Genomic DNA, 72,089 nt, shown 5'->3' on the forward strand with positions numbered 1-72,089 from the left:
GTGACATGTGAAGTTATATGGCTTCCAAAGTTCTTGTAGCCTTATGTGGATAGAAGATTGAGACTAGTGTGATACACTGTGACAATCAGAGTTGCATCAAGTTTTCTAAGAATTTAGTGTTTCATGATAGGTCTAAACATATGGACATCAAATATTACTTCATCAGAGATTGTGTACAATGTGGGGTTGTTCATCTACAATACATACCTATAGAGGAATAGGTAGCAAGCATTCTAAAAAGGGAATTGGGGAAGGCAAAATTCATCTTCTTCAGAGATAAGTTGGGTGTCATGCATAACAACTTCCTTGCTAAGAGGGATTGTTAGTTTTAAGTAGCTTGGATAGTTGTTCATCCTCATGTAATTAATTGGAAAATATTTTTTAATTAATTGACTCCTTCTAGAAGCCACTAGTAACCTATTGGTTAGGTTGGTTTAATCAAGAAGCCACTAGAAACTTCTTGGTTAGGAAGAAACTAGAAACTTCTTGGTTGAGTTGTCTTGATCAAGAAGCCACTAGAAACCTCTTGGTTAAGTAGTATAAAAAGGGCCCAAGGGAGGCATTTGGAGAATAAAATAGAATAGAGAACAACAAGAAGTTGTAGAAGCATTTGCAGTGTTAGTAAATGAGTTTTAAGTGATAGCAAATAGTCTTACAATTTTAGCAAGGGTGCAATGATAGCATTGGGGATAGTAGTGGAGAATATCAACAAGAGAAATTAGGAGGTTGTCTAAATTCTGTCAGTGAGGGGCAAGAAATTTTGTATCTATCAGTTTACTGAAGTTAATATATTTTCCATCTGCGGAACTGATTTTCCCTTAGGGGTTTTTCCAGGGATGATTTGTCCGAAAGTATTGTGTTCTTTGTGTTTTGAATTTATTTTCATATTTTATTAGTGAAGTTGTAGTTGTGTTATTTTTCAATATTAGCTGTGAATTTTTTTTCAAAAGTTTAATAATTGTTTACGATAGGAGATTAATAATCACTGACTACAATAGTGTTAATTTTCACATATTCATCTATTTTTTATTGAAAAAAAAGTCATTCAAGTCCTAAATTGTAAGCATTTGACACATGCTATATTTATAAGTCAAACTTTCTTTCTTCTCAATTGTTCTTCTTAATTGTAGAAGATATAGGCTTTCCTCAAATGAATTATGTTTGGGGACATCATGAATTGTGTATATTTTTGAAATTGAAAGATAAAGACATAGTCTTGAATTGTGATTATTTGCCACATGAAATATTTATAGTTCAAACATTCATTCTTCTCACCACTTTTGTAAATCATCTATCCCTTCTTTGTATATTAATTTCATTTTTGAAGATTCAATCTAGTCTAGTTAGTCATTCTCATTTGAATGCCACTCTTAAATATTGATAACTATTGGATTCAATCTAGAATAATAAGGCTTTCTAGGGTTGATTTGCATTACACTATTAATCTTTCCAAAATCTTGGATCCAATCTACATTAGTGAGTCATTCACATACTAATATTTGATGCTACTTTTAAGTATTAGTGACAAATGATATGATAAATCAACTTAATAATGTCATTTTGAAGGTTGTTGAATATAATGCTCATAAATAACCCAAGGTTAAAATTAAAAATTGAGTTTCACAACACAAATCTAATCTACCAATGTTTAATCAAATATTAAATATTTTAATTTTAATTTTTTTATATTTTATTAAACTATTTTTTCTTTCTTATTTTAGAATTCAAAAATTGAATGAAATAAAAATATATGAGAGGAAAAAGTAGTTACATTTGCATTCTTTTTGAAATTCAATGTATTTTAACAAATGTTCATTTTTTAAAATTTAAAATATTAATATTATTTTTTAATTTTAATTTGTTATGTGATTTAAATATTTTTAAATAGAATGAATAATCCATATGAAGAGCTTTTCAAACTAACCATTTAAAATGGAATCTAACAAACTAATATGTTTATATGTGCTTTCATTAGGACATTCTAGTTCAATTATGATAGACTTTTCTATAATTTTGTCTTGTGTTAATTTTATAATTTCTAAAGAGTTTCAACTAATCAAAATATAAATTGAGAACATACGAGAGTAGATATAGATATTCATAGGTGTAATTAAAGTTAAATAAGTATTGTATAGTTTAATTTTAATTAAGTGTTCTACTTTTTGAAACTATTTTTAGTTTTTTCATTAGAGTTCAAAAATTGAATAAGATGAAAATATACAACCAAATAAGTGGTTGCATTTGCATTGGAATATAATTTTTTTCTAATAATTTTTTCTATTTGAAATTGTTATTATTTTGTTGATAGGTATATCACTTATTATCGTGTAGTGTAGTCTAAAGACTAAAATGATTAATGCAAATAAAGAGTCTTTGAAGTTGAGAAATTGAAATAGAATTTAAAGAAATAATATGTTATGTGTGCTTTCCTTAGAACACTTAAGTTCAATTCTTCTAAAGTAACAAGTATTTTTTAATAATTATTAAAAATAACTATTATCTATATTTTTTCATGTGTTAATTTTCTATTTTCTAAAGAATTTTAACTCAACAAAACATACAAAGATTGTATTATGGAGCATTTGAGAGTAGAAATAATCATGCCTATGCAATACCTAAATTGACTCATTTATTGTAATTAATAATTAATGAACTCAAATTCTATTCTATTCAGCCAATCGTGATGAATGTTTAATACATAATATTCAATGTTGAGTAGTTGCATTTAAAAGAACATGAAATAAAATTGTTTAAAGTACAAATAATTTATTATTTTCAAAAAAAAAAGTTTGTATTTATAATGTTATATTTTAATGAAATATTATAATCAAATTAAGTACTTAGACTTGTATACTATTAAATCTCTATAACATCATATTTTTCAAATAAATTTTGTCTAGGTTAAATATTTGTCACTAGTGACAATTAATGTTATAAAAATAGTGGTGATTAATTAAGGTCATTGAATCTATTTAAACAACCCTCTTTCCTCACAATTTCATGACTTATTCTTCCATTGAACCTCTATCAGTTTCCTATTATCTCTCATAATTAAGAATCATATTATTTTATCATTTCTTAGAGCTTTCAAGTTTTGCCAAAATCATAGTTGAGTGCTACATCTCAACAAAACAAAGATAAGGAACAAAAGCTTAGAGAATTAATCTATTTGCATGCATGCATTCATATGCGTGTTTTATTTCTAACAATATGCTTCTTATTTTGTTGTTTCTAGGATACAATGGATTTGTTAATTTAACATTTTGATAAGTCAATACTACAAAAAATTTGTTTGAGTCTTTCAAATTTTCCCTAGTATGGTCACAAATTGAGACATCAACTTTTAAAAGTCATAACTTTTGAGTTAGACTTGGGTTTTCTCAAAACCTTTTATAGTGCCCTCATTAAGAGGAGTTTGGTGTTCTAACAATTCATCTTTAATTGATCATGTCCAGGAAAAAATATTTTTTTAGATTCCAAAAAATCCATTTAGACCCCTAAAACTATCTTTTCATAATATTTATGTTTTAAGTTTGTTTTTTGTAATAACTTTAAATGAGTGTTTCTGAATTCAAAGATTAGTTGGAAGCACTAGTTTTCATAGTTTAAGGAAATTTGAGTTTTATTTTTAGCTTTTTACTTGATTTAATTTTCAAGGTTACCTAAAATTACAAATTCCAAGTATTGTAAAAATATGCCTAAATAGGTAATTTTCTATTTTTTCAGCTTTAGAGAGTTTGTAGTTATTTAAGTAGCTACAAAATGATGTAGAATAATGGTTGGCAAATGGAAAATATGTGAGTTTTGAAACATGTGTATCACATATTTATTTTATTATCTATTTTCCTCCTCCATAAATCATTATTGTGTATAGATATTTGAGTACTACATCACAAATATAGTTGATGCAATTAGAAATGATGGTAGAGTTATTGAAGATATGTTGTGGTAGATTTTTTTTATAACCTTGTTTGCTAAATATAGAATAAGAGTTTATATAATTCATGAGTTGATACCTATAGAGAAAGACATAAGTTTTTAAATTTAAAATAAAATAAAAAATATTATATAAAGTACAAAATATTTAAGCCAATAGGCTTTTTTATTGTGGCATACAATGACCTAAAAATTGTCTAACATCTAAAAAATGTGAAAAATATATTACCAACCCTAAAATTCAATTTCAAAAACTTTAAAATTTTTTCTTAGCACTCACTATTGTTGAGTGCTAGTTTTTCTCAACACCTTAAGGAACCGAATGGCAAGAGAGTGCCGAGTGAGCTCGAAAAATGAAGAACAACTCGACACCAATGGATGTCGAGTGAGCTCGGTAGTGTGGATGTTGAGTGAACTCAGTAGCCATAGAAGGTTGGAGCTCGATAGAAGAAGGCACAAAGTGAACTCGATAGTTGGTAGAAGAAGTTACCAAGTGAACTCAGCTTGAACTACAGAAAAATGATTTCTACCAAAGACAATACTGAGTGATAGAACTATTACGTGAACATTTCCACCATTAAAACCAGAGAACCAAAAACTTGAAACTTCCAAACAAACTTCTCAAATGCAATGAATAGAAGATCTTGAACAATGTATTCTAGTATGCCTCCTTGTTTTCTATTCAACTTTGATTAAACCATTAAAAAATCTAGGAGCATTCGGCTACAACCAAAAAACCCTAAAACTTCAAACAACTTCAAAACTTAAGAAACTTTAAACTTGCAATTCTAATGGATACATACAATAATTCTTAGAGCAATCACTGCTTCAACAAGATGAACTCAACAAACAATAAACTTACAAAATGACTAGAGAAGAAACATGTGCATCTGTAGGCATGAAATGAACTTCCTTTTGTCTATACACTCTAATGACTAGATTTGTTGATCATTTCTCTTCTCTCTGCAACTTCTAATCTCTTCAACTTTAGCTACTTCTACTAGTTGAATGGAACAGAACATTCCTTTTTGTCTTTGCCAAAAATAATTCCCCCTCTTTTCAGAATTTCAAAAACTCACCTACCACATTCATGTTTTCTGTTTGTTGTGTAGATCGTTAGGGATGGTAGGTAGGCATTTGACTCTAGGGAAAAATGTCAACTGCAATTAATATTCCAACACTCCGCCTTTGTCCCAAGACAAACAAACAAGGATCACTACTGATCCACATCAACAACACCAAGACACTCTCTTAGGTGTACAAAAGTTCCTATGCCTCATGGCTTTGTGAAAATGTCTGCTAGCTGCTACTCAGACTTACAAATTTCTATTTTGATATCTCCATTTTCCACCAACTCTCTAATGAAATGATATTTGATCTCTATATGTTTGCTTCTCCCATGGAAGACTAGATTCTTGGACAATGCAATTGATGAGATGTTGTCACAATAAATTTTGGTTCCATCCTCTTGCCTTTCATTCAAATCTGTCAAGGTCCTTCTTAGCCAAATAGCTTGACATGCTGCCACATTTTCTACTATGTATTTAGCCTCTGCTGTAGATTGAGCAACAATAGGTTGCTTCTTGGATGCCCATGAAATTGCACCAGATCCCATATGAAACATGTATCCGAAAGTGCTCTTCCTATCATCTATACTTCCAACCCAAAAACTATTTGTATAACCTACCAACTTGAATTCATTTTCTATAGTATACAAAATTCCAAATCCCTTGGTACCATTCACGTACCTTAGGATCCTCTTTCCCACTTGCCAATGGGAATCTTTTGGTGTTTCCATAAATCTAGAAATCAAACTTACTGCATGCATCAAGTCTGGTCAAGTTGTAGTCAAATACATTAAACTTCCAACCATACTTTTGTATAGTGTTGGATCCACTCTCTTGCTAGAGTCTTTCTTGCTCAACTTAAGACCTATTACTATTGGTTTTGGGGCTGCCTTATTGTTCTACATTTTAAATCTCTCCAAGATCTGCTTTGCATATTTTTCTTGAGAGATGAAAATGCCATCATTCATCTGTTTTACTTCTATGCCTAGAAAGTATTTCAAGAGACCTAGGTATGTTATTTAAAATTCATTTTTCATGGCCTCTTTGAACTCACCAATTAGAGCCTTGTCATTACCAGTAAAAATCAAATCATCTACATACAAGAAAATAATAAACACATTTCTATTGATGCCTTGATGTAGAGAGTATGCTCACCATTGCTTTTGCTAAAGCCATTGCTCATCAAATATGAGTCAATCCTACTATACCATGCCCTTGTAGCTTGCTTGAGTCCATAAAGGGCTCTCTTCAATCTATATACTTTTTTCTCTTCACCTACTACTTCATAACCAACTGGCTGCTCCACATATACTTCTTCCTTCAATACACCATTCAAGAAAGTGGCACTAGTGCATTTTACCCTAAATCGTGACCAAAAATTGTGACCAAGTTTTTAAAATGGGTTGGTTGGTCACGTTATAAAGAAATTTTTTGTTTTTTTTAATAACATGCTCGTGTTGGTCACAATTGTGAAAAATTATTTTGTCGAAATTGCAACACACACTGTAGCATAAAACAAAAAAAAGGGCAAAAATGTAACATTTCATTTGGCGCGAGGGAAGCTGCGAATCCGATCTCCATCGAAACATTGCAACATTAGCACGAGGGGCTGCGAGTCCGCTCTCCATCCCACCACTTCCTTCACTTCCAGCAACATTGGCGCGAGGGGCTGCGAGTTCGGTCTCCATCAAATTTTCAAGGGTTAACCACTTGCCAAGGTAAAATCGTTATAGTTAACAATCTAAATTGGAGAAGATTTTCTCTTGATAACATGTGCATTTAATGTGAAAAGCCTGCAGAATCCATTAATCATGTATTCGTTTAATCCCCATTTGCTTGAAACCTCAAACAAGATTTACTCAAAAACTTTGAAACATATTGGGCTTGGCTCCAAAATGAATTTTCTTTGGCCAAGACATCTTACTATTAAAGATATTGGAAGCAACCTTTTTTCTATGATCCAGAAGAGCATCTCCCTTTTGACCCCATGTTTCAGCAGACCGACCATAAGCTGTGACCAGTTCAAATGCTTCTGGTGGTGCCTTTACCTCTGCTGGTTCCAGGTCGACCATTGCGGGTGAAACAGTAGACCCCTATTATTCTAAGGGGTTTCACAACCCTTGGTACTAAATTAGGATGGTGTTATTGGGTACCTATCCATCAATTGTGTTAGCAATTTTTTTTAAAATTGGAACCATAAAATCAGAATGCAACAAATGGAATTCAAAAACACAAAATCATGATAAACGCTCAAGACTTAATACAAGGGCACGTCTGCTATAGATTGACGGGTGCATTTGATTCACCAATTTACTAAAACCCTCATTTTCAACAAGCAACAATCACATTCCACGCTACCACATCTCTTTGAGGCATTTCTTCAAACACTTCGCGCGCATTGTGCATGCTTCCACATTTCACATACATGTCCATTAGGGTAATCATCGCAACAACATTAGATTGAAATCCACATCTAAGTAATCTATTGTGGATCTGCAAACCATGTTTTAGAGAACCCATACAGGAACGTACAGGGAGAGTTGTGAGAAGGTGAAGTGATAATGCTGGGCAATTGTTCTCTTCATTTGGTAAAACAAGGTGAATGCCTCTTTAGGAAACCCATGTTTTCTATAAGTTGAAATTATAACATTCTAAGAGAAGACGTTAGGTTCACTCATGAATTCAAAAATTTTTCAAGCATTCACTAAACTTCCACACTTTTCATACATGTTGATAATCACATTTTGTAAAAATGTGTTTTTGGAAAATAAAGGTCCCTTGTCATTGATATGAGAATGGATTTTCTTACCCTCTACAAGGGCTTTCCTGCCAATGCAAGCCTATAATAGATGAATATATGTAGAAGAGTCTACACAAGTGTTATTTAGAGTAAAAAAAATGTGTAATGCATCTTTCAAGTGACCCTCTTTGCACAGTCTTCTGAGATGGGATGTAGATGACATTGTGAGTTAATCAAAATCATGTGGCCAAAGCAACACTCACGGATTGTGATTTTTGTGGTTTCACTCAAGATGCTAAGAAAGTACTTTTTTTTAACCCCTATTATGGAATTGATGGGGTCTAGTTCATTCCTCGACATAGAGGATGTGATTTCTCTCTTCTACTTCAGAGATATTTGCACTTAGCTTTAAAATGCTTGATTATTGTACGAGTCTCTACAAAACCTTTAATTATCCATCTATTTTTTTAGATGGGTCCTAATTTTGTAGCACCAAATGGGGATTATGGAATCTTCAATAACTTTGAACTCATCTTTATGCTTGCCTCTTACTGGTCAATTTATCTATTTCATCTAAGGGGAAAGACCCTTATAATATTTGGTTCATCAAAGCTAATTCAAGGATTTTGCAGTCTTTCCATGTAGTAAACATCCTACTATTTTTTCTAGAAATTTCTCCAACAATGGGAATATTATATACCTTGCTGACATAGATTATATTTCTATCATCAAAGTCTTATATAGATTTGACAAAGATAAAATTATTGTCACTTAAGATTGATTTAGGTTTAACAGGAATATTCAAGTGTCAATATAATGGCATTTAAAATATCCCTATCATTATTCATAGATAGAACTATTTGATGTAATAATCGTGCATAATCATGCATGTTCTTTAGTATTGGATATAATAACCATCAGTTCAAAGTTTACCTTGCACAAATATTATGTTTCTAAGATTTTTATTAAGGTGACCATATTAGATCTGATGATTTACCATATTGCAGCATAACTAATATTTGACCATGATAGTGAGTACATTACCCCATATATATATACCCCATTTTCCCTATTCGTCTTTTGTCTTATTCATACTACCAAATGCTGACTCTTTAATAAGATAAAATTGCAGATGTTTGTTAATTAATTCAGTGCCTTTGTAATATTAATTGCTCTTCCCTTATAATCAAATGATTCACTATCATTTTAACTCAAATGATATAATCTCGAGTTATCTTCGAACATTATGTTCCTTTCTTGTTTTCTATGACATCCTTGAGTAATTGCACGCAATGCATCCCATATGGAGCCACATAAAGTATACTTTCCAAAACTGGATTTCTTTCATATGTCATGGACATTCTTGTTCCACTATGAATATGACTTAGTGCAGACCAAACCGTCCAAAGTTCTCAGTTGCTGTAGAGACTATACATTCCACCCTCATAGAGTTCTCATATAATTTGAAGTAATTTTTTATTACTGCTCAAGGATAATGGGAAAAATAATAGTTATTATTTGTAGCTATTTGTATGTCATTTTGATTTAATAGTGGAATTATTATGTCATTTTTATTTAATATTGGAAATATGATTTCCTAATAAGGATATTTATATATTTTATAAAGAAGAAATTGGTACAGTCAACTACCCAATAGATCACATGCAAAATATGAAATTCTAGGAGAGCCACCCACATCATTTTACATAATAGGATGAGGTGCATTTTGATATTGATGATTTTATTGTTATTGAAATTTATAATATTAATGATTTTATTCTTTTACAATCTTGCCATTGTTCTGCTTCATAATGTGATCGAGCTAAATATAATAAAATTTGGGTGTCAGTGCCAAAATAGAATTTCCTCAAACAATTTTGATACATTTTCACTACAAGCCGAAATTGTCCTTGTACAAAGTAAACATGTGCTAGATTTACCCACACATCAGGCATCTGAACAAAGATGTTTCCTATTGCAGCTTCTTAAACTTGTGTGAAAATTTCCTTTGCAATATCAAAATGACCCCTTTCCGCTAGCACAATGCCTGCCCCATTTGCAACATAGACATTTCCAGGTCTCTAAGCCAACACTTTACAATACAGTTCCCTACCCTTATCAAGATGTATTCCCTCCGCATCTAGATCCTTCTTCTCATTGCGTGAAGCTACAAAATAATTCCAATTTCCAAGAGAAATGTCAGCATAAGCATCCTTACCATCTGATACATTTTGTGCAGTTTTAATTGTTTCTTTTTCTTTAAGCCAGTCATCTGTTTTCAGTTCCAGGTTGCCAAGCATGGTAATCGCATTTACTAAGGTTTTATCCACCTTAAGTGCCTCCCCAATAAATTCTAGGCTTAGTTGGATCTCATTTCGAGCTTGGGCCATGGCTGCAAGTTGTAGATATGCATCCACATAATCAAGAAACTTGAACAATATTAGCCTGTACAAAAGATTTGCTTTTTCAGTGTCATGTAGCTGTTCAAATAGCCTGGCAAGATTAAATAGTATGGTATATGAAATATTTTACATATTCAACAATGGATGATCTATATTCCAAGAGATCTTTTGTAGTCAAAATAGAAGTTTGAAAATTGTTGAAAATCTAGTATAAGTTTGTGTTGAAAATGGTTCTAATCTTTTAAATTGAATTCACCAAATAAAGTTATTTGAGAAGATGTATTGTAGTCAATATAAAAGTTTGAAACATAGAAAATTTTATTTGTTTTTTATTTGTTTCACAGAAAGATTTTGAAGTCAAAAAAAGCAAAATCAAGTGATGAAATTTTGTTCCTCTTATGTTCAATGATATAGTTCTATTATCTTTTATTTTTTTATTGAATATATATCTTAAAATTATTTTAAATAAATCTTAGGTTCAAATTTATTCAATATTTGATTTATTTTCCAAAAATAAGAAATTGTAACCCAATTGAAGATTTTTGTGACATATGACTTCTAAATGATCCATGAGAATTTAACTTATATCTTGAAAATATTCTAGATTGATTTGATTTACATTATTACACACACACACACACACACACACACACACACACACACACACATGTTTCTAGAGATATTTAGTTTATTTAAATATGTTGTTACTTCTGATCTATCTACTATATAGGTAAAATACTAAAGGTTCACCACAGAAAGAGTCTTTTTGATGAAATGATTTATTCACCAAATAAGAAGTATTACCAATGTAGGATGGAATGAATTATTTTTTATATCATCCCCAAAATACCTCAATAGGAGACAAGAGGTAGTTGAATCATGAACTTTCCATTGAGTTCAAAGATATTTTTAGAAAAAAAATATGTAATTTTGGAGAATGGTTAACACTATAAAAGACAAGTTATCTAAATAGATTATTGAATTTTTTGTTACAAAATATCAACTAGGATAAGATTATAAATCAAGGATAACAACATGATTTGCTATCCTATTTCCAAGCTAAAATAGGCTACAAAGAAAGAAAAGTGGTTCACTCATAATATTCTAAAATGCTAATTTGCGTATAAATTGTGTCTTGTTGTCTTTATGGGCTTCATTTGGTTGGTCATTAGCTGAAAAAATAGGAATATATAAAGATCAATTAAATAGGGATAATCATTTATAGTTTTTGTGTGAACACATTTAGACTATTTTAAATTAAATATATTGATTTTCCTTTGCATTGAGTTGCTATAATAATTTTGTTTGCTTCAAATCCATATAGTAGATTAAATAAAATGTCTCATTATTTCTATATTCACGACTACTTATAGCTGAAAAAAGAACATTCAAGCATTCAAGGACTATTGTGATATTTTTTTATGCAAGCTCACAATGTCCAATAGACTTTCAAACAACCAGAATGCTTCATCCCATGTATGAAAGTTTTCATTTATAAAATAGTTATTCTGTGGTATATGAAATATTTTATATATTCAACAATGAACGATCTATCGTTCTCTTGTAACATTTAGCAAATAGTTTGAATACTTGACTTTCTATAATATTTTGTTACTTGTATGCACATTTTTGGGGAGCCAAATGACAAATATGAGATTGAAATATTTGAATACATTCCTTTTCATATGAGTGATTATGAACATATGTCAAGATAGATTGAAATATACATATATATTTTTATTGCACACTTATGTAGTGCACACATTTAGATATGTGTAGTTACTTTTAAACATGTTAATCTAGTGTAACTTATAAAATGTCTAATATAAGTCTAGGTTGAAAAAGGTTATAATTTTTTAATGGAATTTGTCAAATAAAGTTATTTCAGCAGATGTTTTTTAGTCAACATAGACGTTTGAAACATAGAAAATGTTAGTTATTATTTTATTTGCTTCATAGAAAGATCATGAAGTCAACAAAAGGAAAATTAGGTGATAAAATTTTATTCCTGGGTAGGGCCACAATAATGGTTCCCACTTTCCATAATGAAGAAATCAGATGGAAAGTGGGGAAGCTAAATTTTAGGGGCTTCAAATGAAGCCAAATCTTTGAATGAAGGTCCCAAGGGGCTTCACTTGAAGCCTCCATGCCAATATTGGTGTGGGGGCTTTGAATGAATCTTAGGGCTTCATTCAAATCTGACATGCAGACCTCATTCATACTGCTAATAACTAATCGAAAAAGCTTTTAAATCCAACATTTTTTCTTTTTTGTCCCATTGTTTCATGTATGAGTTGGTGGACTAGGGCACTAAGAGGGAAGTCAGTAACATCATACCTTGCATCAACATCTATGTCTATGATGCAGGAGCACCTATTCATTGAATTTCTCATGGATAAATTCATATTTTAAATTATATTTAAATAGTATTTAAAAAGCAACTCAATTTAAATAGTGTTTTCACTTTATCCCATGGCAACTCAAGTGAAACACCTTCTTCTTCTAGTCAATGGAAGAATTCCATATCCTTTAAACACACAGGAAAAATTTTAGAATTGATACTGGGGCTTTTATTGATGAATTTCACCCAAACGCCATTTCCTAATGCCTCCATGAAAGTTTTCTTAGCCAACTCTAGTTCATCACACTCAAAATGAAGAACCCCAATGTTGTTTAACAATTCAATGGGTGCATCTTCTCTGCTCTTCTACAGAAGAGACTTTGCTATGTTAAGAGAATCTAAGGTTGTACTGGGGTCTGATGATATCAATAACTCACCCATATTAATAAAGGAATGAGCATCACATGGATCTATGTGAGTTGCCTTTCTTAGAATTTCCAAAGCCTTCTCTCGCTACCTTTATTGAGCATATATATGGCCTATAGCTTTCAAGCTCTCACAGTTCTCAAGGTGAACCTCCAGAACCTTTTCAAAATTTGAGAGAGAACTCTTAAGATCTCCCAATTTCATTTAACCCCATCTTCAAGCTCTCACATACTTGCTACACTTGGTACAACACTCCATAAAGGTTATCTATTCACTTTCAACTTGGATAGCCTACAATATGGTCTTTGTATACAATTCATTTTTTGTCGTTTCATTATATGGTTTGAACAAGTGTGGAAAAAAATCAGATTTTTACTATGAATTTTCTGTTCACTAATCTATGTTAAACTAATTATCAAGGTCACTTTCCTAATACTTTATGAACTGGATGCTATTCGCAAGGTCAGTTTCCTAATACTCACTATAGTACTTGCTATTCAATTGAGATAGACACGACTCATTAGTTTGTTTGTATTCTCTTTGGATTTTGTTAAAGAAGATAGCTAAATGCTATATGATGAACTAAAAGTTCTTTGGTGTCAATAGGCTTGTGCATCTCTTGAGCCAAATTACTAGCCCCAGTGACATTTTTTGTTGTTCAAAAGTGGCACCATACTAGACTATTTGCAAACAACCATGTAGATAGGCATTCTATAGATAGACTTGGGAACATCTTACCAAGTCTTTAGTACATAATAAAGCAACTAAATTTCATAAATTATTTTTTTGATAGTTGATTTGTTTAAATATTGCCCATCAAAAATTACTTAGTACATCTCATCTTTTTTCTGCACAGGAGCTTGCAGTTCTGAAGAATCTGATAGCGAAGAATTTGAAGAAGATATTGCAGAAAAGGTATATTTGGTGTTCTTTTTAAAGTGAAAATGTGATTGAAAATTTTGTATATTGTCATATTTCACTTGCAGAAAGGTAAAATTGTAAATAGAGGTGAAGTTGTACGAATTTAAGTTTCTTCTTCATTATTTATAATGCTCTCGATTCCTCCTTTGTAGCTGTAAAAATACTTGTTTATTTTCACCTTTCCAAATACCCTTTACTAGGTTCTTCAATATTCCAAAATATCTTGGGCTGACCTCACTCCAGCATGTCCTAACTCCTACTTGGTTTAGAGACCTAACTCCTTTTTATATGTGTCTTCCTCTTACTACTCCATCTGCAGGTTGCAAACAAATCATCCTTCTTCCACCAACGAGTCATTCCATTCAAGAAAGACCATGTCTGATGATATCAACGCACAAAAAAATAGGGAGACAATTGCTAGAATGTGGTCTAACTTAAAAAGAAAAGGTGATGGAAAATGTTATTGTCCTTGCAAAATGTGTAAGGGCTTAAAGACTCAAAGATATCTAATCACAACAGCTAAGCAACATTGTAGGCAACATGGTCACATTGAAGGGGGAAACGAGTATCACCCATTGGTATGTATTTTAATAGTTTATAAATTACATAAGACATGATTTGATGATGACATCATGGTCATGGTTAATATAAGGTCATCATTTTCATATAGGTCAACATCCTTGAGTTTCATGTTATGGACCATGACAATTCAGAGAATGTGGATTTCCAAACGAGGGAACATGGAGGTGTGAATATTGAAGTAGAAGGTAATGATACCATGGAAGAAGATCAGGATAATGAAGATCACAATGATCAAGATGATAATGATGATGATGATGATGGTAATGATGATGCAGAGTTTGATGTACCTTTACATGAGAAGGCACACCAGTCCCTATATGAAGGCTCCAAAACAACTCTTCTTACTGCTGTATTGCTATTGGTGAACTTGAAGGTTATGAATGGTTTATCCAATGTAGCAATGACACGTATGTTAAGGTATGCCATCTTCTTTCATTATTTTACTCATAGTTCCCTTATAATTAACATTAGGTTCATGTAGCAATTAATATTCTTTAAATTAAGAAATTATATTTTTGGTCGTAGGTTGATAGGTGAGTGTTTGTTACCACCATCAAACATTCTACCTCGCTCGTACCAAGAATTATCTACCATCATGAAAGATATTGGAATGGAGTATCAAACAATAGATGCATGTTCGAATGATCATATTATATATCATAAACAACATGAATTTGCAACACAATGCCCTACTTGTCATATCAGTAGATATCAATTAGATCGATTAACAAAAAAGGTGCCTCGCAAGGTTCTTCGACATATTCCCATTATTCCATGTCTGCAACGATTATTCAAGTGCAATAGCTTGGCATAATTTATGGATTACCATGCACGCAATAGAAGTCAAGATGACATTATGTGGATGCCTACAAATGGTTCAACATTTAAGGAAATAGAGGAAAAATGGCTACACTTTAAAGAAGAACCTCGTAATCTCAAGCTTTCATTGGCAGCAGATGGTGTCAATCCTTATGGAGAGATGAGATCTACTTACTCAGTGTGGCCTATTTTTGTTATCAACAACAACATACCTCCTTGGTTGTCCATAAAGAGAGAGCACATAATGTTGACACTGATTGTTCCAGGTATTTTTTGATTTAGTGGTCATCTAAATTAATTTATTATTACTAATCCATGAAATGGTCAAATTAATTATGTAATGTTTTTGCTCATTCAACTAGGTAAGTACCAAGTCAAAGATATCAATGTATATATTGAACCCCTTATCGATGAGTTGGCGGTGTTATGGAATGGGGTTACTATGTATGACATTTTTAGACCAATAGTACAAAGACAATTTCAATTTCATGCAATGCTTGTATGGACAATACATGATGCCCCTGGGCTAACACATTTTTGTGGTATGTCAAAGTTAACACATTTAATCCAATTATACACAATCTTGTAGGTCTTCAGAAAAAGGGTAAATTTCCATGTCCAATTTGTGGTCCAAAGACAAAATCTCATCATTCAAAAAGTTTATGAAAGCAGGTGTTTGATGAGAATAGACACTTTCTGCACAGAAATCATAAGTACCGAATTACCAAGAAACATCTTTTCAATGGTCTAGAAGAGACTACATCAAAGCCACAGAGAATGACACCTCCCCTATGGAAGTTGGCATACAATAAAATAAATCATCGAGGTAATGTCATTCCATTTGATGCTTTTCGTTTCAAATTTATATTTTGATATTGTTTTTCGTTTACTGATGATGTGATTGATGGTTGTGAATGTCATCAAGACATCAATGTCCAACTTCCAAAAGGACTAAAAATTTATCCTACGCAATTTACTAGGTTTTTGTACTACGAGAAACTCCCAATTGTGCATTTGTTTGATCCTATGCATATTGGAAAGAATGTAGCAGAGACATTATGAAAAATCTTGGATGGAAGGCGTGACAAAGATCAAATTGTCAAAACTTGTAGTGACATTGAAGAATCCAACCATGCAATGAAAAATGGTATTCGACCAAATAAAAATGGAGACCGGATTGATACAAGTGCCCTTAGTTGGTTATTGTTAGAGTAGCAGAGCAATGCTATAAAAGAAGTCATAAAAAAAAAATGATTTCCCACAGGATTTGCTGCGAACATAAACAATGCCATATCAAATAAAAGTGAATTTGGGCCAAGGTTGAAAACACACGATTGGCATACATTTATTAAGGTAATTCATGTTATTTTGTATTCACTATATATTTATATACTGCATGTAGTTTCAATTGCATTCTTTTATAAAATATTGACAAGATCATTTTACAAATATTGCAGTACATTCTACCTCTATCTCTCCCACACCACTTTGCCAACAATGTCAAACAGGTTATATATGATCTTGGAAAATACATGAGGTGGTTGTCATCTAAAGAAATCAATAAAGAAGGTATAAAATATTGGAAGAGAAAAATTCCTCTTTTGATGTGTGAAATGCAAAAGTGTCTACCTCCAAGATTTTTCAATGCATAAGAACACTACCTCATACATCAAGTTGAGGAGATTGAATTGTGTGGACCTGTACCAACCAGGTCAATGTGAATGGTTGAGAGGCACTTGAAATTTTTGAAAGGCTTGGTTTGACAAAGAGCACATATTGAGGGTTGTATGGTGGAGGGATATATGGTATACTAGACCATGGTGTACATTACTGAATATCTTCCTAAGTTTGTAGCAAACATCCATGTAGATCATATTTGGGATCCCAACTCAATTAACAAATTCAAAGGGGAGTACTTGATGGGAAAAGGTAGATCAAGGAAAGTGAGAGGTAAATCTAAGATGTTATTGTAGTTAATTAATTCATATAAATCTTCAATATAAGTTATTTTTAATTGGTGTATTTTTTTGAAATAGGTGGTTGAGAGTGGGATGCAATACATTTGTATATTGCGAAAAATCTTGATTGGATGATGGAATGGATTGAACGATGTCAAAAAAATGGTTTCTCATTAACATGGGAAGGTGTTTCTTCATTGGTTATAGAAGCTCATCATAATGGAGATTCCAATGTTATGCCGATGGTAGTTGATCTAGTAAAGGGTTTAAGAGGTGGAGAGGTACGTAGAAATTTATTAATGATCATAACTTGACATATGTTTCGTATCAACTCATGATGCAAATAATTTACACACACTTCAAAAATTGTAGGTCAACCACCACAAAGCTATGTACTATCATGGCCACAAATTCTGCATAAAAAGGTTGGATGACACAAAGAAAACTTGTGATTCTAGGATAACTGCAGTTTTCAAGGTCACCAATATATCATCTAGAAATGACATACATCCTCAACAATCTCAAAATCAATACTATGGCATCTTGGATGATATAATTGAGTGTGAATTTAACACCTTCAAAGTAGTTCTATTCATCTTCAAATGGTATAGGTTACGACTAAATACAAATGATCCAGATAGAATAGTTATTCAACATGATAATGGATTTACAATGATCAATACAAGGTCGTTTGAGCCAGTTGGAGATGAGCCCTATGTTCTTCCAAGCCAATGTGAGAAAGTGTTTTACTCAGAGGTTCCAAATAAATAGGGTTGGTCATTTTTTGTTAGACATGATCCAAGAGGAAGGCCGATAAAGTATAATGTTATGGAAGAAGAAGATATTGAAGATGATGAAGAAGAAGATGATGAAGATCAAGATGATGGTGATGACGATGATGGTTATGGTGATGATGATGATGATGATGATGATGATGATGATGATGATGATGATGATGGTGATGATGATGGTGATGATGATGGCGATGATGGCGATGATGATGGCGATGATGATGGTGATGATGGCGATGATGATGATGAAGAAGAAGATAATCAATGACTACAAACATCGTCACCCCTTCTATTGATGATCTTGCATTCGATATATTAAGGCAAATTTATTCATGTTTACGATGTTGCATATTGTTCATGTTGTCTTCTAAGTTATTTGTAGCATACACGTATCATGTAATTTTTAGCTAACTTAAGATAAATGATTAACATATGCAGGAAATTTGATTACATATTTATTGTGTTCATTTTTAATGATTACAACATATGTTATTTATAGTTACCAATGTTTATGTTGTGTCTGATTATGACCCTTTTTGCAAATAGTCAATTGACTACAAGTACATCATCACCCCTTCTGTTGATGATCTTGCATTCCATATATAAGGGAAATTTGTTCATGTTTGCGATGTTGCCTATTGTTCATGTTGTCTTCTAAGTTATTTGTAGCAAACGTGTATCATGTAATTTTTAGCTAACTTAAAGTAAATGATTAACATATTCAAGAAATTTGATTACATATTTATTGTGTTCATTTCTAATGATTACAACATATGTTATTTATAATTACCAATGTTTATATTGTGTCTGATTGTTACCCTTTTTGCAAACAGTCAATTGACTATAGGAAATTTGACCCGTTTGGCATTGATTGTGCACGGTGACATGGATCAGCAGGTATAAGTCAATAAATAGACATAATTTTCTTATATTCTTCTTGTTTATCATTGAGCACGTATGTTATAAATAGACATATTATATAATCATGATAATGTATATATAGACAAAGAACGTCCGTATAGAAATATAATTGTATAATCACTTTCAACTCACTACATTTTATATTTCTCACTTTCACTTTCCATTTGATGGATTGCAGGACCCACCAAATAGGTACTTGTCGGATCTATCTACATCAAATGAGGGAAATGAGGAACTGGTAGATGAAAGCTCTACATGTAGTACGGCTAAAATAGGGAGATCAACTAGAGGTCAAAAGAATAGAAAAAAAATTGATAAACGCATGCAATTTTTCCTTGCTAATGGGGGGTCATGTTCTTATGATGATGAGACCAAAGGTGACATTAAGGTGCCCTTTCAGTACTCACACATTGAGAAAGAATGGGTACCCAATGAGCTACCTCCAATTAACACAGATTTTTGTGATAATGAGAGGATATATCACATTGCTCCATCCTCATTACATGGTTTGGGCCTATTTTCCATGGATGGGATAAAGGTAGGTTACAACAAAGTTGTCAAATTGTTCAAGTATGTCAGTCCATGTTACAATTACAATGATTGGATGCAGATTGTTCGATATAAAAAAAGTATGTGTAGGTATGGGGTATCAGCTAATTATATACAATAGAAAAAAAAATGATCAAAGTAAAAGATTTGCTATGTACATTGATGGAAGACCAAAAGCAATAGGTAATATTGCAAGTTTTATAAATAGTACGTGACCTTCTTGAACTAGTAAGCAACCCAATTGCATATTTGAGGTGCGTGAGGGGAATGAAGTTTTTGATTGTGCAATAAAATCAATAAGTGCAGGGGAAGAATTGCTAATCGATTACCATTTAAATCGCATGGATACAAACAAAGTTACTATCATGAGGGCTGTAAGTACTCTTTACCATTTTGTTAATAAGTTTTTTTTTGCTGTGTATTGCTTTCAGTTAGCTGAATTTTTTATGTTTAATCTTTGTGACACGACGATATGGATCCGACAGATGATAGAGGTCACCAGGATGCTACTCCCACCCTTTCTTCAGTGAGGGTAAACCTTTTTGAAATTGTACAAATTAGATAGTTGAAAAATGTTATATTATTATGTTATTTTATTTACGGTGTAAGTACTATTTACCATTTTGTTAATAAGTGTTTTTTTGCTATCTATTGCTTTTAGTTAGCTGAATTTTTTATGTTTAATCTTTGTGATAGGACGATATGGATCTGACAGATGATAGAGGTCACCAGGATGCTACTCCCACCCCTTCTTCAGCGAGGGTAAACCTTTTTGAAATTGTACAAATTAGATAGTTGAAAAATGTTATATTATTATGTTATTTTATTTATGATTTTTTAGTTTTTATGATAGTTTTATTGATATTTCTCTCACAATTTGATGTTCAGGATAAGGGTAAAGCAGTATCAGTAAGTGCCAAGCCACTAGCTATGCCTTCTGATGAGGATATTGCTAAAACTCCCGATTTCATAAAAATGCTGAAGAAAAAATTTTAAAAAATTAATATAGAAGCAATGAAAATTTTGGATGAGGCAAATATGGAATCCGAGGAGATGATGAAGAGGCTATCAGATTTGAGAGCGCAAGCTCGTCGTTATGAAGTAAGCTCCAATGAATATTTAGTTATAAGAAAAGTTTAATAAAGATTTGTATTTTATAATCTTTTATGTTGTGAAGTAAAATATGTAATATTGGCAAAAAGACTTTATTGATGCAATTTTTTTAAAGAGTTGTAAGAAACTTTAACTACTAAATTCTTGTTATAAAGGAATTTTTGGCAACTAATCCACAACTTGGTCAAGGACAACGCGGTGAGGTCGGTAGTAGCAGAGCTTCAACTGCCACTGGTAAAATAATCTTTTAGTTGACAAGTTAGAAGGAATTTTTTATTTCAAACATTCAAAACTTCTTAACTCTTACTTTCATTATTTTAAAATGTCTTTGCTAACAATGTATTGTTCAAGTCATCCAGTGCAGGAGACTCCTAAGAGGTTGACGGACGCCCGTACGAGATTGCTGACTACAATGTTAGCAACAAGGGGACGTCTAGCTGGTAAATCCTTGTTTTTCTATATTTCGTTTTGTGTTAATGATGAGTTGATAATATGTACTTTAATCTTGGGTGCATGACATAGTGTATTGTTTTTTTTGTGGTAGGAGATGCACCATCTGGTGCTTCGTCAAATGTGGATCATAGTGCATGTATTGGTGATAATTCACCATCATTTCCTAGAGCTACCTGTATTTCTAGCACGGGAGCTATGTAGACATCGTTGTTGATTGACGATGATGAATCAATGCCTTTGAAAAGTCCTAAGATCCTAGGTATGATCAATGACAACATCAATTAAGAATGAAAAAAAATGAAGGTCATAGCAAGTTATATGTATTATGCACTATATTTTTTTTCAAGGTATACTGATTAATATAGTCACAATACATTTTTTAGTTTCAGAACATCAGCAATAGAACCCTAGTAGAGTTTGACTAGTTTTAGACATTTTAAAATTTTTTCCAAACTTCTTTTTTGGTCAATTTTGGTCAAGTTGATCCTCCAACCCTAAAATAGATCACTAAAAAGATGAAATGTATCTCATTTTATGTATTTGTTATTCACTATAAAAATTATTCTTCACATAACTCATTTTAATGGTTCTTACTATTAATTATCCCATGACATTTTTTGCAGGAAATGATACATTTTATACGAGGCTTTATGACCTCACGCTGCAAAGATTCGGGCCCACCATACGTAAAAGGTGGAACATCATAACTGAACTAATTTTATCCCACTATTTTTTTTCATATCATTAATTGGTGCAACATTTTTCCTTTCATTCGGGTCTTTTCTTATACTAGCTATATCTAACAATTTTGTGTTTTTTCTTAAAAGGTGGAACTACCAAGATAAAAAATTTAAAGATGAGCTCATCAAAGATATAGAGCACAAGTTTGGTAGTAATATTTTTGTTCATAAGAAATTGTTACAAAAAGCTTCCAGACATCTTAAGGTTGTGAGGGACACGTATAGAAAGAGCCTCATCCTAAACTCGAAGTACGAGCGTCCTCCCTTTGTTTCAGTGAGCGACTGGAATGAGTTCATTTTGGATGCAAAGGAGAAAAGGAAACATCCAAAATAAAGTACACCAGCAAATCCAAAAGAAAGTACACCAGAAAATTCAAAAGGGTATGCAATAGTATTAACTACTAGTACATTAACGAGAAAATTTAGGGTTCAACTTCAGTATCAAAAATTTCAACTAGCTCAATTTAATCTATCTATTGATGAAAGGTATGTAATTCATATGCTGACACAATTGCTTATAAATCTCAATCTCAATGCTGACACAACTGTATATATCTCAATCTGGGCATAAATCCTACATAAGATATAAATAGTGCACTTATAACTTCACATATAGCTATATTATGTCTTGAAAATATAGTAATGCTCAACTACATGTACCATAGTTGTATGTGTTAGCAGTATAGGTGATAAATGATATTCAGTAATTGTAATGACAAGTACAATTTTTTTGAAAAACTTTGCAAGAATTTTACTAATGGTTAGTCTCCTAAAAGTAATAAGCATAATGTTCAATGCCAAAAACACAAGTTAATGACAACAATCATGTTTCTATCTTTGAGGACTGACAACAACAGTTTTAGATTTATATTTATTAGTATTGTGGAGAGATGATCCAGCCTACACTAGGTAACACAAACTATTTGAGACTTTATTTGGATGACATTATGTATGTTACCTATAGACCATGGCTAGGCATAGAGCCATATATGACACTGGATGTGAATTATCAATGATATATAACTTCACATATAGCTATATTATGTCTTGAAAATATAGTAATGCTCAACTACATGTACCATAGTTGTATGTGTTAGCAGTATAGGTGATAAATGATATTCAGTAATTGTAATATATAATGATATATAATAATTGTAATATAATATAGTAATCATACCTGAGACCTGTAGTTAGAGCGAGATGAGACTTGTCATCATACCTTTTGGGCTGCTCATTATTATGTAGTATATGAAAATGCAGTACCTCTAGCTCAACATGTCTCAAGGTTCTTTGATTATGCTTGAGCTTTTGATGGTGTAGTGCCTCCTGCACGTGCAAATGTTACTCCTCCTCCTCCTCTTGGTGATGAGGGGGAAGGCTGTAGTTAGGTCCATGCTATCTTTTGTTCCTTTTTGTATCTTTTTATTGATCATGAGATTCATTGTATATTTGATGTATCATTTTGAGACTTGAGATATTGATAGTGCTCTGATTAGCACTTAGTTTTGATCTTTTGATTGTATCACCCCTCTAACATGTCAATGATATATATATGACACTAGATTTGAATTGTCCACTCTTATAAAGCATTAGAATTATTGATTGTAGTTTGCCTAGTAAGATAATGGTGAGTTTTTGTTTACCTAAATGTCTCTATTTGGAAACTAACACTCAACTTCTAGAACATTTTGCAAAAGTGAAATCGATTAGGAAAATCACCTGTTCTGATGATGAAGATTTTTCTAATGTCAAAGTTCTATAATGCTTTCCTTATTTGGAGGAGTTGTGCATGCATTCTCCATTATTGGCCGTGTCCCCTACAAGTGTAAGCATTTATGTTATTTTAATTTGCATGAAAGCATTTGTTTGCAAGCATTTAAAGTTAGAAATTTTTTTTTGGAAAACTCTAACCCAAATTTCATTCTTATAAATAATGCTGATAATTTCTACTATTTCTTTCCACTCTATGAAATTTACTGTTTCTTAAACTCTTATACCTTATTTATAGGATCAAAATTATGTGGCATTATTAAAGCAAATGGTTTAAACATGATTACATACTAATTTTCTTAATTTCTATAGTAAAAGTGTTAAAGTTGACTTTTTATTTTTTTCTATCCTTAATTCTTCTTTTACTGTGTGACTTTTAAGAATAGTTGAAGCTTATCTAAACAATTTTCTATCCAAGTGTTAGCTTTTAAATCGTTTGTTATGGATGCAAACTATACGAAACATCCTCCAAACTATGATGTAACATTTTTGATCTTCTCAAACATTCTAAATGGTGCTCCACTACTAGAAGCAATCAAAATTAACATAGATTAAGACAAGTCTTAAGTCGCAAGTCTTCTGCTAGAACAATGCTAGGTAGTTCCTGTTACTTGCTAGTTATCTTAGCAAATCAGTGGGGATTTTGTTTTAGTTACAACCACCATTTATAAAATCAGTTTCATGCAGTGTGGAGGCTAAAGAAGCACTTGATGCACAAAGGTGATGTCTTTTAAATTGAAAAAAAAAAATACTTACTTTTCAGCTACGGGTAAAAAGGAATGCTAATAAAACAATTTGAAATCTGACATTCGCCCTCAAGTTTATACCTATTGCAGCCTTGGGGATAAAAAAACTTTGAGTGTGGAACATAGGGATAAAAATTTAATCTATAAAATCTACTAGCTGTTTCAACTTTTAGCTTATCGTTTACTTTGTGTGACAATGGATAATATAGACTGTCGAAATTGATGTGTAATTTTATGGAGAGGCATGTCAGAATATGGATAAATACTTAGCATGATTACTCATGTCAATTAAAGGTATGATGCTATAATTTCTTCCCTTTTTTCATATTTTTGGTGGAACATGCTACTTTATGCTAAAACCTTCATACCATATAATAATCCACTATTTAGTACTAATCTTTATATCTATATCATCTAACATATTTCAAACTTTTCATAGGTTGCAGGACACATCAAAGGCAACAAAGGTGAGGTTGGAAAAGGTTGGGAAGCACAAACTTGGCTCTGGGGGATATTCGAAAATCAAAGCACGTGTTGTAAGTAGCAATAAATGAATTGCAAAGAAAAATGATTTATAAAATGAAAATAATTTTGTTAATGAATAAAAAATGCAGGGCACTGATTTTAATTTGGAGGCCACAAAAGAACACAAAAAAATTGCCTTCAAGCAAGGCTATGCAGCGGTGGCTGAATGCCTATGAAAAACTTCCATTCCCCCAACCGAACAGTCTCCGACATCATGTGCATAGGTAAATATGCCAACATATATATCAGAAATTGAATACTTGAGCAATAATTTATTTGATAATAATGTGCATGACATTGCAATGCAGCCTGTTAATCATGACACAAATCATACACAGCATCATGAAGCCCCTTATGTGCATTGTACTATCAATGGAGGTGCTCATTTGTTATTTAAAACTAATTATATAATTATTAATACAATTTAACATCTTTAATTGAACTTGGTGTACCCTTTTTGTGTTGAGGATATAGAATCATGTCATGCTGAACGAGTGTCGGAGGATGTTCAGACTGATCATCAGGTAGATCATGTCGCACATTCAGGTAAAGAAAATCTATGTTTTGTTCTTTTAAATTAATTTATTGACTTATAGTTCTTTTACTTAAATAAAAACTCATAATTCACTAATATAAAATGGTGTGAATTTAACTCATGGAGTACTTGTTATTGTAGTAGACCCCCCTTTGGTGCAACGGCCTCATGATGTTCCTGAACGGATGAGGAGGAGACATGTGTTAGAACTAGTACAAGAGGGGATGACGAGGACATTGATATTCCTCTTAGAAATTTTATGAAAAAAAGAAATGGCAAGAGAGCAAAAAATAAATGATTATTCATGAATGACTTACTCTTGAATATTGTTAATGAATATTGTGTTAATGAATATTATTCATTAATGTTGGGTGCTAATGAGTTATTTAGGAATGACTTACTCTTGAATGTTGCGTGTTAATGAATTATTCACGAATGTTGTGTGTTTATGAATTTTATGTATTAATGAATGTTATCATGTGATTATAATGATTGAATGCTATATTTCATAAATGGATGAATTGAATGTTATTAAATGTTAATGGGGATGACGAGGACATTTATATTCCTCTTAGAAATTTTATGAAAAAAAGATACAGCAAGAAAGCAAAAAAGATATGATTATTCATGAACGACTTACTCTTGAATATTGTTAATGAATTATTCATGAATGACTTACTTTTGAATTATTCATGAATGTTGTGTGTTTATGAATTTTACGTGTTAATGAATGTTATCATGTGATTATAATGATTGAATGTTATATTTCAAAAATGGATGAATTGAATGTTATTAAATGTTAATAGGGAATTGAGTGATGTTAGGTGGGGGGGGGGGGGGAGAGGCCAAATGAGCTTCCACCTTCACATGGTTGGCCCTGTTAAGTAGAGAATATTTAACTATTCTTGAAACCAAGTGAAGCTCAAACTTTAAAGATAAGCTTATAGTTAATAGTGACAACCAATTAGCAAGTCGAAATGAAGTTCTTCATTACAGGTACCTTTTTAGATTTTAAAGCACAATATCATGTTTTAATATTGTATAGTTTTTTTTCTTAAGTTAAAGTATTCTTTTACTATAACAACATAATTTATGACCATTTTAGTAACTATTCTAACATCACTTTATGACAAATCTTGTTTTGGCAAAGATGGCGATACGTGGTGCTATCTATTCCTTGGGAGATTGGATTGCACAGTTCTGTATCTCAACATCAACATGGAAAATGCTGTGAAATTGCACTTTCCTTAGTCATGGTTGCATACCTATTGCACTCTTTCGTTTGAAAAATGAATAGAAATACCATATCTAGTAGCTTCTCTATGTTGTATTCATTTATTGGTAATGATTCAATGTCATGCCATTTGATGGTAGCTTCTAGAGTTTCATTTAGTTGTAAGGTGTGTCTTATCTTTTCAAGTTTGTATACTCCATTTGGTAGTTTGGTATTAATTGACGATGTTTGGGATATTCTACCTTCACTATAGTCTTCATCATCATCTAACTTGTTGTTTGGTATTTTCCATGTTATCCTCTATTTCCATGGTCTTCAACATGGTTGTGTATTTTATCTATCTAGTTCAAAGACTCTATGTGCCTAAGGTGGAAGCCATTTAGAACTAACAGTTGGAGAGATTGTGTTTCCCCTTGTAAAACTAGAAAATGTCACGAGTTTAAGGTCAAGAAAGAAGAAGTCGTAACATTTTGAGTAGCAAAATATGCTTAAAATTACATATTTAGTTGATTCTTTGGTGAAGTTTCTTATTTCAATTCAATTGATTTTGGTTGTCAACCAAATTCCTAACTCCAATGTATATTGTATTTCAGTGCTACATTTTCATAGGGATCTAAGTAAAATAACAGTTGACTATTATTTATATTTGAGAATTTGTGTTGTGCCTTACTATGATCCTCTGATAATAGAGGACAAATCAATCTGAATTTGTTTCTGATGTCCCATGTTCGATGCTTCTTCTTGTGTAACTAACCACTTTTGATGTGGGTTATGAACTCTGATGCTAGTATTCTATTACATTGCCATTTATTATAGAGTAGATATAATAAAATTTGCTAAATATATGTAAGGGTCTCTAAACATGAGTATAGCAGTATTACATAACGTAGATTTGAACTCAAAATTCATGATGTTTTCCACTCTGGAGAAAGAGGGGAACTTAATATACTCGTAACACACCCCATTAGAAGAGATCCATTGGATGGTTTTTGTTGGGGTTTGACTCTCCTTTTGTAGTGCTAAGCTAGGCTTCTAGGTGCTAGGATATTTTCTCTTGTTGGTGGTTCTAGACCCGCTGAATGCTCTAGATAATTGTCTGTCAAATTTTGGTTGAAGGAGCTATGCTTGGGCTATCAAGTCTTATGTAAAGTTTGTCCTATTTTGTGGTGATAACATGAACTTTTATTAGTGCAGAAGTATGGTCTATAAATTCTTAGAGTCTCTAGTGCCTCTAAGATTTACACCGTTGGGTGACTAATTCTTTGAAGTCCCTAATGTTTGATGACATTGAGCTATACCTATGTGAGTTATGTTTGGGTTTTCCTTCCTCATCTTTATTTCACTTTTGTGAGTTGTTTTGCTCGAGGCCATTGGAAATTCCCTTTGCTAGTTCCTAAAATTGGATGGATCTAGTACAATTTTGGGCTATTCTATGTTTGTATTCTAGTTGAAATAGAGATCTCTCCCCTTCAATCATGGTTGATGATAGGCCATGGGTGAAGCATTGAATATGATGGTTTTCCATTTTGTTGTAGAGATTGCATCTCTATAGGATACATGCCTAATGATTGCCATTTTGTGTTGGATAGGTGTTGTCACTTGATGGAGGGCCGTGGAAAATGACCATTTGCAATTAGAGCTTCTGATTCTGTTTTAGATTTTCCCTTTGAGGACTTGTTTTCTAATGAAGAAGAAACTTTTTTTGATTATATTGATGCTTCTCATGCTGTTGGTCTGAGCTAGACTTCTATTGCTTCCATTCTTGTCACAATTTTGGATGTTAGACCGTATTTCAAGTGCGATACCCACTAGCCTTGTGGCCTATGTTGTTGAAGTTACTACTCCCACTTCTGTCTTGAACAAAATTCTACTGATAATGCTGACTCTTAAATAATCACTCTTGGGCCTTGTTGACAGGTTGTAGTGGGGTTTCCTTTGTTGTAATCCTAATAATAGCATTTCTTAGACTTTTGTCCAAGTGCATAGGAAAAGGTTTATTTTGTTGTGTTGTTGATGCCCTATGTTTATGCTTTCATCCCTTGTTTTTGTAAAGGTTAACAACCCCTTGTTTTGGTTGTTATAGAAAAACAACATATCAATATCATCCTTTCAGATTGAACAATACTAGACAAGTAATGATACTATCTTGAAAAATACAAGAATCCAAGACTACAATATACACTCATTTGATGAAGCAAATAAAATCCTTCCAAAAATAATTAGTCAGAACTATCAAAGTGAATTTTTAGGATTGTATAAACACAATTGGAAAATAGATCAAGAAGATTTCATGTCTTTCTTATGGGTGGCAACTTTGGTTATTATGTGTAAAATTGGCCTCATTCTTTTAACAATTATTTTCATGTTATTCGTAGAATTATTTTTTATCATTTAATTTTCTTGCTCTTGCAAGATGAACTATGAGATGCAGTGTTACTGGTGTTTGCAAATAAGTAGGATTTTCCCAATGCAATGAATGCTGCAGAGATCATGATAAACTTGGGTTGCATTCTCTTAGGCAGTGACACTTGTGAGTATTACATTCTTTATAATTTTCAGTATTAAAAATTCTAGATACTAATCATCTATTATGCTGCACTATTTCTACTTTGCATATAGTTTATCATCACTCTAGTGAATGAGAAAAAAATTGGAATGTTTAGTGTTGCTTGTGAAACAGCTTGTATCATGTCCTAAGGTATATACAAAGCATATGTGATTGTTTGTTAGAAATAAATCCTTTTATTTTAGTTCTTATGGCTTTTGTTTTATTTTGTAGGTTTGAAAGATTACAGTCGAATAGGGTTCAAGAATTTTGTATTACAAAAATGTCTTATTTCTTTATTGATATAGATAGATTGAGGAGGTAAAAATTCAGTTTTGATGCATACTCATATGTAGGATGAAAACTTATTTTGATGTAACATTATGTGTGTTCTCTTTCACATTTTACTATCAATTTTCTATCCAATTTAATGACCCAAAACTACTGAGAAAAATTGTGAAGGTACTGATCATGCCATTTCTGTAGTGCTTATTGAGAGTAAGCTAGTTTATATCAGCATTAGCTATAATCTCCCTGACATTCCACACCATACATTCTGTGATGAGCCTATTCCATTATGGCTCACTCCCAAGTGGGATTTTTTCTTCCTTTTAGGTAAATTAGTTTCTTCTACATGGACTTTTTGTTTTGATTCTACTTTTTTTAGCATCATTATTTAGAATCTCATTCTTTGATCCATCATCAGAATGTAAGAACATAAAAATATGTAAAATGTATTTTTGTAGTTGCAAATTGCAAGTTTTTTCTCATATTACATATTTTGTATGCTCAAACAATGGATCATAGTATGATATAAACCATTGATATTAAAAAATACAAAATACATACACAATCAAAATCAAAAAGCTATACATAATATTCAAATAGACTATGGAAATTTGATTAGTTTGGAATTAGTTTTAATTTTTGTACTTGTACAATGTCCTACATGTCTAAGTATTAAATGTGTGAGTTGTTCATGTTGTGGATCTCGGCCTCTTGTTTCCGAATGAAAATTTTCTTTTGAGGGGTGATCAAGATTTTTTAGTCTTTGGCCTCCTGTCTTTTTTGTATTTTCAAGATCTTAATGTCTATAGGTTTACTTTGGTTTGATTGATCAACATTTTCATGTGTAGAATCAATGAAACACATTTGAGGGTTTTTTCATTCATATTATTTTAAATGTTGTCAGATTAGTTTTCTCATTATACTATATTCAACTCTTCCTTAGTTGATCTAGTGTATATCTTTTAGCATGGAAGGTTCACCACACACATTATTTCCAATACTTTGTTTGACAGTAGTAAGGTTTAAATTATCATTCAAGACATTGGGTCGATGTGTAAACTTTATTCCCTTTTCATTTCTTCTTAATGTGTGTGTACCCTTTGCAAAATGAATTTAGAAGTGTGCTTTTTGTTTTGTTTCACCATGACATGTTCTTATAGTTTTCCAATGTTTGAAAGGTCTTGGTGGGTCACAAAATCCATTAATTAAATTAAAAGCAAGGTTTTTATGTCATGAAACTCTTGCATTTCTCATTGCATTTGAAGCCACTTGTAACTTGTTTTTCTAATAGTTTTTTTGGCTAGCATGAACTATAGGCTAAGCAATCCAAGAAGTTTGGAAGTAGCTGTGGAAACAACTATAGAGTTCCTAAATGCAACAGTTAAGAAAGTGTTGGTTAGGGGTCCAAAGATGAGGGTTGTTAAGGAAAAAGATGCATTTATGGAATTGAAAAATGCTTCAGGTTATGTTGTGGCCGTAATGCCATCGACTAAGGGTAAAGTTTCAAAGACTCTTCCACATTTCATAAGAGCTTACTGGGGTGTAGTCGATACTGTATTCTTTGCTGAAATAGTTGAGTCTGTAGATGCTTACTTATTTGTAGGGCCCATTTTTAATGAATATAGCTCAATGGGATATTCATTACTCTTGAAGAAAGAGAAAGCTATAATTGTGCAGCCTAATCTGGTAACTATCACAAATGGACCTACTTTTGGGTGTATATTAATGAAAGACTTCTTAGAAGCCATCACAAAGAAGTTGAAGCACAATACAATGGCCTTCGATAATTATTAGCATATATTTGAGAACACGGTGCTCCCTTGAAAGGTGCTACAAACGAGGCTCTTAGAGTCAAATTGTTATTCAAACACATCTAGCTAAAATTATTGAGAATCACTACATATCATAAAATGACTTATGGTTTAGTCGATACTTCAATCCTTGGTTTTCTTGTTGTTCCTATATATTAATGAGTAAACACTTCTTATTTGTAGGCCATGCTATCAAATGAGACAGTTATCATTGCAGAAACTCGTGACTCTTGGTTCAACTTCCAGAAGCTTAAACTCCTAGAGAAATGTAGGTAATGCAAAAGTTTATATAATTAAATTTCTGACTCATTTATTTTGATGATGGATCATAGTGTATGATTTAAAATGTTGATCTAACCAAGAAACTATTGAACAAAAAAATTTTGAACAACAAAGTTCATAAAATTATGATACATGATTTGTCTAACTGACTAGCTTGTTACCTGTAAGTCACAAATTTGCGCTAAAATAGTTCCTACAATTTATTGCAATTATTTATGCCCCTATTTGGAATTTTTTATTAGGTTTAGTTTGAAGAATCAGTAATTTGTGACATTATTTTTCTTAAGGCTTGTGTCAATGTTGAATGATTCATTCTAATGTTGATTTTGTAGGTATGAGTTTCAGATGCAGTATGGATCAATTGGTTGGTCTGTTGGAGCTACACTGGGATATGCTCAAGCATTGTACAAGATGAGTTTAAGGCCCAATCCCATCACCTTGAGAGGATCGTAAGGCCCTTATTCCATCTTCATTGATATTCCCCAAAACCATTTGTATCTCTACTAGCATACTTCCTTCATTGCAATAGTCTTTGAATATCCATTCTTGCTATTACAATCAATGCTAGCAAAGATTTAACACACAAATCCACTCAGAGTTTCAAAAGAGAACTAAGGTTAGATTGAAGGATGTGGAATTTCTTTCTCTCTCCAGACCATGTGGCAACAATTTTAGCAATTTTGTAGTACCACCTAGAATACTCAAATGATGCCCTAATTCTTTGTCATTGCTTATTCCACAAAGTGCTCGTAACGTAGAACTTTGTATAACGTAGTGCCCCTCATAACCAGTCTATGTTGCACTACTATTAACTACGTACATAATTCCTCCCTACTACCCTCAACCCTTAAGCATACTTGGATTTCTCAATGGTTGCATAATACTTGCACTTAAATCAGTTTTATTAAGTTATTGACTACACATCTTTTCTTGTGTTTTTCTACAAACACAATATTTTAGAATAATTTCTAAATCTATTTGCAATCCCTAAATGATAGATGATGTCCAAGTTTCAGCTATTTAATTGCAATTATTGAGTTTCTAAAGGATCCATGTAATTCATCATTTTATGAAAGGTTCAGTTAGTTTACTAAATCTTTCTTTCTAGTTGCAAAAAAATGCAATAACTATATGCAAGAATAATGAACTAAAAAGTGATCCAAACTAAACTAAATCAAATATCAACACACCTAACAAGACAAATGACACATATTAGCAGTAAATTTTTCATCCAGTAAAACAATAAAATAAACACAATTGCTATTAAAATCTTGTACTACCTTTTTATGTTTATTGCTTACCTATCTGCAACTCCACAATTGATATTGACAATCTCTTGCCCTCACTCTGCAATTGAATTACTTTAGTTTTATTGATGCAGCTGAACTACGAGTGCCTTTTGTGTTGTTGACAAATCATAAGCTTTCAACTTTTGTGAAGCCATTACGGATGCAAATGAACAACTGGTGAAGTGTCAATTTTAAGGCAATTTTTTGTTTCTATAATGTACAGTTCAATTGCTAGAAATATTTCATCTAGATTGTTAGTTGATAGATTGTTAACTTTTCATGTCATTTTCTACTTTGGTTGGGTAGTTCTCCTTGCATTTGTAAATCGTAAATCTTGCTGCAGTCTTTAGCCTAATGACAGTTTGGTATTATATCCAAGGCGATAACATAGTTGACTTAAAACTTTGCATTAAAGAAATCATCAAAGGATAATATTTGAATTGTGGATATTTGTAAATTATGTTGGTTTTAGACATAGTTATAGTTATATATGTGCTCTTATGATGATGTGATTGGGACTGTAAGTTTTTTTTGTCACGTTTATCTCTTTGACAAATAGATGAAATTATTGGCTTTCATTCCTAATAAATAATTCTTTCCTAATTTTATTCTTCCCTGCAGGAACCAAAATTTAGAGGTGTTGTGCCAATTATTACAAAGGCTTTGTTCTCATAGAAGCCTTTTAAATTGCACAAAATTTGAGTTGTAAATCATAATTGCTTGGTGGAGACTCAGGATATCGTGCACATTTCTTCCTCCTTCCCATTATTTTGTATGAAATAAATCATGTGACAAACAAAACAATAGTGTGGAGGTATAAATGTGCATGATACCCTGACTCTCATGCACCGAGCAATTATGCTTTAGAATCAAGTTTTGTGCAGTTTAGAAGGCTCCTATGAGAGCAAAGCTTTTACAATAAATGGGATAGCTCATCGAAATTTCTACATGTCTTCGTCTCGATTTCAACAAAAATGCAATATTTCGGTCAAAATTTTGATGAAAAACTGGTTCACTTTGGCATCGTGAGTATGGCACCGGCAAAAAAATGTAAAGCGCTTTCATTGTAATTTCGACGAAAATGCAATATTTTAATTGAAATTTTGACGCAAAATTGGTCCACTTTGGCGTCGCGTGTATGCCACTGGAGGAGAAATGTGAATTGGATTTGTCACAATTTCGACGCACCAATATGAAGGTTTACGTCAAAATTTTGACGAGCACTGATGGCAAATAAGGTAATATCACTTCAGCTTGGACCAGGGAAAGTGACGAAATTCATGTCAGTAAGTCGACCTTTATGTAGTCAAAATTTTGATGCAAAATGTATGTGGCAAAAAACTGACCAAAAAAGATCGACGGCAAGCTTGGTCACCTTATCAACCTACTATTGTCAAAATTTTGACCTTTTTGCATCGAAATTCAAGCCTAAATTTACTAGTGTGGACTCCACATCTATTTGAAATACCTTCCATTTATGCTGAGCTGCAATTTCTATGATAGCATGCATGATTTCCATTCTTGCAACTGGGGCATATGTCTCATCATAATCTCTGCCATACTACTATTTATAGCCCTTGACTACCAACCTTGCCTTATGCCTATAAATCTTGCCTTCAACATTGCATTTGGTCTTGTAGACCCATTTCACTCCAATCACTTGCCTTTTGGGAGGCAATTCAGTTAGCTCCTATGTCTCATTCCTTTCTATAGCATCTATATCCTCATCCATGGCCTTACATCATTTCTTCTCCTTAACAACTTCTTCAAAATATATTGGATCACTATGAAAAAATAATGCAAAATTAACACTCTCATCATAATCTTCATACCTTTCATCTTGGTATATCTCCCTAAGACTTTTGGTCTTTCTTGGTAATAGGGAGGAGAGTGTGGCATCAATATCTTCATTGCTACTCGGCACTGACAATCGATCATGCCTAGAGGAGCTCAACAATGACCGAGGTTGCTTGCCTTTTCTTCTATCTACTCCTTCTTGCTGTTCATCAGTATCCTCTTCACTCATAATTGGTACTCTACTTGAGGTTCTTGGTGATTCATCAGTCGGTCCATACCATGACTGATTTTCAAGAAATTCTACATCTCTTGAGAGAATCATCTTGTTTTTCAATGGGTCATACAATCTCTATGCTTTTGATTCTGAGCTATACCCTATGAAGATGCACTTCACTCCTTTTTAATCCAATTTCTACCTTTGCTCTTTAGGCACATGTGCATATGCAACACATCCAAACACCTTTAGGTGTTCAACTGTCCATCTTCCTCGTAACCATGCTTCCATTGGAATTCTATCATGGACTGCCTTTATAGGACACCTATTAATTAGGTAAACTGTTGTTACCACAACCTCTCCCCAAAATTCAGTTGGGAGACCTTTCTCTTTCATCATGCTCCTTGCCATTTCAATAATGGTTCTATTCTTTCTTTCAGCCACTCCATTTTATTGTGGTGTATAGTTGGTTGTGAGCTCTTTCTTTATTCCATGTTTCTTGCAAAAATTTACAAAAGAATTGGAGGTATACTCCCCTCCTCTATCTAATCTAAGGACTTTGATATAGTGTCCACATTCTCTTTCAGCTTGGGCTTTGAACTCAAGAAATTTATCAAATGCTTTAGATTTAGATTTCAAAAAATAAACCCATGTCCTACAACTAAAATCATCAATAAATGTCATGAAATAAGTACTCCCCCCAATGGAAGTAACTTGCACAGGACTGACTAGGTCAGTATGCACTAACTCTAATGGATATCTAGCCCTCCTAGAATTCCCAAAATTAAAGGGAAGCTTATGTTGCTTAGCCAAAATACAAGCCTCACACTTGTCACATGAATTTTTTATATGCGGAAAACCTTCTACCATTCTTTTATTTGACAAAAAATTTAAACCAACATAGTCTAGATGACCATACCTGAGGTGCCATAGCCTTGAGGGGTCTTCAATCACACTCCTTAGAGACGATTTTTTGTGTGAGGTGCAACATCAACTTAAGATGAGAAACATGTCTCTATCTTCAAGGGAAACATTCTATTCTTTGTCATTTGAACTGCTGCAAGTAAGTTCTTACTCCCAATCTTTTCATGGATGACACACTTGTCATTCTCCATCAGCACTTTATATCCATTTTGAATGAGCTGACCAATGATCATCAAATTGTGCTTCATACCAGGGGCAAAATACACATTTTTTATTTCCTTCTTCTCAACTTTCTTGGTGTGGACCATAATAGATCCTTTGCCCACTACTGGTAGGGTTTCATTATTACCCATTTTAATCTCAGATTTGAAAATCTTGTCAATGAATGAAAACAAGGTTTCATTACCACTCATGTGGTTGCTACATCCACTATCAAGGTGCCAAACCTCAGGGCTTCCTTCTTCACCAACATTACACATAATGAAGGCAATGGCATTGTTTCCACTTCCCATGTTCACATCAGCCACATTTGCTTGTCCTAACTGATCATTTTGTTTCTTCTAGCATTCACTTGCATAATGCCCATATTTATGACAGTAGTAGCATTCTACATTACTCCTAGTTAAGTTTTAGTTTTTCTTACCTCCTCTTGAAGTATTTTGTGAGCTACTTGCTCCATCTGCTCTTCTTGAGCTTTCTGCTACAACATTTCTTTTTCCTCTATTATCTCGGCCTCTGCCTCTAGAGTTTTTGCCTGAGCCATTTCTTCCTCTCCCCCTTCCTCTTGGATTTAACTGAGCTTTGAATGCTTGCTCTTGGGAAGAAGAAGATGTAGATTTGTTGAACCTATGTTCATGGGTTTGAAGAATACCCATCAACTCATCCATTGTCAAAATAATGAAGTCTTTTGCCTCTTCTATGGTCATGACCAAATTGTCATATTTATGAGGTAAACTCCTCAATATCTTTTCCACTATCCTCTACTCTTGATAGTCTTCTCCATTTGATTTCAGTTGATTAATCACATTGGAGGTCCTTGAACTGAAATCTGCAACTGATTCATTTTTCTTCATCTAAAGGTTCTCAAATTCCCTCCTTATATTCTCTAGCTTTACTGTACAGACTTTATCAGTCCCCTTGAAGTTTGTCTCAAGGATATCCCATGCTTCCTTTCCATAATTTGTTGTTGCAATCTTGGGAAAAATAGTCTCTATCATTGCTGCTTCAATAAGACTTAATGCCTTAGCATCCTTCCTCTTTGACTCTTTCAACTGAGTCTTCTGTGCATTTGTGAGAGCAACATACTGAGTTGGGTCTGTCACATCATTAAACCCATTAATGACAAACTTGCATAAATCGTTTGCAACCATAATGGTCTTCATCTTCTTTTCCCATGTATCATAATTTTGTCCATGGAAGGGTGGTGGCTGCTACCATATCTTTCCTGCATCTCCTGCCATGTCAAATATCCTAAGAAAAAATTGCCCTAACTCACTTTGGATGTGGGGCCTCAAAGTTTTGATACCATGTGAAGAAATATATTACCAACCCTAAAAATTAATTTCACAAACTTTAAAATTTTCGCTCGGCACTCACTATTACTGAGTGCCAATTTTGCTCGACACCTTAAGGAATTGAGTGGCAGGAGAGTACTGAGTGAGCTCGGCAAATGAAGAACAACTCGGCACCAATAGATGCTAACTGAGCTTGGTAGTGTGGATGCCGAGTGAACTTAGTAGCCACAGAAGGGTGGAGCTTGGTAGAAGAAGGCACCAAGTGAACTCGGTAGCCACTGTAGAGTGGAGCTCGGTAGAAGAAGTTACCGAGTGAACTCGGCTTGAACTGCAAAAAAATGACTTCTATCAAAGACAATACTGAGTGACAAAACTATTACGTGAACATTTCCACCATTAAAATCAGAGAACCAAAAACTTGAAACTTCCAAACAAACTTCTCAAATGCAATGAATAGAAGAAGAATAATGTATTCTAGTATGCCTCCTTGTTTTCTATTTAACTTTGATTAAACCATTACAAAATCTGGGAGCATTCAGCTACAACCAGAAAACTCTAAAACTTCAAACAACTTCAAAACTTAAGAAACTTTAAACTTGCAGTTCTAATGGCTACATACAATAACACCTGGAGCAATCATTGCTTCAACAGGACGAACTCAACAAACAATAAACTTACAGAATGACTAGAGAAGAAACACGTGCATTTGCAGGCATGAAATGAACTTCCTTTTGTCTCTGCACTCTGATGAATTGATCTGTTGATCACTTCTTCTCTTTACAACTTCTAATCTCTTCAACTTCAACTGCTTCTACTGGTCGAATGGAACAGAACATTCCTTTTTGTCTTTGCCAAAAAAATTTCCCTCTCTTTTTAGCATTTCAAAAACTCACCTACCGCATTCATGTTTTATGTCTATTGTGCAGGTCGTCAGGGATGGTAGGTGGGCATTTGGTTCCAGGGGCAAATGTCAACTGCAATTAATATTCCAACAAAAAATGTACAGAAAAAAGAAATAGAATAATAGATTATTATATGATTATATGAAGCATCCTAATTTAACCTTTAATTTGCATTAATGCAAAAGAAAATAATTTAAAAAAGGCTCCCTTTGCGAGAACATTGAGGTAAAAAAAGCATACCGGCTTAATCATATTCATCCCCTCAAAACGTGTACTCTTCGTCCACGAGTATGACTCAAAAAGAAAGGCATAATAATGGTTCCATCCACCTCTTCTTCGAATGTGAATATGTAGGGATGAACTACAATGCATGCAGGTGGTTTCTTTGTTCTTGCTGCCTGCACAAACTAATTTTGGATAATCTTCTTTACCTTCGTCAAATTCATTTATGTATCTATGTTAAGCATTTTCTCAACAACTTCTTCTCAATGATTTCAATTTAAATTCTCCAAATGTTTTCTCCTTCCTCACAACATCCAACAACGTGCACTGAGGTATTTCTAATTTTCAAATACTGATTTTATAGATAATTTATCAGTTCTTTTTGAATCATTATTCTTATGAAACATTGTTTTCCTTATCTATGTGAATTTCTGACACAGAATTTGATGAGGGAGAGATGACATTTTTTTTTCTTAAAGAATTTGAGCAAGTTAAAATGATCGTAGGAAAAAGGAAGGGCGGGAGCAGTAGCAGAATGAGGAGGGGAGTCGACAGGAAGAGACCCTTGCGTGAGTGCACCTACTTGTCAGATTTGAAGCCATTTGCATAGAGGGAAGCTGCACATGGGAGTACTCTGCAACACCGTATGCCAAATCAGGTTTTCTTTTTAAAGCCATCAAAATTGTCTTATGAGAAAGCTGCCATGAATTTTGTTTAGTTTTGCATGGGGCTATAAAAGTTTACAAGAAAATATGAAAATTGGGCTCTTGGAAAGTAATAAACAATAGTTTTCCATCGCTGTTTAGTGGAAATTTTCTCTAAGGCTTAGTATTGCTAAGAAAATGTTTCAGGATTTTAAAAGTCACCATAGAAGTCTTCTTTTACCTCTTATTTCTACCGTTAACTATTAGCTACCATCCTTACCTCACTTTATCGTGATTTTTCCACAAGTTTAGAGTTACTTCCACAATTAAATGATGTTACTTAGTTTCGTTTGACTTAAACCAACGTGGTATAGAGTGGAAACCATTTTTTCAGAGATTTGAATTTATCATTTTTTCATGTTTCAATTACTACTAACTTTTAATAGTCAGTTTAACTTTGTATTGGCATTTGCTTTTTCTTATTTTATCACTATATCTTGTTTTTGATATTAAACATAAAATAAAAAATGAACAAGTGCTACATGGTGACTTAGAAGAAAGAAAAAAGAGGTGAAATACTATTGCAATTAATTTACTATGTAAATTTTTTCCATACCTAAATTTTATTTTACAAAATAAGTCAATATTTATTAAATTTTAAGAAACCTTAAGTATTCGGAAACATTTAGATAAAAAAGTTCTAAATTCTACTTTAAAAAATATTTAATAAAAATATTTCAAATGCTTTGGTACTCAAGGATGTCACAACCTGCACATATATTTCAGAAGAAGTTACATGTGGAAATGATTAAAAGTAAAATAAAATATTAGACATTAAAAATTTCACAATTACCAAGACAAAGAGTAAGCAATGGTGAGGTTAGTTACAGGGGAAATGAGTGGATTGTTATAAGACAGTTACGAATCTTGGGAGAAAGTGGGCAATGACTGGAAAGAGAAGCTTGGCCATGGTGGATCTGTGTTGGAGATATGGGAAAATCAGGGTCTGCAACGTTTAGCAAATATTGAAATTCGAGGACTCCTTTCAAGGAACTTTCACTGTTAGTTTTGTATAACTCTCAGCATTTACTATATACATAAGTTGCTAAGAATAGTAACTGTGTATATTTATTTATTTATTTTAATAGTTTGAATTATTATGTTTGGTTTTCAACAAGTAATCGGTTGGTATTTTAGGACTTCATTTCAGTTTGAGTTTTAAGATCTCGACAGTGGAGGAAGGATACTGTAGAATTCATAGTCACCATATAAAATATGGAGTAATGCTTTACTACTAACACCGTCAATAATTAAGTCAACCATTTGAACTGCAATCAAACTTAGATGCTCAGGTCGTGAACTCTACTAGAGATATCGATATATGTCTCTATAAAAAAATAACTCTTGTACTAGAACACGATAGCATGAAGGTATGCAGCAGAAGTTTAAGAATGAATTAGCATCAAAGTTTCATATAATAATCACATAGAAGAGAACAAAGATTGGGAACCGATAGTATTAAAGGAGGGAATCACATCAGTCTACATACATAAAGAAAGGAAATCAATTAATAATAAAAAGAGGAAGATTAAAGGCAGCGGCGTATTCAGATGGACATTGCAAGCTCCAGAAACGCGTTTGACATCTTGAAGAATCCATAAATGCCCTTCCATTGCAGCGATGTGAAGAATAGTATTTCTTTCAAAGCGTTTTGCATTTGTTTGGAGATCTCTTAAAGGGTTCGAATTTGGACGACGAGAAGAAGTGTATTAGACTCGTTTGTTTTATTTTTGCAATAGTTGGAGTATAGAACTCAGATTGAGGAATAAGATCTGCACAATCTCCTTCAATCTATTGGTTCTAGTGAGTGATTCTGAGAACTAAAGAAGATATTGAGAATTTGACAAAGTTTCTCGCAGTTTTGACAAAGATATAACAGAGTGCCCATTCCTCCTCCACAGCAGCAAACTCCTACAACGGCAATGAACTCCAGCAGCAACAACGATTTTCAACAGAGTGCCTCCAATTTGCCATGACCTCCACAACACATGATTAAGAAGAAGATTTTAGAAAGGATTCAACAGGTTTTCATAGTTCATTATTGGGGAGCAGAGTCAGAGATGGAAAATTAACATTGATTTTAGTTGGATAAAATTACACCTAGATCGGACCACTTCTTGCACTAGATATCAACTTCTAAAAAGTTGCATCAGAAAGTTAGGTTGAATAAAATTACAACTAGATTAGACCACTTCTTGCACTAGATATCAACTTCTGAAAAGTTGCATCAGAAAGTTAGGTTGGATCAAGGAAAGTTAGAATCAGATTTACAGTCCAGGATACCAATTTGTGACTTCCATCAATTATTAATTTGTTACTATATTTACATGAGAGGAAATCAGGGCCTACAACCTTCAACAAATCTAAATCTGCAATTTTGTATACATTTGCTAAGGTTTGTAATTAGATTATTGAAACACAAATATGACTCAGTATGGAAAAAGGACCAAAAAATCAAGTGGTTCAATTCACATAAGGGTAATGGATTCATTACCCTTGATGATGGTAGCAAAGAAATTTTTGTTCACAAGACATCAATTCGCTATAATGGACTTAAATCTCTAGCAAAAGGGGAATTGATTGAGTTTTCTATTGAGCATGAGCAAGGTGAAAGGACTAGAGCTCTTGATGTGCATGGGAGGTCTTCAAATCAAGCTCATCTTCCTCTTCTTCATCATCATGGTGGAAAAATAGATGTAAGAGATTTCAACATGTCATATGGCTTTGGCCATAGTAGACATGGTACAAAGACAAAAAAACGTGGTCTCAAGGCTACCAAACCCTAGATCCAACCAAATTTTGACATTTTTCATGGGTCACTTCAGCAACCCACACCTATTTTTTTTTAAACTGGTGAGGAGATCGAACATTTAAACTACCAACTCCCTTCTTATGTGTCATGGCCAAATAACATCTCCATTACTGATCCAAAATTTTTGTGTTATCCCAATAATATTTAACTTGGAGGTCAAAAATCTATGGGAAATCCACATGTCAAAGTTTGGAAGAAAAAATTGGGGTCTACTTCCTCAGTAAGATCAACTAGTCCCAATAATAATCTGGATAGTTCAAATGCCACACTCACAGATGGTGATGCCCAGCGTCTTATGATTCAAGATGGAATTCTTGAACCACAAATCTTTTACATGCTCAATAAAATAATAATTGATAAGATTTGGTCTTTCCTCCTAGCTGCAAATCTTCTTTCTTGGGTAGAAACATTACTAATATGGTGTTATTGATTTATTCTACATTGATCACGAGTCTTTTTTTAATTGCTATATTTGATTTTAAGCTTTCTTAGGATAATGTTCTTTGAATTAAGAGTTGGTTTTGTAAAGGGTTGGGAATATATACCAACACTTGGTCTCCAAACTTTAAGCCTAGTCATATACCCTGTGATTTTATGCCATTTTGGATTGAGCTTCCTACTTTTCCAATGGAATATATAGATCTACAAATTATTGAAATAATTGCAAATAAAATTGGGGTATTCATCAGACATGATCTAGTGCTTTTGATGAACCATCTTTTTCAATAAGCTTTTGTGCCTTGCTAAATCTGAATAAACCATTACCTTCTTCCTTAGTTATGTCATCAAAATATGGATGTTGGAACCAAATAATTATTATTTAGGATGCACAGAATGTAATTTAAAATGGCAAGTTGGTTGGGTAATTTTACTAATCAATGTCGAGATCAAAGTTGCTCTAATCTGATAGTTTATAGTAACCATAAAGTTCAGACCTGCTAAAGCACTTTTAGGATGCAGTCCATTCCTTCTGCCCCTAATGATGTTTTTGTATCTCAAGCTAAATTGTCAAGTGACCCATATCATCTCTCATTTGTAAATCTAGTTTTTTACCATTCACTAAAGGATTGTTGTTATACACAAAAAATTCAATCCCACAAAGACTATTCGGGTCCTAATTACTCCTAGTGTTCATTTTTGGGGAATTATTTTTCTCTTATGGCTTTTCCCAATTTAGGGTATTTTTTCCTCTGATTTTTCTAAAAACTTTATGTTGTTTTTGACCCATCTTTTCTCTTAATGGGATACTAATCGAGATAAGTATATAAGTCTAGATTAGTCTCTTTTTATGTCATTGACATCTTCTAAACTTGTAGTTACATATTTGATTACCAATGAAGAAGATGTTATTTATCCCTCTTAGATGGATGTTGTTGTTAATGAGCTCATGTTTAATGATCAACCTCTTTCTTTCTTGACTAGATTAGAAGCTCCATTAGTTTCCCAAGGACATTCATTGTCTTCTGAATATGCCCAAATTTTAGTAGTAGAGTGTAGCATGTACCAATTCCTCCCAAATTCTTTAATGAAGATAACATGCTTCATGACCTACTTGAGGACAATGTACACTTTAAATTAGATTCTCCTTTACCTAGGATAGAAGGCTTTATGAATGTTTTAGATCTTGGCTTGGCAGTCAAAGGGTCTCCTACTCAAATAGATAGTTCTAGTTAGTCTAGGTCCCATTTTGCTAATCCACCTCTCACTAATGTTAATTTTGATTTCTTCTTGAAATTCTCTATGCTACAAACCCCCCTCTCATCATCTCCTATAACTAAGAAATCTTCAAGCCTAGGGGTAGACCATTAAAAGCATCAAAAGCTAAAAAAATAAGTTGATGTAGGGATCCAGTAAACTTTGGACAGTGATTTTCCTACCTCTAAATAATCGACAAGGAGTGCCAAGAGTGTTCCTTGTTAGTTATGAAGATCCTCTCATGAAATTTTAGGAGCATAGATGCCCCTAACAAACCTAATAGGATCAAGCAATGTCTTGATTCTATCCAATGTGATCTAGTCTTGCTTTAGGAGACTAAGCTATCAAGAAATAACTTTATGAAATTTGTTAGATGTTGGTCAACATGGAATTCCTCACATGTTCCTATCTTAGGTGCTTCTGGGGGCCTTGCTGTATTATGGAATCTTAAGACTATCAAGGCTCAACATCTTCATCAAGGAACTAATTGGAAAATGTTTCCATTCAACACTATGAACTTTCATTCCATTTGATTAATGTTTATGGCCCTACCCCTACATCAGATAAACAAAGTTTATGGCTTACTCTCATAAGTTTTATCCAACAATCAATAGATGCCAAATTTATTGTTTCCAGTGACTTTAGTGCCATTCTTCATCCTAGGGATAAATATGGAGGTATTATTCCCCCTCCTAGAGCTACCCAAGACTTTCATGACTTTGTTAACAATAATGCTCTATTTGATGTTCCCCCACAAGCTAGATCTTTCACTTGGACTAATAGAAGAGTTGGGTTCCATTGAATTGCCATTAGGTTCGATAGATTTTTGTGTTCACAATGTTATAAATTGGTGAATTATACTATCCAATCAGATATAATACCATATTCAGAATCTAAACATTTCCCTATTCAATTGTCCATCCTTCCATCAGGTTCTCCTCTTACTAGCTTTTCTAGACCATCTTTTAATTTTGATAGTGTATGGTATTGTTATCCCCACTTTGATGGCCTCTTAACACAATGGTGGAAGAATGCTCCACCAAAGTGAGGAACCAAAATGTTTCAGTTTCACAAGAAAATGCAGTATGTCAAAGGGCTTATCAAGATTTGGAATAAACGTGTTTTTAAAAATATTTTTGAGGAGAAAAAGGTGGTAGAATAAAAACTAGCTAAGATTAATGAACATATTTTACTCCATGGTTTAAATTATGATATGCATTGAAGATATAAGAATTTGCAAGAGGATTGGTTTGAATTATGTAAGCGAGAAGAAGAGTATTGGAGACAAAAGTCTAGAGAATTGTGGCTTTAACAAGGGGACTAGAATACTAAGTTTTTTCATACATCTACCAAAAAAAAGAAGGTGATGTAGGAGCATCCTAGGTCACCTTGTAATCTTACACTTTTTTTCATTTAGCTAGTTGTTTCCAAGTTCCAACTATTATCGAGTGCTTAGTGGATGCTGAGCTCCCTAGTTGATGTCGAGTTCATAGTAGCTCTCGAGTGATTCCTTTGGATGTTGAGTTCGTAGTAGCTGCTGAGTGATTCCTTTGGATGCCAAGTTTGTAGTAGCTACTGAGTGATTCCTTTAGATGCCGAGTTCATGTAGATGTTATGTGCCAGTATTTTGCAAAGCCTTCATTTGTAGAGTAGTCTGTGTCTGGTTCTAGTTTGGTTTGACCTTTGTTGTATTTTATTTTGGTATAGGTAGATATTGTGAGCTGACTTGTGGCTATGCATGAATTTAATGTAAGATTTAATTTTGTGATGGGTTGACCTATGGCCACTCAAGTATTCAAGGAAGTCTATGATGGAGTTATATGTAGATGAGGAGAATATAGAGATTGAGGGGATGGGAATGCAAACTTGAAGTTAGATCATGAATTTGAAAGTTGTATATTATAATTGGTCGTAACCCAGAAGGCCTTATAGCTTGACATGTATGCTGATTATCTGATGAATATATATACATCTTGTTCTCTCTCTCGTTGGCATTGTTCATCTGTTGTGTTAACTCTTGTAGGGTGGTTTGAATAGTTGGGTGTGCCTTTGGCCCTAGTTACTCCATCCTTCCTTGCACCAAAAGGCTAATAACACAATCTTAACAATTCACGATCATCTAGGAAATTTGATTTCTGACACTAAGGGCATTCAAACTAAGAGTTTAAGGTTCTTCTCTAATCTACTTTCCCCTCCATCGTAGGATACCATGTCTTCCCACCTTGTGGATGAGATCTTGGATTCCATTCCTTCTTTGATTACGCAACAAGACAATTTGATTCTTATGGACCTATTTACTCTTTCTGAGATTCATGGTGTAGCATTTTCTATGCCTACTGATAAGGTACTAGGCCTTGATGGGTTCACTACATTACTTTTTCAAAATGTTGGGATGTCATTTTTTTGAATTGCTTGAGGTTCTTGAAGAATCTAGGAAAGATATTTCCATTTTGAAGAACTTTAATACCACCAATATTTCTCTCATCCCAAAGGTTAATGATCACTATTCTTTTGCTGATCTCTATCCTATTTCTTTATGTAACACTATCTATAAATTTATCAAAAAGGCTATTTATTTGTGACTTGGGCCCATTATTCCAAAAATTATATCAATAGAAGAAAGGGGTTTTGTTCCTAGTTGAGAAACAACTAAGGGAGCTATAATAGCCCATGATACCTTTCATTCCATCAAAGAACATAACATTTCAGCCTTTGTTGCCAAATCAAATATGATGAAGACTTATGATAAACTGAATTGGTCTTTTCTTCTTCTAGTCCTTCATCAGTTTGGTTCTTCTTTTGGGCGGTATAAATGGATTAAAGCGTGCATTTCAGGTGCACATTTTTCTATTCTCATTAATGGTGCACCAGCAGGTTTCTTTGCCTCTTCCCAAGGAGTTCATCAAGGTGATCTTCTTTCTCCATTCTTGTTTATCATTATGGAAAAGGTGTTCAACAAACTTATTAACTCTTTAAATCAAAAAGGGTTGTGGAAAGGTATCAATATTGTAGGTACATCTTTGTCCATAACCCATTCTCTTTTTGCTGATGATACTTTTCTTTTTGGATCATCTACATATCAAGAAGCACAAAGTATGAAGAAAGACATTGATATATATACACAAGTTTTATTTCAATGGATCAATGCAGCTAAATCTAAAATCGATGATAGATTATTATTTTGATACTCATGACTCGATACATCAGAACATTATTTGATGCACTGAACATTATTATGATATTTATGATGTGTGATGCTTTACTTTTAGATATTTTATTTTGTCATTTAATGCTTTACGAACATGTATGATGATAAAATAAATGAATGAAAACTAACACTTTGATTATATAATTCAAATGGTCAGAAATATGAGTAGAATTAGATAAATAATTGACCACTAGAAAAATGTATGTTTTAATTTATATGATTTTTATGATACATAAATTTCATAATGAATGTGATTTCTTGAACCTATTGATGTGTGCAATGAGTGTGCAGGACATGTAGCCGAGAAACCTAAATGAAAGACAGAATTGAACCCCTTGTTTAAATGTGCTATCCTTGCATTGTCTATCTTTAAAAGGTTGTTATTTGATTTTATTAATCTCCTAGTTTTTAATTGTTCCTATTATGTCTTTAAGGCTTAAAAACATAAAATTTAAGTGCCCTAGGGGTTAGGGTATGGGTGGAGAGTACTTTCCACCCCCTTAACCTCTTAGTTTGACTTTTAGGGTCACTTAAAAGCCCTATTTTTGATGAATTGCGAAAATGGATTGTCATCTACTAGAGTTGTACTCAAAACTCCATCTTGAGTTTGCTTGAAGTCTAGTTGAGTTAAGGATCATACTTAGAGCATTTTGGGGGGGTTTTGGGGTTGTTACCCAATCTCTAGTTTTGGAGAAAGTTTGAAGATTGAAGGAAGAAAAGGGAAAACCTCTTCTCAACTTACCATTTTTGCCATAACATTTGGTGAAGGTAGGAGTTCTTCATCCTTTTGGTTTTCTTCTTCATGTTTTCATGCTTGAATCTTGCATATAGTATTGTGTTGTTCTTGTTTTTGCTTGTTTGTGTGCTGGGATGGATTTGGAGGGATTTTTGTTTGTTCTTGATGCATTCTTATGCTTGTCTTGATGATTTGTTTTGAGGGGATTTCATGGGGATTGTTTTGGCATTACTCACCCTTGGATAGGGAAGAAGTGGCCATGTACGGGGGTAGGGCCTTAGTTGGACCTCACTGGTGTAGAGTCTCCTCTCATGGTGAGAGGAGGGAAAGAGGGTAGGGTGTATGGGCCCCTACTTGTCATCACATGCCTTGGTTGATATTGTGAATTCTTGAATATGGAAAGGAGTGAAAATCCTTGTGGTATTAGCCTCGAAAGTGCCTTGTAGAAGAACAAAAGTTCTTGAAGTTTTAGCCTAGAAAGGGCTATGCTATGGCATGGTGATTGACATCTCCCATTGGGAAAATCCACCTCTCCCCTAGTTAGGTTCTATGTCTGGACCTATTGTACAAAATTGGGTTAGGGTGCATGCTTGAATTGTTCTCGATGTTGTGATGACTCACCCGAGTTAGCTCTTGTCTTCTCCTTGTGTTTCCTTGAAGTTTTGAAGGTATTGGAAGAAATCACTTGTGATGATTTTAGAAGAGATTTCATTTGAATTGTAATATTATGTAAAATGTGTTTGAAATTTTATGTATTGGCAAAGACATCAGGTTTTCTTACTGGTTCTTTCTTGATGGAGCCTTGAACCAGGATGAATAATAGAGAGAAAAAAAAAAGATTATGAGAACCTCCTTGTATTGCTCTCATGTGGTTTCAAATTTTGGCATATGTATGTGAGAAAATAAAATGATAGATAATATCTTTGAATTATGAATTTCCAAGTTTTCAATTATGTTAATGGAAGGCAATTTGTTATGTTGAAGTTTTCAAGTTGATGTCTAAGTATTAAATGTAATCAAAATCCTACATTGCAATCATAAAGTTATCACTTTCATTGTTAAGTTTCATATGAACAAAATCAGTTTGAGTAAGAGATCATGTATTTCCTTGAATTAAAAAATGGAACATTCACCTTGATGTATGATGATTAGATGAAACATAAATTATAGGAGAGAAGGAGAAAATGTAACCTTATTACACATCCTTGTTAGTATGCTTGTTCATAGGAAATCAATGTGGTCAATAGATTCATATTCATCCTTAATATAACAAGAAAATATATAACTTGTCAACACTAAGACTAAATGGACTTCAAAAAAAGTGCATCTCCAAGAGTGATAAACCTCTCTAGAAAATGTATGGGGAAAATTTTAATCTTCCCCAAGGTCACAAAGAATATTCTCTGAATTATTCCTTTGGCTTACAACTAAATATCATTATTAAATCAATAAAATATAAATTGAATACATTTAAAATTAAAACATTCAAATGCATGTCTTGTTTACATGTTCACCCATAAAAAATTTACATTCATTTGCCTTGTGACTAGGGAGGCAAGGTACTAGCCTAGGCTGCTATACCTATACTTTTAATTAAATCAAGAAAATTTAAAACCCACCCACTTAATACTATTTGCCCCTTATTCTCTTACCTTGTTTCACCTTTCCAAAAAGGTAGGCGTGGATACCCATGCACTGCTAGCATGAATTCCTCATGCCACTTATGGCATGTCATGTCATTTAAGAGGGGCATAGGGGGGCGCGGGGGGGGGGGGGGGGGAGCGGGGCAGAGTAATGTTGTAAAGTTTGAACATACCTTCTTACCAACCCTCTTTTTCCAACCTCTTACTAAGCGCATGTCTTTGGTTAAAGGTCACGCAAGATGGAGGTGATGTGGGTAACGAGTCTACAGTGTGTAGACTTGGGCAACGCGCTGTCCTTGCATATGGTCATGGTTGGGACTAGATTGAGTTGAGTTTGGGGGATAGTTTAGTATAATAATTAGAATTGTTTTTAATTTTTAATTTTTTTGTTGTGGTGTAGTTGATAGCTAGTAGTTAGGGTTATTTTGTTAGTATAGTTAGTTGCAATTATTAGCATGCATGGTTTAGGAAATATTAATTTGAATTTATAATTATAATTAATTTTAAATTAGAATGGCTTCAATCTAATAGTTAGATTTGTATTTTGATGGTATTAGGAGGAATGTATTATACTTATGTTAAGTAATGATGCAATACTAAATAGTGATTAGATATTAGAATATTAAAATTAGTTTGAATTTAAAAAGTTTAACTTGAAACTAGTATACTTTAATTATAATCATTTAAATATTTTAGTAACTAGTTTCTTACTATCGTGAGCATGGTTAGATTTATTTAATGGACTAATTAATGATAATTCAAATGAAGGTTAGATTACATTATAGATTTTTCGAACTTACTCTAGTCCTCAATTCTGATGGTAAACTCTAAATTAATTAATTAGAGTTGTATTAATATTGTCATTTTAATGTTGAACTCAAATTTGGTAATAGTTTAAAATAGAGTCTAGAATTGCTTAACAAATTTAATCAAAATAAGCCTAGTCTTCAATTTTAATTGTAAGCAATAGGTTAATAGATTAGATTGTTATAAGTATATTATAGAAAATTTTAAGTTTGAATGTGGATAGTATAATTAATGATAGAGTTTACTTCCATTGTATGTGTATACCTTAGGTGGTAATAGTTTAAGGAATTGATAAAATCAATCGATGGGTTTGGACATTAATTTAATGGATTAGTAGCTTAATTTAATTTAGTGATTCACTAAGAAATTCTCAGTTTACCCTAATAATCTTTGCATGATATGTTCCAACTGTGACATAATCCTTTTTGTATCAATGTTGAACTGGCATCTTTTTTTTCAAAGTACCTTGGGTATCTGAATGTAAAACTACTCAAACAATTAGTTCCATTATAGAAGACATTTAAAATATTTTACGACTATGTTATATTACTTAATCTTTGTTCAATTTTTTCTTTTTTGCTATGTATGCTTTGCCTTATATTTTGGGCATCACAATGCATACTTATAAAGAAGGAAATTTTTTAGCTGATTGTCTAGCTAATTTTGGTATTGATGGGGTTTATATTAACTCTTTACTTTCCTCACTTAACCTCGTTGATCTCCCCAAATTGGTTAATATTATGACAAAATAATATGTTTATAATAAGGCTGAGTCCTTCTCATGTTTTATTTGATAGTAAATCATGATTGTTGGAATATTCAAATGGGAAGAGTACTTCTGAGAGTGGGGGGGGGAGGGGGGGGTGTGAATTAGAAGTACCACACCTTTTAAACTTTTTTCTATTCTTTAAACATATAATTGAAAAATGAATTGCATGCATGTAAACATATAAAAGAACATAAAATCAATCACATGCAATAACAAATAACACCAGAATGGATAACCCAGAAACCCATTAGGAATAAGAAGTTAAAACTAAGGTGGGAATGACAACCACAAAATTTAGTGCAACAATCAATGTTCAACCACTTTTGATGGTCTACCCTATGAAAGGCCTACCTTGTTAAAGGCTTTACACTATGTCAATACTAACCTGGTTAGAGGATTTACAAACACTTACATGAAGTGTTACCCTATTAAAGGATTTACGATAGGTTATTAAACCTACCTAATTTAAGAGGACTTTCATGACCTTCTCCAAAGGTTGTCCTACCTAGCTATTAAACTAACCTATCAACATAGGATTTCAACCTCTAATATAATTGTGAGAGAGTATTAGAATATTTGACCTGATTAAATGCAATCTCAAATTGCTAGATTCAGGTACTAGATCTACTCTTCTTGTTTTGATCCTTGCTTGATTTGATCTATGTATGTGTTCCTTGTCCCTTGTGCTACTTTGATCAACTTGATATGAAATTTCTACTCTGTTCCTCTAAGTCTTTCCTTCTTCTTACTGAAATTTGGCTATAGTCTCCCCATACACTATTCTCATCCACATGTGTAATGGTGCATTCAACCTCCTTATAAAGAATGCAAAGACTTAGGGTTAGGTATGGATCTACGATTCATATTGAATCTCAAATTCTCACTCATACCTTTCATTTTTTTCATTGGTTGCATGCCTTCTCCATTTTTTTGATTGGTTGCATGTAAATCACATAGGGAATGTGAATGATTCATCCTTATCCTTTCTCTCCTTTGAAAACTCTCTATGTCGGCTCCAAAAATAATTTACATATTATGTTCATCCTAAGTTACTTGACACATATTGTATTCTTGATGTTCGACACATACTATTTTTGGATTGCTCAACATCTACTACATTTTTGGTTTGCTCAGCACATGAATGTTCCTAGTTTGGTCGGCACCTGAACAATTTTGGATCACTCAACATACATTTTGTACTCAACATATATAGTGAAAATGGTTAAGTGTGTTGACACTCAATTGTCAAGACTATTCTTTTGACCAACAATCTCCCCTTTGACATGAGTGTCAAAAACACTTAACTAATGATTTATGAACTTAACCTTATTGAGTACATTCTTTATTTTCTTGGCATTCATAAATAATTTCAAAAATATTGTGAGTAACAATATACCTTATGAATCCCCCTAAGTTGATTATGCCTTGTCCAATCTTGAAACTAAAATTCTATGCTTAAGTACCCGATCCTCTCTATCCTTTGTTTTGTTTCTACATTCAGATCCTATATGCTATATCTGATCTATGTGAAGATCAAAATTTTGCATCTCCCCATTTCTCCTTATTACTTGACTTCCCCTTTTTGGCTATTTACAAACTTTCCACTCTATTCTCAAAATAAATGAAAGAATATAATAAAAAATGAGCAAAAATTTCAAAAATTTGGTATTCTTGCATATTTCTATATACATATCTCCTAATATCTTCCCCTATACATATTTCTCCCCCTTTTTGACACTGATGTCAAAGGGTTCTATAGAGTAATACCATGTTTAGCCAAAAATGTGCTATTTAACTCTAGGAGTATTTTTAGAGCTCCATCCCAATTTGCTAGTGCAATGTCTAATGACTTATGCTGGATGGAAATCTCTGTTGCTAGATGTACAAGTCCATCTGAGGTAGAAATATTTGAATCTTTCTTGAGGATTGTTTCTGCATACATTTTCTCCTTATGGAGTTCCTCTGAGGGGTAATAGAGGACTAGATTTGCATCAACTTAGCTTTTCTATTAGCCTCCTCTGTTATTAATATAGCTAATTCTCTTTGAATGTGAAGCATTTGAGAAAAATGCTTCTCACTTTAAGCTAGACTGGTGGGGAGTTGCATACTAGAAATCTTTAGATTTCTTTCCAAGCTTATTATTTTCTGGCTAGTCTCCTCTGTGAAATTAGAAAAATTATACAATTTGTTATACAGAGAGAATATATTCCCAAGTACAATCTTTACTCTTTCCAATTTCTTAGCCAGCTCAACTTGAGATAGTGCTATATCACCAGCTATCTTCTCATTAACTTTACCTTGGAACTTCCTCTCTGCCCATTCCATTAATTTGGCATTTGCATCATGATCTTCATTTGTCACCTAGTCAACTATGTCACATAGTTGCTCTACTATTGACCTTGACTCATTAGGTGTCTACAAGTTGAAGGCATCCATAAAGATTTCATTTATCTCATTTAGTGCTTGCCTATATTTATATTCTTTTCTCAATACCTCTTGTCTCCTTCTTCTATCCTATGCACTCTGTATCTCATTAATCTTTTCCTTAGTGGGGATGTTGGATTCATAGTAGGGTATTTTAATTTCTTTATCTAGCTCAAGAATTCCATAATGAAGCATCCTGGCTACCCTTGTTGAGCTTGAGCCTAGTGTTTTAACTTGCAATTCTAGCATGTTAGTGCTCGACTTCTGAAGAGTTTGAGTGGGAGTACCTATTTTGGGTAGTTGAACCAAAGTTTTTATTGTAGTTTCCTCCTCATCTCTTGTCTTTTCCTTCTCTTCTGTTTGTCTTTCTTTTTCACTATCAATGGCTGGGGCTGTACCTGCTGACTATACTAATTTTTCATTGTCTTCCCTTGCTGTTGCACTCGGCACTTGAAGTGCATCTGTGACTACTTATGGTGGAGATGGTGGGGGAAGGAATATGATTCTAGTAGTTTGAGTGGTCAAAGGTGGTTCTTGTGTTTTTACCTTATCTTCCTTTGATTTTACTATTGAATTTTGCAACTCATCAACACTGACCAGTATAGGACTTGTGCATAGTCTAGCTACTTGGGTTGATTGGTCAAGGATCTTTGTGAGATCCTCTGCAGTCAATGGATTGATGTTTTGACAAGAAGTGTTAATAACATCCTTTATTTTGATACTCTCTACAGGTGTGATAATAACATGAGGAGGGTTAGGAGGTGTCAGTTATGTGTCTTGCACACTTTTTTCTTGCTACTCATTTGCACCCTTTTCTTCCTCTTTCTCCTATTTATTCTCCTCTTCATCTTTCTTTTCTTCTTCCCCTTTCTTCTCTTCCTCAACTTTCTTCTCTTCTTCCTTCTTTTCTTCTCCCTTTTTTCTTGTTGTTTTTATTTCCTTTATCTTGGAACTTGCTTCTACTTTGTATTCCTCATAAAAAACATCATCAATTTTCTTATAAATTATTTCTCACAACTGTGTGGATTTTCTCACAACATTTTCAATTTTATTCTGCAAAATACTAAATGCCCTATGCTTTGGAGTAAATCTACTATTGTGCCTCTTGATTACATTAGTTATTTGACCCTTAGTCAAATCGGGCAAAAATCTAGCTAAAGTAGACTCCCTTATTTCCTTTTCCATTTGCAAGAAAAAATGTCATTTTTCTTCTACTATTTTATACAACTCTTTGGGCATTGAGCCATAACCATCATTGTATACACATATTTCTCTATTTTATTTTGATCTTCCTTTGTGAGCTTATTGAAATCTAAATTCTTCAAATCTTTTAAGTTTCCATTCCTAATTTTTGGACATAATTTATCTATTGAAGACTTAGGTGGATGACTTACCACTTTGAACTGACTATTGTCATCTGACTCTGTCTTTTCTTCATCTGAGTCAAGTTGAGCTACATATTTTCTTCTCTTTCTTGGCTCCTCATTTGTCTTCTTGGTGGCTTTCTTCTTCTTTTCTACCTCTTCATTAGCCTTTTGAGTAGTGGCTCTACTAGTAGGCTTCTTTGCTATAGGTTTTGTCACAAGTTGAGCTTTAGCCTTTCTTTTAGTGACCTTGGTTTTGATAGGTGCTTCCTTGACTTCTTCTTCCTCTGCACTTTCTTCCTTGTCCTCACGTAGACCCTATGTTAGTTCTAATGGTTCCTGTGCTTGCTTGCCTTCTTCCTCATTGTCTCCTACTTCTTCATCTACTTCCTCTTCCTCTACTGTGCCTATTGCTTCAGCACTAAATTTCTTCTTGATCTTCTTGATCAATTTGTCCTTCTTCTTCACTACAATGGCCATTTTAAGGTTTGTGACCACTCTATATTTAACAACATCATAAGTTTCAAAATATTTTTCTGCCTTGTCAATATCTTCTGCAAGTAGTGTTGTTATTGTTGCTGAGACTTGATCAACATCAAGTTCATAACCTAGTGGCCTAAGCCATCTCACACTAGGTATGAATGCTTGTATATAAGTGTAATCAATATCCACAATAAAGAAAATGTCCTTTAAATGTTGCTCAACCAGTGAGATTGGTATCCTTATCCTATATTTCATGGACTTCTTGAAGTCCTCAAAGTAGCTTGTCATTTGAGCATCAAAATTGTCTCCCATTTGATCAATGAAGTGATTGATTTGTGTGACAATTGTCTTGTTAGGATCCCATCTAACCTTTCCAACTAATGGAAATTCCTTCATAACATAGAAAAATATGTAGACCAACAGTGATCTAAATTTGTGTTGGGCTCCTTTTGATTTCCTTATGGCCCCCAATTTTTTATTGACTTGTTTTAGCATGAGCTCTACTGGATCATATGTGTGGTTCTTCTTTACAAGTATGTATGCTACATCCACTGCTATGCATAGCACGCTATTCAATTTTCTTGATTGATAGAATTTGTGAGATATGACTCTAATAGTGAAATCATGTATTGGATTAGTAATGGTATCATTGGTCATTCCCCTGTTATTCCATTTGGCACCAATGTTCTTTTCTATGGCCTCCTTTTTATCACTTCTCAAGGTCTTGGGACAATCTAGGGTTGGGAAACCAATAACCCTATGAACAATTTTCTTCATAATCTTCACTAGCCCTATTTCTAACTAGAATGGCCCATCATGAATTTGACTCAACACTATACAAATCCATTTAGTCTTAAACATAGTGGGGAAAACTAGGGCTTTAGTTAAACCCTTCTTTTCAACTATTTAAAAGTTGTCCTTCAATACACCTTTGTCACATAGCTTATCAAAAGCATTGAAATTTTCTAAGTCACCTATGGCTCTAATCTTACAGGTATAGCATTTTCTGATGTCTTGGACCATTACAACTTTGCTTGGAATTATTGACAAAGCACCAACAGGGTCATTTTTATAGGCAACTTTAGGGATAGGCCTAAACTTTGGCTATTTGACTTCATTACTGACAAGTTAAATTTCATGACTTTCCTTCCCCTTAGTGATTTTTGACCCAAATGCCATCATTTATTGAACTAGGGTTTAAAATTAAATAAACTCTCAAGTTCTGCGTAGCTTGGCACTTGAGTGAAATACCTTTTGATCGATGAATTGGAGTTGAATCATGGTTGGAATCGCTACAAATCGCTACTAAATTGCTATGTGGTCACCTATTCACTCTGCTCAACTTCGCTCTTTATTTGAATGGCTTGAAAATGAATGATTTTCTTCTTTATTAGGTTCAAAAGCCTAGAATTTATTACATTTGTGCTTACATCTATACACTCAGCTTCCAAATATTTTATCAACTCAGCTTCCATTGAAGTTCATCTACTTGACATCCACTAGTCTGTTCAACTCGACATATACTAAAGTTTTACTTGGCAACCAAAGGTAGCTTGGCATCATCTTCTAACTTTTGACTTGGCATCTTTTCTCATGCATATTTCTTCTTTGTAGTACTTCTATGTTTTCTTGGGCTGATGTATGATAGATCTTTATATGTATCAACCCCATGTATGTTTCTTATGCTTAATTGGATGAGGCGTGATCACTTGACCTCTTGGGTGAAGTGATATCTCCATTTGATGTGTTGCATTCACCTTTCTTCTTCCATGTCTTGTTCATTTGTCCTCTTATTTGTTCAACATCAATCGTCTTTTTCCTTTGTTGACTTCAATCTTTGGTCTTTTGACTTTGTAGGACAATTTTTGCTAATATAACCAGTCTTCAAACAACTAAAACATGTAGTTTGGTTTAGCCACCTGCTATAACTTCCCTTGAAATGTGTCCTTATGCAATTTTTAGGAATGTGCCCACACTCTTGACAATAGTGATAGTTATACCTAGTATTGTAATCCTAATTGTAGTGATATGCATGATTAATTCCTCTTGCAGGCTGATTAGGTGTCCACATAGGCTTTGACCTACATTAAAATGCTCTATGTCCATACTTTTTGTAGTTGTAGTGGTGACCTTCAAATCTTGGTGTCCTCATGTTCTTGGTTCTATAGTCTTGTGTTGAATGTCCTTGCTTTTTGCACTTGAGACAAAATTTTGCATTTGTAGGCTTATCATGTTGAAGACTATTCTTGCTTTTGCACACATTAGAGGTATGTCCCTTTTTACCACATAAATGACAAGTAGGTTTAGTGTTCTTACCTTTGTTGCTTCTTTCTTCTGCAATCTTGGATGATTCTCCTTGTTCAATGCTGATGTAGCCAAGTCCTAAAGTATCATTACTAGCCCTTGGTGATGTCTAGCAATTGCTCAAAGTACTTGATGGCCTCATTGGGTTTGTTGTAACTTTTTGCTATTTCCTTTTCTCTATTCAATTTATTCTGAAATTGTTCATTCTACATCTTCAAGGTGGAGATCTCAATTTCCTTCATGTTTAGCTCATGATGAGCATTCATCATCTAGCTTAAGGTGTCTAGCTACATGTTTGAGATCTTTTCAAATTCAATTGTCTTCTCTTCTAGCCTATTGGTGAGATTTCTCTTGTCATCTTCTATCATGGCCTTGTCTTCAATAGCTCTTTTCTTTTGTTCAGTCACTTCACAAAGCATTATGGCTTGTGATTCTTGTTCAAGTTTGAGTAATTTGATTTCTTTAGCTTGTGCTCTGTTTTTCTCTAATAATTCTACTATTGCTGCATCAAATTCTTTGGAAGCTCCATTGGAAAACACTTGTGTGGTTTCAATCTCCTTGTAGTGTATGTCATTTTCTACTATGTCTATCTCCCTTCTTTTCATGGATTTTCTTAGTTCTTCCCTGGCTTCCTCTACTTTGTGTAGAGCTAGTTGCACATCAATCACCTGATTGTCAATGATCTTCCCAAGTTTAATGACTTCCATCTTCTGATCTTTTTCTCCAAGTTGATACCAATTGTTGGAATATTCAAATGGGAAGAGTAATTTTGAGAGGGGGGGGTGAATTAGAAGTACCACACCTTTTAACCTTTTTTATATCCTTTAAACATATAACTAAAAAATAAACTGCATGCATGTAAACATATAAAAAAACACAAAATCAATCACATGAAATAACAGATAACACCAGAATTGATAACCCAGAAACCCTCTAGGAATAAGAAGGTAAAACTAGGGTGCGGATGACACCCACAAAAATTATTGTAGCAATCAATGTTCAACCACTTCTGATGGTCTTCCCTGTGAAAGGCCTACCTTGTTAAAGGCTTTACACTATGTCAATAGTGACCTAGTTAGAGGATTTACAAACACTTACATGAAGTGTCACCCGCTTAAAGGATTTACAATAGGTTGTTAAACCCACCTAATTTAATAGGACTTTCATGACCTTCTCCAAAGTTTCTCCTACCTAGCTATTAAGCTAACCTATCAACATAGGATTTCAACCTCTAATACAATTGTGAGAAAGTATTAGAACATTTGACTTGATTGAATGCAATCTCAAATTGTTGGATTTAGGTACTAGATCTAATCTTCTCATTCTAATCCTTGCTTTATTTTATCTTTGTATGCGTTCCTTGTCCCTTGTGTTGATTTGATCAACTTGATATGAAATTTCTATTCTATTCCTCTAAGTTTTCTTACTAAAATTTTGCTATAATCTCCCCATACACTATTCTCATCCACATGTGCAATGGTGCATTCAACCTACTTATAAAGAATGAAAAGACTTAGGGTTAGATATGGATCTATGATTCATATTGAATCTCAAATTTCCGCTCATACATTGCATTTTTCTCATTGGTTGCATGCCTTCTCCATTTTTTTGATTGGCTGCATGTAAATCACATAGGGAATGTGAATGATTCATCCTTATCCTTTCTCTCCTTTAAAATATTTGAATGTTAGCTCCCAAAACAATTTATATCTTATTTTATGAAGCCACAAACTATTATTTTGATCCTAAGTTACTCACATATTATATTCCTGATGCTCGACACATATTATTTCTAGATTGCTCAGCATCTACTACATTTCTGGTTTGCTTGGCACCTATTATATCTTGGTTTTCTCAACACTTGTTATATCTTGTATTGATACATGAATGTTCCTAGTTTTCTTGGCACCTAGATAATTCTAGATCACTCGGCATACATTATGTACTCGACATATATAGTGAAAATGGTTAAGTGTGTTGACACTCAATTGTCAAGACTATTCTTTTGACCAGCAAGGACTTCTCTATGATTTTTCATTTTTTTTATTTTATGGATCTCACTTGTTCTTTTGAGATGTTATATGTAGGTTAGGGTCTTGGATTCAACTTGCATCAAATGGCTTTCTAATATCATGATCTTAATTGGAGTTTTGGATGTAGATCAATGATTCTAATCTCTGTGATAGTTTTTGGTTGGGCTCTTGGTCTTGTCTCTAGCACCAAACAATGAATTGTATTCATATGAGTTTTGGGCTCTTTGTAATCACTATATTCTTGATTTAGGAATCTCTAGGACAAGATTCATTAGTGTTGATAGATACTCTCTCTTGATGTAATATTTCTTCTTCTACATCTTTTTTTGTATTAGGCAATGACTAGAGTTTTTCTTTTCTAGTTCTTTTCTCTGGGAGCTTTTTCGAACAAGTTATTATTAATATAAATATAGTTTTTTTTCCAAAAAACAAGAAAAAAGAAGAGGAATTTCAAACCCATATGCCCCACAAGAAAAATCATAGAAGTACTCAAAACTGATACTGCACATGATATAAGCGAAATCGGATTTGGAGGAGGTATTCATCATAAAACAAGAGAAGCAAATGCCAATACAAGTTTAGTTATATAATTTTGATTCCAAAAAGGGAGAATACATGGAAATATAGGGGATTTTAATAATAAAAAGAGGGCACAATGATATATAAGAGAAGAGGCATAGTAAGGAGTACCAAAGCATTTAGATTATTGAAAAAAGCTCTAGATTTATAAAAATATTTATATTTGGAAATTGCTACAACATAATATTTTTATCTAGAAAACTACCACTATCCATGATCAATAAGTAAATCTTTATCAAAATTTGAGAAATGTTACTAGGGTTTAAAAAACTAGGCTAGACACACACACACACATTTAACATTAGAATTATGTTATAAGTAATTTTAAAAAAATTAGAAATAAAAATCTAAAAATTGGGACAATAAGATACTATACTGATTAGGCTATTCAACTAATACTCCTATAATATATTACATATGGTATAGATGTCTAATTACTAAAGATTAATGTAGATCTTTTTCTTTTTCTTTTTCTTCTTCAATTTCTATGTCTCTATCTCTATTTTGCAATAATTATTGCAAATAATCTTATATGTACTTCTATTCACAAAATGGTAGACAATCAACCAATTAATTGCCCTTCACCTACTATTATAGAAATTTCATCTGACGACTCTGAGAAAACCAATCCATCACTAGTTGCAACCTTTGTGTCTATGAATTCAATTGGGCTACTCACAACTAATATTATGTCACTTGCAGATATGATTGAGAATAATTGAAAACAAATGAATGAATCCATACTTGAGATTGGTCTTCACACAAACAATGTGCAACCTATCAAAATTTCAACCATTGAAAATGTGCATGAAACATTCCACAGTCTTTGCAAAAAAGTTGAGGCACTTTCAATGCTTTTAAATGAGTTGTACTATGATGAATTTTACAATGAAGGAAATGATGCAATGATTAAATGTACCTTCCAAAGATTTTTCTAGGTTTAATTAGTTGTGTATGACAATGACATATGTACACAATTCAAGCATAGTGAACTCGTTCTTTCTTACAATAAGTTTGAGAATATCTTGAAGATTGAAACCATGCAAGAAACCATAATTTGTCTTAGTTGTCATAGATTTCAACATTCTCTCTTACAATAAGTTTGTCAATGTTATTGTTTAAGGACATGATTTTATGTCTTATTCTACTATATGCATGTTTTTTTGTTGAAAAATGACAACATAGATATGATTCAATTATTCATAATCAAAGCTATTAAATAGAACACTAACTAGAATAAAAGAGAGATTATTGATGCTTTCACCCAAAATAAATTTTTTTAGTTTATTTACAATTGAAATTTAATTCTTCTACTTGTTTTATAGAAATAATAACTCAATGTCCACAAAACAAAGTCATTATGAAATAATCAGCAACCAAGATGATGCACCAATATTGGACACCATGGATCTAAAATTGAGCCCACATGCCATAACTAAGATACATAGTCCACAAATCATTAGTCAACCAATTGTACAAATTGCTCCTATCCCCAAATTTGGTGACATAGATGAGAGCAATAGATGATACAAGTTATATGTATCTGATGGTTTCTATAGTTAAAGAGCATCAATACCAACTAGATACAATCATTTTATTCTCAAAAGAGATATGGTGGTTGGAACAATGATTCGATTAATAAACTATAGTAGCCCAAAAAAAAAAATACAAATAGGTTAGTACAAAAATTCTTTATTACCTTACTATCATATCATTATTCAGTAGATTATTTATTATTGGATTTAATCATCAATTAAAAATGACAATTGTAAGACATCTATAGGTGGATAGTCATTGGTGATCTTTAGATCCTAACCACACAAAAGGAGATATTTGGCACACCTATTCCTATTGATCTAGATAAATGTGAAAACAAATAAAAAGAAATAGTGGATGCTTTGGCCACATCAAATTAGTTCATCATTTCTACACCACCATTACCATTGTCACATTGGAAGATACAATTTGGTATACAATCCTCATTAAATAATCTTAAGTCACCAACTATAATTACAACTATAAGAAATTTGAATTCTTATCAACCTAGGTGGACCATAAAAAGTCATGTCACAAAAAAAAGTGAAATACTACACTACAAGAACCCTCGAGGAGCAAGCCAAGTTTTTAGTTTTGACCTTATAGACACTAAAGGAATGAAAACATGAGTAACTTGTTTCAAAGATGCCAGCAATGCACACTACAAAAAAGTTCATGTAGATGCAATTTATACACTATCAAGTGGAACCATTAAAAATGCTAACAAAAATTATAATAGGTTGAATAGTGCATTTGAAATCACTCTTACTACTAAGTCAAATATCATGCACTGTAAAGATGACTCATCAATTGTAAAGGTACAATTCAATTTTACACCTATCAATAAAATATCCAAAAAAGGAAATAATACATACATTGATATAATAGGATTTATTACTTTAGTGTATTTTGCATCTATAATAAGAGGAACATAAGGTAAAGAGACTCTGTGACACATAATAACATTGTTATATATGTCTGATAAAACTATATATTTAACTCTCTAGGGATCAATAGTTGAAAAGGTGGTTGGTCAACTACATCATAGGTATGAAGAAAAAGAAACACTTGTGCTTGCAAGTAAAAAATGTTAGGTTTTTCAATATAATGGTAAGGTTCTCGACACATCCAACATTACGACATTGGAAATAGACCCTAAATTATAACAGACTTTAGATTTAAAGAAATGGTTGAACGAAGCATGTCAAAACTTCCTACTAGCTACAATAAGGCTAGATGCCCTACAAATGAAAAATTTAGATATTGAGGAAAAGAGTCAAATTACAACTGATTCTATTGAATTCATGTTGAGAGCACTAATATTACACATCAAAAGAGACAAGATGTCTTATTAGTATTTTCCAACCAATCAAATGGGTGAGCATGTAAAAAGGCCATGACTCAAGATAAAGAAGGAAAGTGGTTTTGTTCAAAGTGAAATATGAGTAAAATTGATTGTAATTCTAATTATATTCTACAAGTAAATCTATAGGATCATACAAACACAATGTCAATAGTTGCATTTAATGAAGGGGAAATATAATTGATGAAAATGTCTACAAAAGATTTGTACACCTTACAATTCTCAACTCCTAAAGGAAATGAAAGTGAACAAATCATTAGAGATGCAAGTAACAGGCAATATAATTTTTAGCTTTCCCTACAAAAATGAGATGTATGACAATGAATCTCGACTGAAGAAAATCATCATAGGGGTTCAAGAAGTCAAGTTTGCTACTAAGAGTACTATCATGCTTGCCAAAATGAAAAATATGATTCCTACTACACTAATCTTAGAATGATCTATGCTTAGATAGAGATAGACACATCTTTCACCACCTCCTTTGTTAGTAGTTTTTTTATGACCTTTCTATGTTTTTCTATTTAAAAAATAATAATATTGCTTTTAGTTTATGCAACTCATTTTTTAGTACTCAATATGGCAAGTAATTTTGATGTATACCATGTTGAATCATGTAATGCCCCGCCAAGGGATCTAAAGAATTAACCTCAAATTTCACTAAGTTCAGTAGCATTTTTTTTTTCTAACATGAAAGTAAATACCACATATAACTTATGCACAATAACGGAAGCAATAGTAATGTCCATCTGAAATTAAACATAACATACATAATAGATTACATTCTTTAAGATCCCTTAATGTTGGATTACATCTAGATACATGAATCCATCTAATACAACATCCAAATGAAATAATAATGATAAGTCCAATGTTTATACATTACATTTCAAAATGCTCAATCATCCACTATACATGTCACAGGGTATGACAAGCTCAAAGAATATACATACATAGAATAAGGTACATCATCCTATTCTAATCCATGATACATCAAGTAAAGATAATCACATGGTACACATGATACATCATCATAGAAGATCAAACATAATAAACTAAGTGCATGGTTCCTCCCAACCATTAATAGCATCATTAGACCATCGTGGATCCTAGCCATCCCTCTGTGCGTAACATTCCAAATCACCAAAGAGATAATCGATATTAACATAGTAGGAATGTCACTCCTAACATATACAACATCATATGTAGAAAGTAATCTAACATGCAAATAAAAGCATAACGTAACATCATCTAACATATGCTAATCATCAATGAAAAGGATACATATCCTCCATCATGTAGGACGCATCAGCCACGATGTCTCAATGAATCTCAAAATGATAAGAGTAGAAAATACACTACCACCTGACCACATGGTACCTAAGTGGTCCACTCCTACTATGCTAAGGAGATAATCTCAAGTCCCAAACAGGCTAACAAAATCACATAACATAAATCTCTATCAGTCCAAGAATCCTAAAAGTATACTAACTCAAAGGTTCCAAACACAAAATCTGATATCTAATCCCAGGGGCACACAATGACATGTAGGAACCTACTATGCAAGTGAGAAAGTGTCATCACAATTATAATGTACAAGTTACCCTGGCAGTTAGCTAAACTCCATGGGTCCATACTGATCTCATGCGGCTACTAGTATCCTCTCATACTGACGAGGCATACTACGGAATGCAAGGTCACAACCATGCATTCTCACTACTCCCATCCTAGCCTGTACAAGAACTCAAGGCATGGGAAAGAACAAAACTCTTATCTTTTTAGGTTCATTCAGTTAGTATTAGGTGTGAATATTATCACTTATTAATCCAACTTACAATGAGTTACCCTGGCAGCCTCTTAGGGCCCCGGCCCCCATTGCAAGCCACTTCTTATCACTACATGCAGATATTCTACCCTACTGCTCATGGAATCATAAATCTCAAAATCACAAAAGATAATCCATAATCAATCATCAAATATGCATAAAAGCATCAAATCTCCATGAGAAAATATCCATAGAAAATCATGAACACAACAGCTCTCTATTGGCAACTAAAGTATCACAAATAATCAAGTATCCAATGGTTCTCAATAACCAAAATATATCTCAATCAAAATGATTGAAGACTCCAAAAATGGTTGAGTCAAACATGTCACATCATGACATCATCAAGAATAAATCTACATCACAGTCCCATCATGGCGACTAGAAAATAAACCAAGGATAACTGATCGATGACCAAAATAATGGTTAAGTCAAGTGTCTCACACATAAGAATCTCAACTATAACAATCAGTAATCACAACCAATACATAGAGCATTCCATCACATAACCATGGTTGGGTTTATAAAGATCGAGATTAAAACATCATCATGACATCACAATCACATAACTCCCAAGCCTCTGGTAGACGTCCTATAATTGGTCAACACTAGTCAACCCAAAACCCAAAACAATAGCATAAAGAGTATACAATGTAAACACATGTTTTGGTTTTGCTAAATTTACAATTTGAATTTAGATGCAAAAGTCTTGGTTTATGTTTCCAAGTTTAGAGAAAGAATTTGAAGGAACATTTATACATTTAGAATGAATACAAATCCATTCTTTAATTATAATTTTCATCCAAACATCCCCCACCAAATCAATATTTAATATACTTAATAGAAAAATTAATTTTAATCATGAGCCTTTGATATAAATCAATAATCAATTTACAATTATAAAACATATAATCATATTTACGTATTATATACATACTTATATATATTTATTAAAACATATACATATAAATATATATATGAATATATAAATTATTTTATCATTTAACAAAATTGAATTAATCAAATTTGATTAATGCCAAAATCAAATATGGAAAACATTTTTTTAAAAACAACACACATTACATAATATGACTGCCGGTACGCAGGTCCCTCCGGTCGCAGGGCCTGCGACGGGGTACACTGCGACCACAATGGGGGGTGTGGGTCTCGTCCCCCCCCCTCACTCAATGTTTATAAAATGTTTATATTATTTTTAAAATCGCTAACGCGATTTCCATTTGCGATTTGGTTTAAAAAATTTATTGAAACATTTTCGCCCACGGGTATGTTATCCATTTTTTAACAAATATATATTATATATACATATATATGTATATATATATAAAGGTATATATATATATATATATATATATATGTATGTATGTATATACAAATATATGTAGAATTAATAATATCACAATATACGAGCATATATACATATATGTGTGTGTGTGTGTGTGTGTGTGTGTGTGTGTGTGTGTGTGTGTGTGTGTGTAAGTATAAGAAAATTGACAATATAACAATACAACTTCAACTTTTTTCAGAATTCCCCCATAAACTTTTGATCTGCCAAAATTTTCAATAATTAATCTAATGGGTTTGACTATGAATCTCAACCCTAGCCCCGTGTTCTTTTTAGTTCCATGCATATAAAAATTCTCAAATAAATTAATCTACCAATATTGAGAATGCACAATAAATTATGAAATTCTTCATAAGACATATGAAAGACATGAAGAAGACAGGGAATGCATGATGCAGAAATAGCATAAGTAAAATCACAAGAATCTACCTAGATTTTGATGCTAATTCGCTCTTCCTCAGAAAAATCGCAGAGCAAGCTCCTCCCTTCTTCAGAGTTCTCGAGTCCTCCAATGCTCCAATTTGCACTCCAACCGCTATATCTAAGCCTCTATGAATGCCTGAATATAAAGAGCTTTTAGGAAACATCTAGAATGCTTCTAGAAATAGTTGGAAGGTGTCACCAACTAAGCATGGGTCTTTTCCAACCTTCAAGATGAGCCATAGGGTTGTAGACACCATGTGCTTAATTGATGCACTAACCCCCGTGTTGTTGACACTTGAGAAATAGAAAAGTGTGTTAACTCCCATGCAAGCTTATAACTCCAATTCATTTTTTATATAATTTCTATTTAAATATTTATAACTTCTATTTTAATCTTTATAACTTTTCATTTTAATTTTTATAAATTTTATTATTATTATTTATTTGTTACTTTATTATTATTTTATAATTATTATTAATTTCAATTTCTAATTTTCTTTTATTTAATTCTTTTTTCCTCAATTAATTCTCATTTAATTAATTATAATCAAAATACCAAATAACATGATATTTTATATTAATTTTCTCAAATAATTAATTTATTAATTAAATCTATTTATTAAGACTTAATTAATAGAAAATTCACCATAGACCTCCAAGATAAAATATGAAAACCCATCATAGAAAAAATCACTCAAAATCAGTCTAAAGGGTTAAAAATCATGAATCATGTCATCCGACACATTCGGTGGGTAAAATATCCAGATACTTGTCCTACCTTACTAGGACAATTGGCTTAAAGGTTTGGGATTTGGACTTGAGAATTTATCTCCCTTCTGTTATCACTGAGATAGTATAATAGGGTACGCTCATCCTGGCAATTCAGAGAAGTCGATACCCGGTACCTGTAACCTGCAAAAAAACCATGCATGTACATACAATATATATAATGCTAAGCTAAGTAGACAATGGCAGGAATTGGTGCATCGTGTAGATCCTGACTAAGCAGGTGACTACGACTCCCTTCCTTAACCACATCAAAAATGCCATACAATAAGAAAACACACACACCATACACTTGCAAGTATGGGGTAAATATCCATAATAAAACACATGAGATAATAACCATCAACTAATCATCAATAATATCTGAAAACAATATAATGATCATCATGTATGCATGAAATGTAAAGTCTAAATGATCTCATCACATAACCACTGAATCCATAACATAATGTCTGATAGTGTCAAAACAATACCACTAATCCATCAACATAAAACTAGTCCATCATAGTCTGATAATAACAACAACAATGTCCAGAAAAGATGTTAACGAGGGTAGGCACTACATCCAACCCCCCTTGGGTTAGGCTTACTCTTGGAAGCCTACAAATAAGTACGGATATAACTCCCTCAATCTAGCTACATCCTCTAAAGTAGCTGAAGAATCATTAGCAGGGTCCCATTGGACCCTTACTTGCTCGATGGTTCGACCCCTAAGTGTCAACTCCCGTTGCTCCAGAATATGAACCGGCTCCAAAGCCAGCTGCCCATCCTCTACCTACAATGCATTCCAATCAAGAACATGTACAATATTAGGTATATACTGCCAAAGCACTGAAACATGGAAAACATCATGAGTGCGAGCTAGGCTAGGCTGTAGAGCAAGGCGGTAAGCAACCAGGGCAATCCTCTCTAGAATCTTGAATGGTCCCAAAAAATGAGGTGCTATCTTAGAACCCTTTCTGTACCGGATTGGACTCTTTCACAGTCACACTCTCAAGAAAACCTTATCTCCCACAGCGAACTGCTTATCAATCCTATGAGCATCGGCATACTTCTTCTGCCTATCCTGTGCCATAGTCAAGTGCTCATGGATACGCACTACCTGTTGCTCCATATCATGAAGCATCTCAGGACCCAACAAGATGCGACCCTCCAGGCTATCCCAACTCAATGGTGTATGACAAGGAGATCCATATAATGCCTAAAATGGTGTCATGCCAATAGAACTATGATACCCGTTGTTGTAAGAAAACTCCACCAGGTAGAGATAATCCTCCCAATGTGTCTGCCTATCCATCACATACATCCATAACATATCCTCCAAAACTTGATTCACCCTCTCTGTTTGACCATCAGTCTCTGGATGATATGCCAAACTGAAGTTTAACTACGCTCCAAGCTCATGCTGCAGCGATGTCTAGAATGCAGATGTGAATATAGGGTCCCTGTCAGAAATGATCTTTCTAGGAATACCATGTAACCTCACAATGTCATGCATAAAGACATTAGCTATAGAAGCTATTGTGTAGGAAGACCTAATCGGTGAAAAATGTGCCACCTTAGTCAATCGATCAACGATGACCATGATAGCATCACGACGTCAAACTGTCAGAGGTAATCCTACAATGAAATCCATGGAGATGATATCCCACTTCCAAGAAGGAATGAGATTTGGCTACAAAAGTTTAGCTAGGTGCTGATATTCTGACTTAACTCTCTGACACTTAAGGCAACTAGCCACAAAATCAAAAATATCTCACTTCATCCTAGACCAAAAGAACAAGCGTCTCAAATCAGCATGCATCTTCTTGACACCTGGATGTGCTAAGTAAGGTGTATGATGGGCTTCTGCCAGTATCAAGGTGTGAAGCTCATCTAAAAATGGCACATATATCCTCCCCAAATGTCTTAACAGACCATCTAATTCTCAAACATAACCCACAAACTTACCTTCCAAAGATCTTCCCAAATCAATCTCTCTGCACACTTCCTGATACCAAGAATCTGTAAGAAGTGCCTGAAGAATTTGACTCCTCAAATCCACACTAAGGGTCATCGATATAACCACATGTCTCCTATGACTCAAAGCATCCGCCACCACATTCTCCTTACCCTGAATTTACTTAACCTCAAAATCATACTCACATATAAACTCCATCCATCGCCTCTGGTGAGCATTCAAATTAGGCTAAGTAAAAATATACTGAAGACTACGATGATTGCTATGTAGCTCAAATTTGTGCCCCAACAAGAAATGTCTCCACCTCGTCAAAGCATGAACTATTGTTGCTAACTTGAGATCATGCATAGGATAATTTAACTCATGATCCTTGAGCTTGTGTGATTCATACGCAATCACCCGTCCATTCTGCATCAACACTACCCCAATCCCTTCAAGCGAAGCATCTGTACATACCATGAAATCACCTTTTGGATCAGGTATAGCTAAAATTGGTGCATTGGTCAAAAGCTCCTTGAGCTTCTGGAAAGCTTCCTCACATATCTCTATCCACACAAACTTCTTTCCTTTCCTTTGAAGAGAAGTGATAGGATGCGCTATCCTAGAGAAGTTCTGGACAAATCTGTGATAATAACCGGTTAAATCGATAAAACTACGAATCTCTAAAACATTAGTCGGTGTAGGCCAATCTATTATCACCTAAATCTTTGTAAGATCTACTAAAATACCATCAACTGAAATAACATGCCCTAAATACTAAATCTTCGATTTGAAGAATTCTCACTTAGCTGCATTGGCATAAAGCTGATTATCTCTCAAACACTGCAATACCAACTGCAGGTGTTCCTCATGCTCTTTCTGAGTCTTAGAATATATCAATATGTCATCAAGAAACATGAGTACAAACCTATCTAGATAAGATCAGAACACACAATTCATCAAAATCATGAAAATCGATGGAGCATTAGTCAACCCAAAACGTACCACTGTGAACTCATAATGCCCATAGCACATTCGAAACACAGTCTTGTGAATACCTACTTCCTTAATGTGAAGCTGGTGGTATCCTGACTTAAGATCAATCTTGGAGAATACTGTAGCTCCCTTGATTTGGTCAAATAAGTCATCAATCCTAGCTAAAGGATACCTGTTCTTAATAGTCACCTTATTCAACTGTCTGTAGTCAATACAAAGGTGCAAAGAACCATCTTTCTTCTTCACAAAGAGCACTGGAGCTCCCCATGGTGATACACTGGGTCAAATGCTCCCTTTGGCTAGAAGTTCCTCTAGCTGAAGACGTAGCTCACCTAATTCCTGTGTAGTCATGCGATAAGGAGCTTTAGAGATAGGCTCTGCTCTAGGAATCAGATCAATACTAAAATCAATGTCCCTCTTCGGAGGCAGGCCTGGAACCTCACTTGGAAAGACATTTGTGTACTCCTGCAAAATTGGGTGATCTAAAGTCCCCCTCATGGGATCTTCCTCATCAAGATCATTTACCATGACAACAAATATCTAACATCCCTTATGGAAATTTCATCTCAATTGCATAGCAGAAATCATCCGCAAAGATATAGGCCTCGATATCCCAACTATCTGCACATCATTCCCTTGGTCGTCTTGGCACAAAATAATCTTCTTCCTACAATCTATACTGTCTCTATGAGATCCAAGCCAGTCTATGCCTAGAACCAAATCATAGGAACCAAGGGGTATGACTTGAAGATCCACTACCTTATTAAAGCTTCCTAAGCTAAGCCCACACTTATGAACTAAAGAATCTGTGGAGACCTTAATGCCTGAGGCTAGTTCCACTTGCCAACCACGATCTTGCTTCACTGCATCGAGCTTACACTTAGAAACTATAGATGGTGAAATAAATGAATCTGTAGCTCCTGAATCAAACAATACTAAAAGAGATATACCTCTAATAGCACCTATGGTCTCAACCACTATTCCCTGATGATCTGCCTGACGCTGATCAACTGCTGCAAAAACTCTATGAGCTCTACTTGCATCACCAACTGTAGGCTCTGAAATAGTAGGTCTAGGTTCTAAAAATTGAGGTGCTCACTGAGGACATTGAGCTGCATAATGTCCAATCTAACCATATGAAAAACATTCTGTATTTCTGCCAAAACCTCTTCCCATAGGTGGTACATTTGATTGCTAACGACTATTCCTACTCACAAAAGACTGGCTACTCTGAGCTGGCTGATTGGACTGATTCTGTTTATTGCGTTGAGCATTGCGGTTGTTCTTGATGTTAGAACCTTTTCCACTGCCTTGAGCTTGATAATTTGATCCCTTCTATTATTGTGTTTGCTGAAGCTACTACTAATACTGTTTCCCCTTAGAGAAAGAAAAATTCTTGTTACCACCTGAATTGTAGTTCCTTTTAGATCCTGATGCTCCTGGCGCTCCTACAAAACCACCTCGACCAAGGTTGACACTTTGCTCAACAAGGATAGCTTGATGTACCGCATCCTTGAGGGTTTTTGGATCAAATACCTTGACTCCCCCAATAATACGGTTATTCAAACCCCTAATAAAATGTTATGTCAATTGAGCTAAATTTTCACTGAACCTTGAAAAAGACATGAGCTCATAAAACTTATGCTCATACTCAGTCACTAACAAAGTGTATTATCTAAGATTATGAAATTCATCAGCCCTTTGTTGTTTCCATTCCTCTAGTAGGAATTGTTCATGGAAACTCTCTAGGAATAACTCCCATGTGACACTGCTCATATTGATTCCCAACTTCTTCTCCTCTATCGTCCACCAAGTGGCCCCAAAATTCTCTAGATTAGTGATCACAAATCTTGCCTTAACATTGTTGTCGAACTCTTGCTTGGAAAAAATCTTGTCGAGAGAAATAAGCCACTGCTCGGCCACATAACTAGAACCTTGCCCAT

At 33.5% G+C, this 72,089-nt stretch overlaps 1 pseudogene; it reads left to right on the plus strand.

Moving 5' to 3' along the window:
- The first annotated feature begins 12,829 nt into the window (after positions 1-12,829).
- LOC149530884 (pyruvate decarboxylase 1-like) lies at positions 12,830-31,948 on the plus strand (annotated as a pseudogene).
- Positions 31,949-72,089: the final 40,141 nt, after the last annotated feature.

Source organism: Cupressus sempervirens, chromosome 11 (genome assembly GCF_028749045.1).
Source record: "Cupressus sempervirens isolate cs-2001-9-10 chromosome 11, ASM2874904v1, whole genome shotgun sequence".
NCBI lineage: Eukaryota > Viridiplantae > Streptophyta > Pinopsida > Cupressales > Cupressaceae > Cupressus > Cupressus sempervirens.